The sequence below is a fragment of the Lutra lutra genome, chromosome 7, assembly GCF_902655055.1.
Source record: "Lutra lutra chromosome 7, mLutLut1.2, whole genome shotgun sequence".
In the NCBI taxonomy this organism is placed as follows: Eukaryota; Metazoa; Chordata; class Mammalia; order Carnivora; family Mustelidae; genus Lutra; species Lutra lutra.
Window position 1 is genome coordinate 126,322,417 of NC_062284.1, and position 68,142 is coordinate 126,390,558.

Consider the following 68,142-nt stretch of genomic DNA (forward strand, 5'->3'; position numbering starts at 1 on the left):
GCCCAATGCAGGGCTCAATCCCCGGACCCTAGGATCATGACCTGAGCTGAAGACAGACATCCAAGAGACTGAGCCACCCAGGTGCCCCTAAGCATCTGACTCTTGATTTTTCCTCAGGTTGTGATCTCAGAATCATGAGATCAAGCTCCACATTGGGCTTCATGCTCAGCAGAGAGTCTGCTTGTGATTCTCCCTCTCCCTCCTTTCTCTGTTCTCACTCTCTCTCTCTCAATAATAAAATTTTTTTTTAAAAAGGACTAAACTTATAACAGATAGCAAGTACTTTCAAAATCTTATTATTTTTTAAGATTTTATTTATTTATTTGACAGAGAGAGATCACAAGCAGGCAGAGAGGCAGGCAGAGAGAGAGGAGGAAGCAGGCTCCCCGCTGAGCAGAGAGCCCGATGCGGGGCTCGATCCCAGGACCCTGAGATCATGACCTGAGCCGAAGGCAGCAGCTTAACCCACTGAGCCACCCAGGCGCCCCTCAAAATCTTATTATTAAAATGCTTCATAAGTAAGGCATATCTATCAAATGCCAAAAATTATCTAGTGCTAATAGATGGCAAGTCCAATGCTATATACCTGTATATTGAATTATATAATCGTCTCTGGCCACTAAAAGTTTGCATCCCACCTAAAAGGGAAGTTTGGGGGCTCCTGGGTGGCTCAGTGGGTTAAAGCCTCTGCTTTGAGCTCAGGTCATGATCCTAGGGTCCTGGGATGGAGCCCCACATCAGGCTCTCTGCTCAGCAGGGAGCCTGCTTCCCTCCCCCCTCTGCCGGCCTCTATGCCTACTTGTGATCTCTCTCTCTCTCTCTCTCTCTGCCAAATAAATAATAAATAATTTTAAAAGGCAAGTTTGCAAATGTCCTGTAAATACTTAAAGAAATAAAGAGTAATGAGAACCGGCCTGGTCAGAGAAGAGCCTGAGCCAAGATGAAACACAAGTGAAAGCGGGAAGGATGCCATGGTTGTGGTTCAAAAGAAGCAAGGGCAGTAGGGAGAGGGTAAAGGAGCCTATGACAAGAGTTTGTTCATGTGGAAATCAGAAATGTGTTCATGCAGCACTTAGTATGGGGCCTTAAATTTAAGAAGCACTTAGGAAAGAAAAGGATGAAAAGGGAAGCTAAGTCCCAAGCAGTGAACACTCCCTAGTCTATCAATCAGATCATAACTGCATCTCTTGTGGAAGGCAGAAATTTCCCCAAGAAAGTATAACTGCCAGCCCAAGTTCCTGTCTTGTCAGTAGGGGTTCAAACATTTTTTGATTCTATGACAAAGGCAGTCATTGAAAAATTTTAAATAGGATTTTTAATTTAATTTGAATTGAATTGAAATTTACTTTTAAAAGCAAAATTAATCTGGCTCTATGTGGTTGCCTTGAAAGTGAAAAGAGAGTGATGTTGGTGAATATTGCTAGAACTCAGGTGCACCAGGCAGGTAAGGGAAAGTGAGACCCCCAGTAGGGAAGTTTTCAGTGAAAAAGACAAAAATGGTCACAATGACAAGGGCAGCTGGCTGGCTCAGCCAGTAGAGCATGTAACTCTTTTTTTTTTTCTTTTTCTTTGTTAAGATTTTATCTACTTATTTGACAGAGAGAGAGAATATAAGCAGGAGTGGCAGAGGGAGAGGGAGAAACAGACTCCCCGCTGAGTAGAGAGCCTGACTTGAGGCTCCATCCCAGGACCCCATGATCATGATCTAAGCCCAAGGCAGACACTTAACCAATGAGCCATCCAGGTGCCCCGAACATGCAGCTCTTAATCTGGGGGTTATGAATTTGAGCCCCATGTTGGGTGTAGAGATTGCTTAAAAAACAAAATCTTTAAAAAATAATAATAATAGGGGCGCCTGGGTGGCTCAGTGGGTTAAGCCGCTGCCTTCGGCTCAGGTCATGATCCCAGGTCCTGGGTTCGAGCCCCACATCGGGCTTTCTGCTCAGCAGGGAGCCTGCTTCCTCCTCTCTCTCTGCCTGCCTCTCTGCCTACTTGTGATTTCTCTCTGTCAAATAAATAAATAAAATCTTTAAATAATAATAATAATAATAATAATAAAACAGTAATTACATAGCTCAAATTGTTAGGATGTGATGATTGATAAGATGAAAAAGGGAGGAAAATTTACCAGAATTTACTCTATGATTTAAAATCAGAGGAGCTCTGAGGAAACATTGTTAGTAACAGAAACAGAGATCAGTGCCAAGGAGGTAGCAGGAGAATAACGGGACAATAATTTCCTTCATCTCCTCTGATGTGAATGTGGAACAGCAGTTAGTATTTTCGGGTTTTTTTTGGGGGGGGGGGGGTCTGGTTTAACAGTTTTTTATCCTTATCCTGGAAAAGAGGATTTTTATTTAAAAAAAAAAAAAAATGGAAGGGTGCCTCGGTGGCTCAGTAGTTTAGGGCCTCTGCCTTAGGCTTAGGTCATGATCCCAGGGTCCTGGGATCAAGCCCCGCATCAGGCTCTCTGCTCAGCAGGGAGCCTGCTTCCCCCTCTCTCTATCTACCTGCCTCTCTGCCTACTTGTGATCTCTGTCAAATAAAAAAATAATAATAAAATAAAAATAAAAAATAGGGCGCCTGGGTGGCTCAGTGGGTTAAGCCGCTGCCTTCAGCTCAAGTCATGATCTCGCGGTCCTGGGATCGAGTCTCACAACGGGTTCTCTGCTCAGCGGGGAGCCTGCTTCCCTCTCTCTCTCTCTCTGCCTACTTGTGATCTCTACCTGTCAAATAAATAAATAAATAAAATCTTTAAAAAAATAAAAATAAAATAATAACTAAATAAATAATTGAAAAAAAATACCTGGAGGTATTAAGATATGTGGCTAGGGTGGACTTGTCCAGAAACCTGACCTCAAGGGAGCTGAGGTCTGAGTTCAACTCAGTTCCAGGACCAAGCTGATGGTGGGTGGATGCTAGGGAAAACAGAACGACACAAATTGATGAATGGGCAGGAACACAAGCCACTGCCCTGCTACCCAGTGGGAACATGCCTGGAGTTGGTACTTGATACAAGACTATTTCGTCGTCTGCAATGCGATCACCCTCACCTTTGTCTCCAAATACACCATTCTAGCCTCCTGAACTCAGGAGGAAGACAACAGTGTAACTCACAAAAAAGAGAGGGATAAGGACAAGGGTTTGAAAGGCTTTTTGCAAAGGCTGTTAGCACGTTTTCCAGATGATTATTACCTGGTGGCCCTCCTAAAAATGAATACTAACATTGAAATGATCTGCATTGAATGGGGTTTCTTTCCATTTGTTTTGTCAGGGAAAGGAAGAGGGCTAGTGAGTTCCATCCCGGTTTCCCTATATATGGCACTGTTTTATCTAAGTTCAACAAAATACTTCGAACTCGGTCTAGCTGTTGTACTTTTCCTAAGTTAACTCTCAGATGTGTCTAATTCAAATTCTCTAAATAAAACAAAGAGGAAGAACAGCTTAACACATTACAAACGCTTAACCTTATAACGTGTGTTTCTTGTTATATATGCTGGCTCAAAAAAACAAACAAACAAACAAAACACCCTGTGGGCTCGTGGCCTTGAGCTAACGTGTAGCCCAGATGTTACTCAGTAAGTTCTCTTAATTTCAACACCCACCTGCACTTTTAAATCTTGCTCCATAATGGGATACGTTTACCGAGAGCACACTTCGAAAGAAGCCCATGAAATGTATTGTGGGAATTGTAGTCCTGGGTGCCTTTCTTTTCTTCCTGGCCCTGGACTCACGCCCTGATTCCGGGATGGTTGAACCCAGGATCTACCAATTAGCTGGGGCCATGTCGTGAGGCCGTGGTCCAACCAGGAAAGCCGGTGTGGGAATCTCGCAAAATTATTGGTCAATGTATGACCCCGGGGGCGGGGCAATAAGGTGGGCGGGAAGACTGCGGCGATTGGGCACAGAGCCCGAGGCGGCGGGCGGGGATTGGCTCCGCTCTCGGGCAGGGAGGCCTGGGAAGGGGCGGAGGAAGGAGACCAGAGCAGGAAGAGCTGCGGCGAGGCGGCGGCGGTAGCTGAGTCGGTGGTGGCAGAGGCGAAAGCGACAGCTCCAGGGGGTGGCAGCGGCCGCGGGAGCAGGATGCGGGTCCGAGTTGGGCTGACGCTGCTGCTCTGTGCGGTGCTGCTGGGCTCGGCCTCGGCGTCCTCGGGTCAGTATCCGCCCCCTCGGACTGGAGGCCGGGAGCCACCGCCCCCCCGGCCTCCATCCCGGGGCAGGGCCGTGGGGGCTCAAGCTGGAGACTCCACTCTCTGGTCACACCTCGCACTAGCTTCTCGCTGTCATTCCTCGGGCTTTGGCTGGCCTGGGATAGAGGGGGTGTTTAGGGAGCTAGCGAGGGGAGGAAGGGAAGGGGCGGTCACCCTGCCCACACCTCTCCTCACTTAACAAACTTTACGCGACTCCTCGCGAGTGAGGAATTGACTCTTGGGGAATAAATCCCGAGAGCTGGCTTAGCTCCACAGTGACACCTGAGCCTTCCTGGAACTTCCTCAACTCTCGGACAGATTACGTGCTTGGGATTTGTAAGTTAAGTAGTTGACACACCTGGGGTTATCACTGAGCAGAGCCGGGTCCATCAACACCAGGATGTTGACAGTGGTTTGGTGGATTGCTTAGCACCTGAGGTGCCCCTTATCTCCTGGTCTATTTTAAAATGAAGACTTTTGATGTAACTGTGTCCACTCTCAATCCCTTTTTAGGAGATATTCCCAAGAAAGTGGTGTTTATCTCTGTCACCGTGTTTCTGAGTTGCCCCATGTTTGTTGACAGTAACTTTGTGATTTTTTTTTTTTAAGGAAATCTTGGTCCTTGTAAATTTAAAATGCATATAGCACCTGATTTTCATGTTTTTGTATAGATATAAAAATTCATGTGCCTTTGAGTTGATTTTCCAGTTAGCGGCTTAATACTAGGGTTCTGAAATGTATTTTCCTTTCTTAATAGTCCAGTCTGCCTACATCTGAAAACTTCTGTTTGGGGAGTGTTGATAAAGAAGCACTTAGTGTTTCTAAATGTTGGTAAAGAAACAAATTAGTACAATAAAGCTTTTGAATTTTAATCAGTTTAGTTAACAAAACAGCTGTTCTGTGGCTTTAAATTTTTTTGGAACAAGGCAGGGTATAAATGTCAACTTTTTTTTTTTTTTCCCAACAGAAAATTTCCCAGATGGTTATTTGAATCCCCAAATTATCTGTCCTAGTTGTAAGTCAATGCCATAACGTCATTCTGTTTCTAAAATAAGAGGTCTAAACCTAAAATTCTATCCATATTGTGGTTTGAGATACCATTTCAAAAGCAACAAGCATATGCTAGTTACTTTACTGCCAACATCATGCCTTGAGGTCTGCCTTCCCCCTTTTTAGTAATGGTTTGTATTCATGACCAAATCTCCAAAACTACCTAACTCTTGAAGCACTGCTAACAATTATTTGACCACAGGAAATATGAAATAAACTGTTGAGTGTAATCGATAGAGTACCTGATGGGCCATAGACCACTTGCATCAGAAGTCCTCGTAGGAGTTTGTTAAGCATGCAGTTTTAGGTCTGGAGCAGGTTGGGGTATCTGTAGTTAAACAAGCTTCACAAATAATGCTTCACACTAACGTGTAAGAACGACTAGTTAAAGAACATGGTGAGTATTCCTCTGAATTAAGTTTGCAGAATTTAAAGAAAATTAAAGCTCTGCAAACATTTTCCTGCATATTCTGTTAACTAGATTTCATATGCGTAAGAGCTTCGCGTCAGTGGAAATGGTACTTGAAGTTCAAGTCATTTAATCAACAGTAGGGATTCTCGGGATGTTATAATAGATTACTCTTACTGAAGTGCTAAATCTTTGGATTGTGTTGATGTAAGCAGAGAACTGGGTTCGAAAATGTCTGCTCGGATTTCCATCGTAGTTCACCTGTGCCAGGGCATTTCTCTGGCAGAGCCAGAATCCAAACTTAGCCAGAACTAAAGCAACAGAGATGTGCTGACAGGTAATAAAGGCACTACTGCACTCAAGTGCAATTATAGTAAAACACTTGTGTGAGGTAAAGTTTTAGAAATTGAGTACATGGATTTTCAGTTGACTTTTCTTATTCATTAAATTGCTTATGTATATAGGAAGTCAGCCTCATTATTAAAGATTTGCTCCTATTTAAAAATCAAGTCTTGGGCCATAATTTTGTGTGGATTTAAAGTTTGAATGTTACTGGTTACCAAAGCAAGTTGCATATTTACCAGGTATGATCAGCCAACAAAGGGAATCTTGATCCTATCACTGTTAGTAGCTGTTATTTCATATCTTGTTTTAAAGGCATATAAAAATATGACATTTTTATTCAAAATACTTTTTTCCTGTGAATAAATAAAGGAGAAGGTTAAAAAGATACTTCTCCATTTCCTCAGTAATGGAAAATGCTATATGTTTTCTCACTTAGAAATACTTGTTTTCTTATTTTCAGCAGGAAGAGACAAATGGTTTGCTTTTTCTTTTTTTTCCCTTTGTGCCAGTGTTACAGAATGTTTTTTTTTTAAGATTTTATTTATTTATTTGACACAGAGAGAGAGGTCACAAGTAGGCGGAGAGGGAAGCAGGCACCCCACTGAGCAGAGAGCCCCATGCGGGGCTCGATCCCAGAACCCTGGGATCATGACCTGAGCCAAAGGCAGAGGATTAACCTGCTGAGCCACCCAGGTGCCCCTACAGAATCTTTTAAATTAGGTCCACCACTAAGTATTCCAGGTAATAGTTCTATTAGATATTCAAAGAGTAAATTTCAGATTGCAGACGATGTTTAATTTCATTATTCTTTTCTTCCCTAAAACATTATTGTGAGTCAACAGGACAGATGGTATTATTCTCTTTTGACAGGTTGAGAAAGAAGAGGCTGACCAAGCTTGCTATTTTGAACCACGTGTATAAAATTAATATGTAATGAAGTGAGGTTTTGAACTTAGCTCTCCAGGCCTCGATTTTGGAGTAATTAAAAATCAGGAGTATTGTAGGATCTGCACAGATTCAGTGGTAAAGCAGAGAGCAGATGTCTGCTCTCTTTTCACCCAACTCTTAGGACTTCTGTGTTTGAAGGTCTATCAGTCTGTTTAGTTTACATGACAAGTTGGAAAATGAATTAATGATCATTACTTTTCCCTGAAAGAGTATCCCCAGTACTTTTTGCAGTTTGGTTGGCTGATCTAATAAAGATGAAAATTAGTCTTTTTCAAAGGAAAGTGTACAATTCTAAAGTAATGTAAACCATTATATTCTGGATGTGATACTGTTGAATGAGAAATCTGTAACTCTTCATTGAACTCTTTTGCATTTTTTCTTGATGTCCGTGTTCTGCTATAAGTGTTACTATTTTTGTTTATGCATAACTTAAGTGTCTTTGTTACCTAATATATATCAGAAATTTCTGTATTATAAGCAACTTCTATAAAAGTGTTATGTGAATAGATAGATCAGTTTGAGAGAGAAAATAGCTTATGCTTTAAGACTACCATCTGGAGTAGACTTTCCCATTTAGCAAATGAGAAAGAATTCTCTTATTTACTAGTAACCTTAGTATATATTGCTAGTTTGAAGAGAAGAGAGACAGAAGCATGATGCAATTCATGTGAAATAACCCTGATGTCACAGGTTTCAATGACTCTCAGAGTTTAAAAACACATTTTGCTACTTCAATGTGTAATAGCTTGTAGTATCTCAAATGTACATGTCTTCAAATTTACTTATAGGTATCTGTGTTATATACTTATTTGCTGCATATGTGACCTGTTGTGAGAAGGTACTAAATTTCATGATTTAGTGATTAGTAATTTAAGAGCTCTGGCTTATTTAAAGTTTGGGGATATACTATATACATTTACACAATTAATGTCTGCTCTTGATACATTAACTAGTTAATGTTTGTGATTACTTAAACATAGCCACTCATACAACTTTGATATATGGTAGAGATGAATTTTTTTTCCTTTATCCAAATGTTGCTGAGAATGGAATTTGAACCATGTGTTAGAATTCGGACTTTGGGTAAAACCTGTGAAGAAGTTAGCATGAAGGATGATTGTTAATTAAGTGCCATCACTACCTAAATGTTATAGGTACTGTGGGATAATACATGCTATACCCTTCTCTTCCCCACTCATCAGAAATAAAACATTTGGAAGGTAGTCTAAAAGTAGTAAATGTGAAAGTAACTATAGTTTAAGTGTTCTTTGAATTCATAGCACTTTTCTAATATGGCAAACCTCACTAGTAGACTAGTTTTCTCAAATATTCAAAAGAAACAAATACTATGAAATAGTGTTGTATATTATACACATAATGAATTGGTTATACTTCTTTTTTTTTTAAGATTTTATTTATTTGACAGACAGAGATCACAAGTAGGCAGAGAGGCAGAGGAAGGGAAGCAGGCTCCCTGCTGAGCAGAGAGCCCAATGCAGGGCTCCATCCCAGGACCCTGGGATCATGACCTGAGCCGACGGCAGAGGCTTTAACCTGCTGAGCCACCCATGCACCCCAGGTTATACTTCTTAAAGTTAGCTCACTACTTCGATAATACAAACTCCAAAGCATATTTTTGTTATGCTTGAAAGAGTTACAAGTTGTAAATAATATTTAAGATATAACCATATGGGGCGCCTGGGTGGCTCAGTGAGTTATGCCTCTGCCTTCGGCTCAAGTCATGGTCTCAGGGTCCTGGGATTGAGTCCCACATCAGGCTCTCTGCTCAGCAGGGAGCCTGCTTCCTTCTCTGTCTCTCTGCCTGCCTCTTTGCCTACTTGTGATCTCTCTCTGTCAAATAAACAAAATCTTTAAAAAAAAAAAGATATAACCATATGAAGTAAAGATTAATGGCAACTGTAACACCAAATTTTCTAGTAAAAAGCACATGGTTTTATAGCATTTTGTCTACTGGTCAATTTCTTATATAGCTTATGAGCTTATAACTGAGGTTGACTCCTGGATAAAATCAGATCATTTTAAGAAGAAGAAGAAGAAGGAAACCTAGAGACCATCTAACAGTTGTTTTTTGTAAACTGGCCAGGAATACAATGACCAAACATAAGCATATGGGCATTTGTGCTCAGTGTGTTTGTATAAGATCAGGAGAAAGAGTAGCAAGTAGCCAGAATAGAAGTAATAGCACAAAAACACAAAATAATAGACAGAAAATTAACATAATTGGACAAAGACAAAGCAATAGATATGAATTTGGAAGAAAGATGTAACCAGGGGCTGGATTCATTATTTAATATAAGATACTGATTTCTTAATAAATAGATCTCACGTGAGTAAGTACATGATGGTATGCTGCTAGTTTTTGCTTTTATCTGGTTAACTCTTCAGTGAAGTAGAACACAAATCCTAAATATCTTAGTCTGGCAACTCTTCCGTCGCGTAATAGTAATTGTTAGTGTCCATCTTTAGTAGTCTCAGTGAACAGTAAAATGCTAATCAGAACCAGCACTAAATTAAGCTCTATAACTCTGGATTCTGAGCAGAGGAAAATAATAGGTGGAACCCTGAACCACAGAATCAGAGATTTATTTTTTAAGTTTAGCAACTCAGTAGTAGAATAAATACGAACAAAAGAATTGGATGGTGTCTGAGGAAGTGTCTCATTTTGGTGGTGGTGAGGGTGGTGGTGGTAATTGGTCTTCTTACCTGAATAAGGCACTAGATGAAAGCAGTGCCTTCCCGGGGGAAAGAGGAAGAACTGTTCCATCTAACCCCTTGCTTTCCTTTTACCTAATCTTTTCTGTACAGTTGTTGAATACAACCAATTTTTAGATAATTCTAGGTATATTTATCAAGTGTCTGGTTATTATTTGTTGTATTTATCAAGTGCTTTAACAATACCTGTAATTTCCCAACAAGAAGGATGATGAAATTATCTTAAAATTTCTTTACAGATGAAGAAGGCAATCAAGATGAATCCTTAGATTCCAAGGTGTGTACTATAATCTGCATTGACCAGTATTTGATGCCCAATTTAAAAGCATGAATTACGTGTCTTAGAAAGGATATGAAATCTGTCTTTTGAGCAACAGAATGGGATTAAGGAAAAAAAAAAAAACTATAGCTGGTATCAATACACTAGTTCTTCTGGGGAGAAAAAATCACTGACCTGTAGGAGACAGAATAATATTTTCATTCAGAGTGTTGGTTATTATGTTTAATTTTAATTTGAATGTGCTGTGTGTGTAGAGCCTAAAGGCAGTAATATTCTACTGCCTACTGAGAGATTGATTTTATTCCTTTTTTTTAGTTTTAAGGTTTTTTTTTATTTTGAAGACTTAACTGCCATTTGTTTCCACTTCTATCAGTTTTTATAAATCTGTAGAGTTAATACATTTAAATTGGTTGGTTGAGTGAATAAGGCTGATTATGTATCCAAGGAGACCATTCAGTTATGATCTCTGATCCCTAGATTTGAGGGAATATAGATGAGAAACAGAAAGTTGTAGTATAGGGCTATCATAAGGGCAAGTATAAGCTATGTTGGGAGTTTGTAGGGGCCCCTACTCCAAGCTTCAGGAGTTAAGGAATGCTTCCTGTGAGAAATAACATCTAAGTTGAAATCGGAAGAAAGAGTCAGGTTAGGCAAATGAGGAAGGCATGTAATGAACACATGCCAAAGTTTAGAGAGATGAGCAAGTATGGCATGTTCACAATTGAAGGAGATGTATCTGGATTAGTAAAAGTAATGGTCAAGTTGGATTGGAGACAGTCCTGATACTACTTGAAAACTAAAAATCTCTTATATTCCCAGACTTCTTTGTCATCAGATGAGCCTGTAAAGGACCACAACACAGCTGGCAGAGTAGTCGCTGGTCAGATATTTCTTGATTCAGAGGAATCAGAATTAGAATCACCTATTCAAGAAGAGGAAGAAAGCCTCAGGAGCCAAGAAGGGGAAAGTGTTGCAGAAGAAATCCGCTTTCTAGAATCTCCAGATCCAGAAAACAAGGACTACGAAGAACCAACGAAAGTACGGAAACAAGGTAGTCTGGACATTTTTCTTGCTTTTGCCTAATTTAGGAAGGAGACAAATGAAATTTTTAACTAGTGTAGAAAGATGCAGAAGTCTAGTTTTATTGATTATGAGCCACATATAACGTGTAGAGTATAGTAGTTAATGATTTTCTAGGTTTTTATATATCAGAGTTATTCACCTAACAGATTTGACCTAAGGTACATAGCTGAATTTGATAATCAAAATTGGATTTGTATTATATTAATATCCTAACATCCTCTTTTTGTACTCCAGTATGTAATTATCTGTCCAAGTGGGACACAAAATAGAAACTCAGGAAAAATCATCTAATACGCTGCTCTGGTTATTTTCAGAATTGTGTTAGGTTTTTTTACTACAATAACCTTCCCAATCACCTAGGAAATTGATATAGGTGTTTATCTAACTGAAGTTTACATAAACTTCGATCCCTTCTAACTTTTATCTTCTTGACACCCTCTATTTTTAAATTTAAAACTTGCTCTTTCTCATAGTAGAGTGTGCTGAATACATATCCTTTTAAGAATTATTAATCCACTCCGCCCTGTCCCGCCAACCTTTTGTCATTTTGTTTATTATTTCAAAGATCACAACGATACCCACTTATTACTCTGTTACTAGCCATTTCTGGAAATTGATCCAGATTTTATCTTTCAGAAATACAACTTTTTTTCAAAACTAGAATTTTTATATTGCAAATATCCATAGATTTCCATGAATAGAAAAACCATGTCTAAAAAAATTAAAATTACTTTAATCCCATGAGCTAGACATCACAGCTGTTAACATCATGGAGAAAACTCTTCAAGCTCTTTTCTAAATGTATAGTTCTAAGAAGACTAAATTGGGTCAAAATGTATATACTGTTTTATAGCCTGCATTTTGTGCTTAACAGTTTGTCTTGAATGTTTTCCCCTATCATTTATTATTCTTTTAAAATTTGATGGTTAATGGCTATAAAAAATTTTACAGGTAGGAGCACCTGGCTGACTTATTTGGAGGAGCACGTGACTCTTGATCTTGGGGTCATGAGTCCAAGCTCCATGGTGTACATAGAGATTACTTAAGTAAATAAAACTTTAAAAATTTACATGTAAATATACCATAAATAAGAAACAGATTGTTTATAAATTTTTTTTGCTGGGAGATCATTTTAGATGTATCTTTGTGCACATCTATGAAAATTTTTTGAGAATTAGTTTTTTAAAGTAAATTTGCTGGACTGAATGTAAAATTTTAAAAGATATTTGATCCCATACTGTTAAAATGTAAAAAAAAAAAAAGGTAATTCTGTTCACTTCCTTTGAAATTACTCCTTTTCCTGCGCCTCAGCCAAAAATATGTATTACCATTTTTAAATTTTTGCCAAATATTATAGTTTAATTCATTCGTTTTTATTTTTTTTTTATGAGGGAGGCTTTACAATATGTACAAAAGTGGAGGGTGGTCGTGACCCCCTTGCCCATCATCCAGGGTCCCCAGCCCTCCACGTTCTTATTCTTGCTTCATCTCTGCCACCGCATATGCATCTACTCTCTTCTTTCCTAGAGTATTTACAGCAGATTCCATGTTATATCACCTGTGTATGTATCTCTGAAAATACGGCTTTTTTCCCCCAGCAAACCACAGTGGTACTATAATGCCCACAAAATTAATGATTATTCTTTAATCACCCAATCCCCAGGCCCTGTGCAGTTTTCCCTGTTGGTTCAGATATCTTTTTAGAACTGGTTGGTTTGAATCAGTAACCACACCAAGATCTTAGGTTTCTCTTAATCTATAACAGGTCTTTCTCCCTTGTTTTTTATTTCATTTTATTTGGTAAAGAAATAATGTCCTTTGTGCTATACAGTTTCCCACATTCTGGATCTAGCTGGTCGTATCCTTGTAATGTCATTGAACTTACTCACTCCCTGCTGTGTAATCTGTAAACTGGACGTTAACTGTAGACGCTGAGGTAGATTTAGCTCTGGTTTTTTCCTGAGACTATCTCATAATAGAGTATTGTGTACTTCCTAATATATTACATCCAGAGGCATAGAGTATTTGATTGTTCCACTTCTAGAAATTGATCAGTGAAGCTGGGTGATGTCAGCCTAATCCAGCCATTCGGAAGTTCCTCACTGACCTTTCACCCAGAGGCTTCCACAACCATTTTGTTTGTCTGGATCCATTATTTCACTAGGAATTGCAAATGATGTCTTTCTGATGTATAATACCTCCTGCATTTGTTACCTGGGATTCTTTTATAAAGAAAAACTTGCCCTCACAACTCTTTGTTTACCCTGAAACACAGTCCTTACAAGCAGGATAGATGCTTGGTTCTTTCCCTTGAAATTTTTCAAATAATAATTTGGTGCTCTAGCAACCTCCAAAGGAGGCCAGTAAGTACGTTTTTGTCTGTTTGTTTCTGTTTGCTTTGCTTCTGAGCATCATTCCAGATCTGTGGGTTTCACATATGTTTGCTTCACAGGATTGCAGTCCTTTTTCATTGCTCACATTATCCTATTTTTGCATACTGAAAGTCCCTTTAAGTTCATTCTTTTGGACTAATCATAACCGACTTTTAAACTTCTTTTTATTTTTCAGGCAAGATGGGATATCTTAAATTCATCTTACACATTTCCTAACCCTGAAATGAATCAGCCATTTCTCAAGAAAAAAAAAAAAAAAAAAAAAAAAAAACCCAAATTCCTTTTCGTAGGAAATTGCATTTAGACACTACAATCTAGGCACCAGGAACATGCATTGCAACTGAGTTGTCATACTGGTCACTCTTTCTGGTGAATATGGTTAGGAAATGTATCATTCATCCTCGTTCTTCCAGGTTGAATTAAACATTGTAAAAAAAAAAAAAAAAAAAAAAAGGTCAGATTGACAAATTGTGAACTCAAAAGAATAGAGAGATCTTACCCAGTACCAAACTTGACTAATATTTTCAGAGATAATAATTATCACAAGACACAGGTGAAGTGTCAAGAAGTTCAGACTGCCAGGGCTACTCCTAGGTTCTGCTTGCCTCAATTAGGGTGCCCCTGGCCCAGATTTTAACATACGAGGCCTCTAAATGGTATATATGGAATGTCACTTCCATGAAAGGGAGCTATTTCCGTTATAAAACATCTCCAGTTTAGTCTCTGATAATTGCATAGCTTATGTGATATTTTCTAGGAGGTCATTCCTCAAAATATATACATCCCAGATTTATGTACAGTGAGCAGTCTAGACATACCACGTCCATCCTGCTAAAGCATTCCATAGGTAAGGAGAACCCTCCTGGGAGTAAGTACCTTTAGTGTGTTTGACAGAAGGTCTTTCATCAGCATGTTTCTAACATGATTTGATCATGTCACCTTTCTCTCTGTTTATATATAACATAAGTTACATGTGCATGGCTTTGAGTGTGTGCAGTCCCATTTACATTAGAACTCGGTAATACGACTTGCTTCCTTTATTGGCCTCTCATCCGTATCTCTGCCATATTGATCTTCCTAAAACCCAAATTTGATCCATAACTCCTCTATTTACAACCCTTCATTATCTCCCCATTTGCCTGTGAGATGCAGCACAAACTCCTTAACATGATTCCCAAAGCGTTCCACGTGCAGCATGGCCTCTGTGACTTCATCTCCCACAACTCTGCCCAAGACCCTCTTACAGCTATATCAGACCCTTCACCAATCTTCAAATACACCATGCAGTTTATGCTTCTAGGTCATAACTTGTACAAGTTCTTCCTACTGTTTGGAATACTTTCCTCACCCCCTTGCCCAAGTTTATCATATTTCTACTCATCCTTAAAAATGAACGTAAGTTTCTCCTTTCTGAAGCAGATCTGAACCACCAAGGGCAGTTGAAGAGTCTCATGTCTTTAAGAACTTCCTGCTTGGTGTCCCTGCTTTCCCTTCTTCCCCTTATGTCAGTTCTCTTAGCAGCAGCCAGAGCAGTTCTCCTTCCTGTTCAGAGCCTCCAGTGGCTTCCAATCACATTCAGAATAAAGTCCAAACAAGGCCTTACGTGATCAAGTGCTTCCTCTCCCTCTGACTTCATCTTCTGCCACATCCCTTCACTGACATGACTCCAGCCATTTTTGCCTTCTTGCTGTTTGTTGACGATTTCACACTTATTTCCAACTGTGTCTGGGATCCCCAGGACCACACCTTCAGCTTAGTGATTCTCCATGAGATTCACAGGACTGAGCATATAGTCATATTTAGGGCTATGATTTATTACAGCAAAAGAACACAAAGCAAAATCAATAAAGAGAAAGATACATGGGTGAAGTCTGGGGAAAACAGATGCAGCTTACAAAGGTCCTCTCCCTGGGGAGTCACACAGAACGTATTTAATTTCCCCAGTAACAAGTTGTAACAACACATGTGATATGCTGTCTACCAGGGAAACTGATTAGAGACCTAATACCTTCTTTTTTTTTTTTTTTTTAAGATTTTACTTACTGATTTGACAGAGAGATAGCAAGAGAGGAGACAAAAGCAGGGGGAGTGGGAGAGAGAGAAGCAGGCTTTCCACTGAGCAAGTAGCCCAATGTGGGGCTCGATCCTGCGATCCTGGGATCATGACCTGAGCCAAAGGCAAATGCTTAAAGACTGAGCCACCCAGGTGCCCCGAGACCTAATACCTGGAGTCATTTTAGGGTGCTGGCCATGTAGGCAGTTTGTGCCCAGCACATACCAAAATTACAGACTTGGACAAGGAAAGCAGGTGTTCACCAGAAACCATATTGTTTTTACACTTGGGTTGAGTCACTCATAACAGGGTAGTAGGCACTCTTCCAGAATCTTAAGTTCCTAGACACCAGCCAGGGCTAACCTTATAAACCTTTTCAAAGACAGAAGTTTAAGCCTGTTCTATGAACTCTTCTCTACACAGTCTACCCGCCTTGGTCACTGGCCATCTTGTCTTAATGGCAAAGTTACTCTCAGTAAGACCTGGACAGTAGAGTGAGACCAGTCTGCAGTACTGATTTCAGTTATGCCCTTCATGAGTCCTGTACCCAGCCATTAAAAAGTTCCATTAACCATAGAGGCCAGATGGTTTCCTCCTTAAATATCTATATTAACTTTTTTTAACCTGGCCTTAAGCCATTAATTAAGGCCCAGCACAACTGGCCAGTAAGTTGAAGCTGAGGCAGTGTCGTGATAGGGTGCGCATACAGACTTATAGTCCCAGAGGGCACGTATGGTAACCCTGGAAACAGAGTTTACCATCACTGGGGCAGCCCAACCAAGACATATGTTAGGCAGGATGATGTGGCCTCCTGCTATGGGCATCTTCTAGGGTATCCAGTCCAAGTATTTTAGTTCAGTTTTTTACTTGCAGAGGGACTGCCAGTCAGTCCCAGACAGTTTTGTTGTCCGTGACACTGTTCATCCACCTCACGAGTGTGGACAATATCTGGAGGTTTTCTGCATGACAGGTGCAGGGACTGGGCCACCTCCTGCTGCCTCACAGTCAGCCCTGTCTGGTATGAGGGGCTCCACAGTCTGGATGCAGAGCACTTTCAACAGCTCGGAAGAGTACATAGAGAGTTTTCCTTTAGGAAGGGGAAGAAGCTTCCAGAAATAGTTTCAGAAAACACCATTATTCTCCCCTCACTCATGCCTCTCCAGGTGCGGGGGTTTCAGTTTATTTTCCTTGGTTGTTACAAAATCAGAGTTTCCATTCAGTAGTCATGATTTTTTATTTTCTCAGTCATCCCCTACTCTCATCCAGATGTTGGAGGGGTTCTGTGTAAGAAAGGCAAAACATCTTCACAGAAAAGCATTTTTATACAGCTGAACCAGAAAAACATCATGTTCAAAACTTAGCAGGACAAAAGTCCTGAATTTTCAAAAAATTTCAAAATAGGTTTACATCACGTCCCACCTCTTTCACCCTGATCACTTACCCAGTAAAGCAGCCTAGGAAAGATCAACCCCTCTCTGAGGACAGCTGCACTGAACAGTCAGATCGCACTAAGGTGTGCACGAGAGAGAGGGGGAGAGAGAGAGGCGTGAAGTGAAGAGGGAAGCAGTCAGGTAATTAGTCCCTTGCTGGAGATGGCGGCTTATCAGGAGAGCCAGGCACAAGTTAAGGCCTATTCCACAGGGGCTGGAAATCCCTCGGTAACTCGATCTGTCAGGAGCAAATAGAGGGTCACACTCCCTGTGATGTCTCCTCCCCCAAAGGACAGCTCTGGACAATAGTCACAAGTTAAGAGTGTGGTCAGTCTCTGTATCAGAAATACACACCAGTCAGCAGCTTGATTTCAGATGGTCCCATCAGAGAACAAACCCTTTCCTATGAACATTTGTCTGTGACCCAGACAGTCCAGCCGGGCATCCGCGATTTTCATCCCAATATGAGGCCCCACAGAGAGGTGGCCTAATGTCCAGTAGGCCACAGCATCTGAGTTCTGTTTATTGAGCCTGTGGCTGCTCTTGGTTCTGTCCAGCTCACACCGAGGCTGGAAGCCTGTCCAGATAGCATCAGGTTTTAGCTTCGAATCAAGTTCAAGCAAATAGGATTTGTGAATTCAGGATTTTTAAAAAGCCAGAGGCTTTTTTCAGCATCAGAGGCAAGATGCCACAGGGCCACAAAGTCCAGGTGGCAGGCAAGGCTGGGCCACAGCTTTTGTCTTGTTGGTCTTTGGGCGTGCACAAGCTCTCTCTCACTCTCTGTCTCTCTGTGTCGTTCTCTCCCACCTCCCTCCCCACACACAAACATACACAGGCACGCACATCAGGCCCTAAGGTCAGACCTCTACCTTCAGAAGCACTCACTAGCCAACCAAAACCTGCTCTTTAGGACTCCAAAAGTGTGTTTCCACCTGTAGATCACCTCTTTCTTATCGTCTCCCTTTTTACAAGGGCTCCACTAAGCAAACATCCATATCTTCCATAGCAAAACCCAGCAATTATAGAGACTTGTTCTGTTTCCAATACTCGAGAGTTTTAATTCCAGCCCGCCTACTGGCGGCAAAAAGCAAGGAAGTTTGTCCCACTAACACATTTCCTTCTTGCAGCTTCTGCTGATCAGGGTGATTGGAATTATGGATGGAATTATAAGCATTTAACACCGTGTATCAATTTTTCTCATCCATCCAGTTGTGATAGCCACGAAATACAAAGCCACTAAAAGAATCCTTTTTTTTTTTTCTTATTGCAAATTTACTTAACTGCCAGGAAGTAAATTCATCATTTGCATGTTAACGTGATAGCTGCCAGGGAAGATCCTGGCTGGAATGCAGGGGAGGAAGGGGAGTGGGGGAGGCCACTGCAGCAGCAGCTAGACTGAAAAAAAAAACAACTGCTAGAGTGCAGCCTTCCCTTTTCTTTCTGCATTGTCTAAAATTTTGCTTTAGCCCTAGTGATTTGGAGAACAAAGGCAAAAGAAAAACTAAATTTCTTTACTACTTACAGCCCATTCATAAGTCCTTAAAAACAGGCAGAGTGACATTCCTCTAGGAACTCTGCTGCCTCAATATTAACACTTTGCTAAGGGCAAAAGGCAGTCTTAATCTTAGCCCAACCCTCCAGGATCCTGTAAGTCTACTTTAATATTTTAAAATTGCTTTGGAAACTTATTTTATCTCTGTCAAGATACGTGTTGGCAATCATTTCCCAAGCATATGACCCACCGATACACATCTGAAGAGTGTCAATGCTAAGGTTTAATGAGACAGTAGTAAAAGATCTTTTCCCAACAATAGCTAGCCCCCTCAAGGTCCTGGAAACCATGCTTCCCAAATTCCTTAGAGACTTGGCTATTCCTAACCCTATCCCCAACTCAACTTGAAAGGTGGGATATAATCAGCCATTTCTCATAACGCCAGCACAGCTCTTTCCTGTCATGTCCCTGTGCTTTAATAAAATGACCTTTTTGCACCAAAGACGTCTCAAGAATTCTTTCTTGGCCGTCATCTCCTAATCCCAGCATCATTCTTACATTGGGATCTAGTTTTACTCCCTCTTCCTATCCTGCCCCTCTAACCCACTTGGAGGAGAGAGCACTGTAAACTTGTAACATTTTTGGCCTGTTCACTTTGGGAATTTGGGGGTCCTTTCTCCTATCTGGAGGAGAAAATAAAACCCAATGGCATTGTTTTAGCCACCATGGCCAAAAGCAACTAGCCTGCTCTCCCAGAGTTGGATCTGTCATTTTCAGGTTCCACGGGTAACTTTTACTTCTCACAACAGATAATGACTCAGTTGCGGCTGCATACCATGGCTGGCTGCCAAAGATTCATCATGCCCTGTTCCCTCCCCTTCCTTTCCCTAACGGTGCTTTCACCATGTTTCAGTGGGTCAGGGTCATCCTGCTCATCTGACCTAACTGTCTAGGTCATCCTAGCCAATCCTACTTGTGATGCCCCTGACTTCAGGGGTCCCCAGACCTCCGTGATTTACAGGGAGGACTCAGCATGCAGTTGTACTCACAGCTTTGAGTTCTTGTAGCAAAAGGATACAAAGCAAAATCAGCATGGGGCGAAGTGCAAAGGACACAAAATACAAGTTTCCAACCGTCCTCTTCCAGGGGAGTCACAAAGGATGTCCTTAATTCCCCTGGCACATGTGACAACATATGTGAAATGTTACCTTCTAGGGAAGCTCATTAGAGACCCAGTGCTTAGAGTTTTTAATGGAGACTAGTCATGTAATCACTTTTGGCCTGGCACATACCAAAATTGCAGGTTCCCAGAAGGAAAACACGTGTTGAGCATAAATCACATTGTACAGACAGTTTAGGCACAATAAATCACTTCTATCAGGGTAGTGGGAACCCTCCCAAAGTAGAAGTTCCCAGATTCTAGCCAAGGGCCCACTTTTCGAAGGATAACAACTATGCCCGTGGCAATTGTTTTCCTGCACATCATCCCAGTAAGCTTTTTTTTTTTAAATGAATGAATAAATGGCCATCAAGAAGGGAAGTTATTACATTGTGTTATTTCCTATTGTAGAATACTCAGTTGTTGTTTTTTTTAAGATTTTATTTATTTGACAGAGACACAATGAGAGAAGGAACACAAAGCAGGAGGAGTGGGAGAGGGAGAAGCAGGCTTCCTGCTGAGCAGAGAGCCTGATGTGGGGCTTGATCCCAGAACCCTGGGATCATGACCTGAGCCCAAGGCAGGTGCTTAATGCCTGAGGCACCCAGGCACCCTCATAGTTATTTTTAAGATTTTATTTATTTATTTTGACAGAGAAAGAGAAATCACAAGTAGGCAGAGAGGCAGGTAGAGAGAGAGGGGGAAGCAGGCTCCCTGCTGAGCAGACAGCCCCATGTGGGGCTTGATCCCAGGACCCTGAGATCATGACCTGAGCTGAAGGCAGAGGCTTAACCCACTGAGCCACCCAGGTGCCCCCGTCATAGTTATTTTAAAAGGAACATTATTATTGCAGGTAACAAAATCCATCAAATAGTGGCAAAAGCAGAGGTTTATTTTGGTTCCATAGTTAGGGCTCTTGCCATCACGGACTCCAGCTCCTTTCTCTCCTATTCAGGCTCCTTAGTAAATTAGCTTTATCTTCATGTTTGTTCTATATGGTCACACCGGGTGATGGCAAAACTCCAGGTCCTGGGTCCTCAGGAAGAAGTGATACCTGCATCAGAAGGGCAGGAACCTTCCCCAGGAGTCACTGGTAGAACTACCAAGACAGGGCACCAGGGTGGCTCAGTGGGTTAAAGCCTCTGCCTTCAGCTCAGGTCATGATCCCAGGGTTCTGGGTATGATCCCAGTGTTCTGGGACCGAGCCCCAAGCCCCAAGCCCTGCATTGTACTCTCTGCTCAGCAGGGAGCCTGCTTACCCCTCTCTCTCTGCCTACTTATGATCTCTGTCTGTCAAATAAATAAATAAAATCTTAAAAAAAAAAAAACTACCAAGACAATCACTTGACCATCCCTAGCTCTATAGACGGTGAGGAAAGGGTTAAGAATTGACAGCCAATCTGCAGTCTGCCACCTGGAACAATGCTAGTGTTAAGTGAAATGTCACATTATAAATAATTCACTTAGTATGATCCTTGTATTGGTCAGGGTTCTCCAGAGAAAGAGAACCAAAGTCTGTCCACTGGCCGAATTACTTTTTGGTCAAGGGAGGTCAGTCTTTGTTCTGTTAGGCCTTCAGCTAATTGAATGGGGCATACCCATGTTATGGAGGGTAATCTGCTTTACTCTGAAGTCCATTGATTTAAATGCTAATCTCTTCCACAAACACCTTCACAGAAACATCTGGAATAATGTTTGACCAACTATCTGGGCACAAGTTGACACACACAATTAACCATCACAGGTCCCTTTTGTGAAAGAAAGCCCCCCCCTTTTTTTTTCATATATTTGCAAGTGAGAAGAAAATTAACAGTAACATCAGTAAGAGTCATTCTCTCAGGAGAAAAAAGGGACTTCATAGTGGTAGCTAAAGATGACTTTGATTTTTCTTTAATTTTGTACACTTTCCTGTTGCTTGGATTGTCTTTGCTATAATAAACATGTTATCCAGATGGTCGTAAAAAATTAGAAGTAAAATCAAGTCAAATAATGAGCCTCTTGCTCTATTTCAAGTAGCACAAAAGGAACGGAGTTTAAACTTCACTAAGTCATGCTTAAATTGGGTTCTGGAATAAGCAAATTGGTTAAGCAATAAAATGGCATTGCTACCCCATGTCACTTGCATGGGGGTGGCTAGGAATAAACAAACCTTAATTTAGTGATCAGATTTAACAGAAGATAAATGGCTAAGGGAACAGGCCATTCTCTACAACAGGTGCTGACTTTAATGAAAAGATTTTCTTGTTTCTTTCAATTTGTATGGTTGTACGGAAAATTATCTGTGCAAGAAAACTCCTTTAGGAGACCATCTTTGTGTTTGAAACTCTAAGAACTGTCTTTAAAGCCATTTTTCAGAGATGCTCACTCTTAAATAGTTTTTCTGAGCAAGTTTCATTCTGTATGATTTCTGATAGTGCCTGTAACTTAAGTGTCATGAGCTTGTCACTTTCTTCTGGGCACAGGGGCCAGTGCTTGCTTCTGTTTCTTCTTTAAAATGATTAGTTATGGGGCGCCTAGGTGGTTCAGTGGTTAAGCCTTTGCCTTTGGCTCAGGTCATGGTCTCAGGGTCCTGGGATCGAGCCCAGAGTCCGGCTCTCTGCTCAGCAGGGAGCCTGCTTCCCCCCTCTCTCTGCCTGCTTGTGATCTCTCTCTCTGTGTCAAATAAATAAATAAAATCTTAAAAAAATAAATAAATAAAAAATAAAATGATTAGTTATTTCTCACAAAAATGAGCTTGTAAACTCTGATCTTAATGTTTTGTTCATTCTCCTATTACTACATTTCATTCTTTTTCTGAAAATTATGTTTTATTCCTTAAAGCAAGGCTTCCCTGCATATAGTCTGCTTGTCTTTCCTTCCTTCCTACTTCATTAACATAAGTAATTTCTCAACCATAGTTAGTAATTCTCAGCATTGAGTGAAAGCAATCTCTTGTAGCAGATTATATAAGGTTTGTATTTTCCCTAAGAGATTACTATCCCATACTTCCACAGTAAATACCTTCTTATTTGGCCTATACTGTTTGCTTTATCTCAGGTATGGTTTACTTTGAATCATCTGTTCTTATGTTTTGTTCTTAAATCTTTGGGGGTTTTTGTTGATGGTTAGTTCATTGAGTTTTTACCTTGGTGTTGACTAAAACTGATGAGCATTTTATGACAAACGTATTGAGATTGATAGCTTTTTAACATTAAATGATTGTATTTCAACTATTTACTACTACAAATACATTCTACTAAAATGTTATTTACTGTTGTATGTTTAGAAATAAAAAATTGCTTCAAACAAGCAGCATGATTAAGTAGTTATATTATAAACAGAACACTCATGTAACCTTATAGGTACAATATCAGACTTAATTGCCAGTGTTAAAGCTCCTAAGATGAGAAATTTGCAAAGCTAAATCCTTTGCCTTTGTTTTTATGGATCTAGAGGTTGACTTTTGGGGGTTTTTTGATCTTACCATTAGAAAATGAGGAAAAAATAATGTCGCAATTCCCAGGACATTTAATTTAGTTCATATGGCAACATTGTGGCCCCACTTTTGCTGCTCCCTCTCTCTTGGATTCTTTCCATAAGCATCAGACATGCTGTAATAGCTTATATTTTAAAAACCAAAACCCCCTCCAGCGACCACCCTGCTTCCCTACTCCCCTTTATTTATTTATTTTTAAGATTTTATTTATTTATTTGACAGAGATCACAAGTTGGCAGAGAGGCAGGCAGAGAGGGAGGAAGCAGGCTCCCTGCTGAGCAGAGAGCCTGAAGCGGGCCTCGATCCCAGGACGCTGAGACCATGACCCGACCTGAAGGCAGAGGCTTTAACCCACTGAGCCACCCAGGTGCCCCTCCCGACTCCCCTTTAATAGCATCATTCTTTGAAACAAGAGTTGTCTGTATTCACTAATTTCACTTCCTCTCTTCCCGTTCTCTCATCCAACTCTCAGGATGCTCTGGTCCCCTCAAGACCTCTAAATCCACTCTGCTCCAGTCACATTCTCTTTGCTGAATACCTGGTCAGTTCTTGGTCCTCATCTTTCTGATCTCTCGCATATTTTTTCCTACTCTGAAGAAGCTTTCATCACTTAGCTGTTGGTTTTCTGGAATCTGCCAGATCTTGAAATACAAGGTTGCCCTGACACCTAGCCTTTGACCCTCTACTTCTGTCTGTACCAGGTTTTTGTGTAATGACTACACTGTAGTTAATTTAACCAGTCTCCTGTTAACAGACCTTTGAATTCTTACTGGTTTTCTATCTTTATACACAAATACAGTTGTATACATATCTCTTTGTATACTTATGGGAGCATTTCTACAAGTTAAACATTCTCGAAGTGGAAAAATGTGATCCGAAGTATGAACTGTATGAATTCTAATAGGTATTTCTGAAGGTCCCTCTTGAAGAGGTACTAATTGATAATCCCACTAGCAGTATGAAAGTTCCCATTTACCTATAATCTGGCCAGCACTGAAAGACCCAGGTTTGGGGTTGTTGTTTGGGTTGCCCTTTTTTTTTTTTTTTTTTTTTTAACTTTTTCTAGCTTTCTTGATGGATTCTTACTGACTTTGCAAGAGCAGTTCTTTACCAGTTTAAATATAAAGCAGTCTGTTATTTATTATAAATTCTCCTATAAGTTATAAAAATCTTACCATCAGGGTTTAAATAATTGTTTTAAAATGTTTAAAAATTGTTTAAAATGTTTAATTTTTAAACATTTAGAATGTTTAAAAAATTGTGGTATTGTGTCATTACTGTAGAGTCAAAATATGATACCTTATCGAGAACTGTGATTTTTTTTTTAAAGGAAGGTGCTAAATTGATTTAATGACATATTTTTCCCTCTTTCGTTTTTAGAGTCAGGTTTGACTACTGGCTATCATTAACTTAAATTGCATAATCAGTCAGCTTCATTGTGCCAGAGCTGTGATTACCATAGTTTTTAAAGCTGGTAGGTACCATTTTTGTGGCAGTTTTTAAAATGACAGCTTTGAAATTCTTGCAGAATTTCTTCATGGAAAGAAAATTAACTGAAATGAATGCTATTGTGAGGACTATCTACTTGAGATAATTGACTTGGAACTGGCAAGTCCCAGTCAGTAACTTTTAGAAGACTTTAAACCAAGTGTAAAAGGTAGTAAAAGTAGCAATTTCCATGTTGTCATATTGCTTGGAGAAGATACCTGAGAAATACCGATTTTCTTTCTAGTTACTTACTAATAAACACATTATTTAGATCAAGATTCACTCTCACTAGGGCGCCTGGGTGGCTCAGTTGGTTGAGCGACTGCCTTCGGCTCAGGTCACGATCCTGGAGTCCCGGGATCGAGTTCTGCATCAGGCTCCCGGCTCCACAGGGAGTCTGCTTCTCCCTCTGACCTTCTCCTCGCTCATGCTCTCTCTCACTGTCTCTCTCTCTCTCTCAAATAAATAAATAAATAAAATATTTTTTAAAAAAAAGTTTCACTCTCGCTAAATTGGTGAAACCCAGGCACCCTGGGGATTCTTCCTACTTAAGTAAATGCTGAATGAGCAGTAGGTTAGAACCTTTGTTGCCAAAATCTCTTGCGTTCTTTCCAGTTTCTTTGCTGATGTATAGTTCCATCACATGAAAGAGAATCCTTTCAAACATTCGTACCACTTAGAAAGTGTTGGCAGACTGGGATTCTTATGGCAAGCTATTTGTTTTTAAAACAAATTTCTATTATCAAAAAAAATCAAATATTAAACTATTGTATTTTAATTTGAAATTCACATTGACAAACTGCTATTTTACAGGTACTATTTTTCTCAAGCAAATTTGAATCTAGTAGCAGTACGTAGGAGTGCCTTTTTTCAAACTGTGTAGTTAAAATGGTCCCTCTGAGGTCGTTGCTAAAGGGTGCTTTGCTTATACATTGTACTAAAGATCATTTCTGGTAAACACAGATGGATCAAAGTGTTTGCCTTTGGTCAGTGATTACCAGGATGGTGAAAGACATTTGCCTGATGGCAAACAGTTTGAAATTAATTTTGCCTTTCATAACTTACTGAAAATAGTTTTCAAATTAGTATGAATTTTTCTTTGCACAGGTGAAGAAGGAGCATCCATTTCCTGTGCTTTCAGAGCAAGAGTGCCTATGATAGTAGCAGTGTTATCTCTTTAAGGCTTATTACCTTAAAGTGGCAGGCATGTGGTGGGTCCCTTAGGTGTATTATTTCAGTTCATCTTTGTGAGTAACTCTATGCAGCTAGGACTCTTATCCCTATTTGTAGATAAGGAAGTTACCTGCAGATAATTTTACAGATAAGGGGAGAGATTAGTGAATTTGCTCAAAGTGTACAACTAGTAAGTGGTAGGATTTGAGTCAGGCATTCTGACTCCAGAATCTGTACTCTTAATCACTAAGCTCTGATGCCTAATTACGTTCTCCATGTTAAAGCAATCCGTGGAAGTTGACGTGTACTCAACCGTGTATGGTTCTGGGGTCAACCCTGTCCCTCTGCTCTTCTTTTGTACTTCTCACTTGATATTCTTATGTGTACTCTTGGCTTCCAGTCTATCTATGAACTGGAGAACTTCCTCTTTGACTATAGCTGAAAAGATGTCTACGACATCTTGTTTTTGGTTTTGTTTGTTATAGCCACTTTGAATATAGCAGGATCAAAGCTTAACTTGTCTCTGCCCTGAACCTTTCATCCCTACCCAGTAATGTACTCCTCCTTTAGTGTTCTAGTGAGGACAGCCATCCCCTCACTTCCTGAAGCCTAATACCTGGGAGCCTTCCATGACTCCTCTCCTCACATCTGCACGTCTAGTCAATCAGGAAGTGGTGCCACATCTCCTTCTTAGCATCACTTGAGTACATCCACTCCTTTCATTCCATTATCTTCTTCAGGCTCCCATTACCTCTCAATTAGCCTAATGTCACAACTTGTAAACTGGTTGTCTTAATCCAGTCTTGCTTTTCTCCATTCCATTATCCACTCTCTCAATAAAAATGTGTAAGTATGAGCATGTCACTTCTGTTTAAAACTCTTTAAGTGAGTTTCCATTGTTCTCAGGATAAAGGCCAAACTCCTTAATCAGATTTATCAGGACCTTCTTAGTCTAGCTTCTTTGTGCTGCTCTAGCTTTAACCTCTTCTCTTGTCTACTTGGGCACTCACACTACATGTTGTCACATACTGAACTTTGTATTTTTTCTAAAGTGCTATGCTGTCTTTCATTTGATTCTTAGCACACGTGGGCCCTTCTATCTACAGTACTTCTACCCCACCCTAAAGCAATTCATCCACCCTCTACTCCTGCACAGCCATGAAGTTCAGTGGTAAACCTCAGTACCTGACCAGGGAGGTTTTCCTTTCCATAACATCGATCATGCTTAGCGTTTAATGTCTTTCTTCCTTGCTAGGCAGTAAGTTGTATAGAGCAGAGACCTCTGTTCCACCTTGTTTTCAGCACCTGACATAATTCCCAGTACCTAGAAGATAGTCAGAAGAGCTTATGAACAATAGAGATATGGTCTCTACTTTTAACAAGCTCAGGGTCTAGTGGGAGCAAGAGTATGGTAAAGAAAGAACCTCAGGTTATATCATACATGCTCTGATTAAAATGCTGTGGGATCACAGAGGTGTGAGAGTGATGAACTTTACCTAAGGGAGCATTTTCCCTGTATAGCTTCATATTAAAGAAGCTGACTTAGAAAAGAGGGGAATTGTGCTGAGCGGTGAAATTGGTCTGGTTGTATTTGCCTTATTTTTTGCTTGCTAGTTAGCCAGGAATTTTACAGTAGACTTATAACATTCTGAGGTTATCAGATCTCAAGATCTTCAGAAATTCTAAGCTAGATACAGAGCTGCCACGTACACTAAGCCAGCCATGTTCATAAGTTGACCCACCCTTAAGTCACGCTAAAGAAAATTTGATGCTGACCCTTTCATGTTCCCCATTTCAAATCATGTATTTTGGGGGGCGCCTGGGTGGCTCAGTGGGTTAAACCTCTGCCTTCGGCTCAGGTCATGATCTCAGGGTCCTGGGATTGAGTCCCGCATCGGGCTCTCTGCTTAGCAGGGAGCCTGCTTCCCTCTCTCTGTCTCTCTGCCTGCCTCTCTGTCTACTTGTGATCTCTCTCTGTCAAATAAATAAATAAAATATTTTTTTAAAAAATTTAAAAAATTAAAAAAAAATCATGTATTTTTGTCTTCAAATTCTAATCATTGGAATTGACAGTATTAAATCCATGGATACCAGAATGCTATTCATGTTTAGAGGGTTTTTTTTATCTTTTCAGCTCTGACTGCCATTGAAGGCACAGCCCATGGGGAGCCCTGCCACTTCCCTTTTCTGTTCCTGGATAAGGAATATGACGAATGTACATCAGATGGGAGAGAAGATGGCAGATTGTGGTGTGCTACAACCTATGACTACAAGGCAGATGAAAAGTGGGGCTTTTGTGAAAGTAAGTATTGCCCAGTAGGAGGCATGTCCACATTGTTTTATGTCTCAGACAACATTTTTAAGGCCTTTTTTTAGTCCTCCTTTCCCCACCTTGGTCAAAAGTGGTCAGTGTCAGTGACATAGGTAAGTCTTAAAGAATGGACTTAAGAGCAGGAAGCGTGCCGTATACTCACTTCTGGGCTCTCAGTTGGGCAGCTTATCACACTTGTGTTTTATTTAGAGATGATCTTCCGTTGCTGTGCACAGCTTGTTCTGTAAACCCTCAAGAAGGCTGCTAAATTAATTACTATAAAACGTTTTTTGGCAATAAAGAAAAACAGAACATTATGCTGAGGTTAATTAATAGTGCTTAGAAGAAAAATAGATAATACCTTTTTTAAATACTTTGAGTGAAATGTGCTGTGCTGAGGTAGCATTTGATAGATACAGTATATTTAACTGCCCTAAATGTTAATGTCAGTATTGTCTCTACAGGCGTTTTCAGGAGGAACTTTCTGTTAAGGAACAAAGAAAACCTTGAACATAGCTCTTTTGATACCAGATGACATTTTCAAAATGATGGCTTTGATAGAATATTTAGGCATTCCTTAGAGAAAACATCAAATATAGTCCATCTTTGGATGTGGGCCAGTATGATTAGGTACTCTTGTTTAATACATCAAATTTGTTTTTATATTACAAAAAGAAGTCGCTTCTCCTAATGAAATATTCAAATGTCTCTTGATAAGTTTTAGATTTCTATTAAAATGTTTTCTTAAAGTAGCAAAATAACTTTGGGGAAATCTAATGCTATAATTTTCAGTGTTGTATCAGTACATAGGAAAAAGCAGAACTTGACTATTAAATCAGAATCTGTATTTAATAAAAATCCATATTTTTTTCACTAATTCTTTGTTAGGTAATTAGTCACATATTTTCTCCTTGTAAAGATACAGCCTTTCAGGTGAGGCTAAAGTGTCCTTTGACTACAACAGTATTTTTTCTAACTATTGCTTTTTTTATTGTTTTCTTGTCCTTCAGTTTTAGCTCACCTTGATTATAATCATAAGGCTCTACTGGAGTTTTAGTTGACTTATATGAAAAATTTTAGAATTACTAGCAGGAAAGCACTTTCCAAAAACAAGTTGATATAACTTTCTTTACAAGGAAGTGATTTTATTGAGTGTTGGGGTTTTTTTTTGTTTTGTTTTGTTTTGGTTTGGTTTTTTGTTTTTAAGTCTTAACTTTAGTCAGATAAAGGCCACACATAAAAGCATATGTCCTTACAGTCAGATTGGGAAAGAGTGAAAGATCACTGTAGTGGTAACTGCATAGAAGAAAGAACATATACTGATGTTTAATAAATAATTGGTTTAAAAGTAAAATCAATTTAAAAGCATCTGACATTTTGTTTTTAGCTGAAGAAGAGGCTGCTAAACGGCGGCAAATGCAGGAAGCGGAAATGATGTACCAGGCAGGGATGAAAATCCTCAACGGAAGCAACAAGAAAAGCCAGAAAAGAGAGTAGGTAGCATTGCCCAGTCTTTTCTTTCCCTGACATAGGCCGTTACTGAGATAGAAAGCGCTAAGTGCTTGTTTTTTAACTGCACTGCTGAAGACAAAGGATTTCTTAGGCTGTATTTTAAGAAAACCTGATACGACCTATAGACATCAAGGGTATTACTTATATCACATTTCAGTGCTTTGGGCTAAAAAGATTATAAATGCTCATCACAAAAATGAACAATAAGCAAAATGGAAAGAATTAAAATTATAACAGTTTCCAAGCGCCAAGAATATGTATACTGTTCAGAATTCAAAATGACATAAAACAAAAGGAATTCTTGTCAGGTGTTTTATTGTTTTTGCTTTGTAATTATCTTGCAGACAAACACTAGAATCTAGGAATTTGGAAAGAACATAATGTTAAGTTGGAAAGAACATAAAGTCAAGTTAACATTTTATGTCTCTTAATTTCAGCTGACTTTTGTTAGAGTCTGCAAAGATTTTAAAAGAAAAATACAATGATTATTTATTGGGTGTCCAGTATTATAATTCTTTCTCATTCTTAAACTATTCTAAAATATTGGAATAGCAGAATTGGTACCTTATGTAAAAAAAAAAAAAAAGTAGCCCAGAATGTTTTCTACATATATAAGTAACATAGCTTTGTGCAAATCAAATATCAGAGGGATTCTTTAGAATAAGGAAATTATTTACTCTGCATCTGCATAGATTTTGTAAAGCAAAAAACAACAAAAATTTTTTAAAGTTTTTTTTTTATTTAAGTAATCTCTGCACCCAAAGTGAGGTTCAGACTCACAACCCCAAGATCAAGAGTCACATGCTCTTCCAACTGAGCCAGCAAGTGCCCCCAGATTCTGTAAAAATTTTAATGGCAGTTCCAAAATATTGCTAATTTGTTTGTCCTTTTTAATTGCTTATGTTTAAAGAGCATATCGGTATCTTCAGAAGGCAGCAGGCATGAATCATACCAAGGCCTTGGAGAGAGTGTCCTATGCTCTTTTGTTCGGTGATTACCTGACACAGAATATCCAGGCAGCTAAAGAGATGTTTGAAAAACTGACTGAGGAAGGCTCTCCTAAGGGACAAACTGTAAGTGTACTTTCACTGCAGAATCTCTTGGCACATAGCACTTGTTTATTTTCACAGCAGTTTATTCTTTATGCTCTGCCCTCACTGAACAAGTAAGGCTAGAAGGTAAAATACCTTTAGATACCAATCCTGTGGCAGATCATTTTACCAGTCTTGGACAATCTTCTTGTCCAAGAACACTTGTGGTCACCCGAGGGATTTTTGCAGCTGCATCTTACCACAATTACATTTGTAGTTTTCCAAATTAAATCTGTACAGAATGAAACATAAAGGTAATTATTTTTTATCTGAAATCACTCCCCGTTGCCTTTTTTCCAAAGCTCAGATGCTCCAGCTTTTGGTAATTTTCGTGTTTTTTTAAAAAGATATATTTTACTACAGAAGCAGTACAAAAAAAAAAAAAACTAAGAAAACATCATATCTATACCACCCAGACATGAACATTGGTAACGTGTTAATGCATGCATACCCTTCTTGACCTTTCTCTTTGTGTATTTATACGTGTGAACTTACTACAATGAGATGTCACTGTCTACTGTTCCCTTCCTCGCTCTTTCAATAAGTAGCCCTCACCGTTCCCGTCCAGTAAATAGAACACCCAGACAGTCTTCATGGGGCAGTGAACCAAAACATTTCCTTTATCCCTGTTTTTGTCCTAAGCAGTATCCAGTCCAGGACGACATCTTCTGCTCGATTGTTAATGAATGTTAGCAGAGTCCCTGCCTTTCTTGCCTGTCTGTTTTCAAGATAGGGCCAGTTGTTCTGCAGAATGGCCTTCTTCAGTTTGTCTGTTTGTTTCTTCCTTTTGGCCTTTATTTTCGTCTTCGTGATCTCTTTTTCCCATAGAGGATGTCAGAGCTAAAGGCTGATGAACTCAAGTCAAGTATTTTTGGCCAAGCCTGCCTCATAGGGGGATGTTCTGTATCCCATGTCACATCACATCATTTGGTAAAAAAATCTCTGCTTGATTTCTCATGGGTAATAGTAAGATTGACACCTGGATTTAGGAGGCCACCACATTGATTTTAAGTGCTCTCAGTAATTCAGGTTTACTGGAGGTGTGGGATTTGCTTAAATGTAAAGTTTCTAGTCACAATTAGCAGGAGTCTATTTTCAGACTATTTAAATAATAACAGAAATTGTGACCATTGTTTTCTGTAGGTCTGAATACCTACCCACTCTGCAACTCTCACACAGTTTTGGTTTAATTTATAAACAGGTTACATCTTCATTACTCCCCGTTTGTTTTCAAAGATTTTTTTCCCTTCTTTGTATAAGTCAGTTTATCTAAATTCACACATACATTCTTTATTCTACAGACATATTTGGCTCTGAAAAACGATTGTACTTCTGAAGCTTCTTTCCCCTCTAACAATAGCACCCCATAATGCCACAGTGCTTTATATTGCGTACTGCAAAGCACTCTTCCATGGTAATTAATTTTAGTGATGTAACAGACACAGCCCCAAAGTCACAGTGACGCAACACTACAAAGCGGTATTCCTTGTTCACGCCAGGGCCAGGGTCGATGCGGTTCCCTTGTTTGTGTCACTCTCTTCCCAATGCTGACTCAGTCAAGGGCCGCTTCTGCCACATAGCTGCACAATCTGAAACGTGGGGAGCCCTCCTGAAGGGAGAAGAGAGGTCTGGAGGATTATCTGGAAAGTTTTTAATGGCCAGGCCTAAAAATGTCTTGCATCTCTCTTTGCCTCATCCTAGCCACTTGGCCTTACCCAAGTGCAAGGGCAGTGGGGGCTGGGAAATGTAGAAGAGCTCATGGATTTTAATGAACACTGGCACATGACACACCTGCCTTTCTGACTTTAGCTTTTACTTTCATGGTCCTCAGTGGGCAAAGGTAGAACCTTATCAATGCATTGTTTGGTTGGTTGGAGTTTTTTTGTTTGGGTTTTTGTAATGAAAAATTGTGTGTGCTTCAGCATTATAAAGTGACAGGTTCCTCTGTTACCCCTTCAACATGACCCTAGCCACCCTTTTTATTGCTAGGATGTTTATTTTGGTAGCCTCTTACTGTTTTCATTGTATATTCTCCTTTGATAGGTAATGTGTCAGTGTGATGACATAGCTGTTGATCAAGATAAAGTAAAAGCCATGTTTGTGTTTACCTTTGGTTTTGTAATATTTTTTTAAGCTGTCTTTAATCTTCAAGCTAAACTTAGTGATTTGTTTAGCTGTATTTCATTGTGTAATTTGTAAAACCTTGAATGCATTTCTGAGGCTCTTTAATTAACCATAGTTGTACATACTTGGACTGTTCAAGTCTTTCAGGATCTAAAGATTCTTGCTGCTTTTCATCGTTCATAAGACTATGTGTATAAACTATCACTAGGGACAAATAAATAAATCTTTAAAAAAATGTAAAAAAAAAAAAAAACTATCACTAGGGAAGAATTCTTACTTTTATCATTTTATTTCAGGCTCTTGGCTTTCTCTATGCCTCCGGACTTGGTGTTAATTCAAGTCAGGCAAAGGTAATGTTATTAAAGCTTTATTGTATACTACCATTTGAATTGGGTCAGTGTGTGCGTGTGTTCAGTTAAGGATATTTTTGTTCTTTCCCAGGCCCTTGTATATTATACTTTTGGAGCTCTTGGGGGCAACCTAATAGCGCACATGGTTTTGGTAAGTAAGACTTTAGTAACATTGAGGAGCAGAATTTTTGGTTCATGAGGGGCCACAGCTTTTCTAGCTTTTATGAATGACATGCACTTATATTCATTAAGATCAAATATTCAGTTGAACATTCTTCAAATTCTTGTTAATGGGTACAATACTTGCATCTACACGTGCATGTAGATTTCATGGATGAAAATTGGCACAGTCCACAATTTTTCTTCGAAATTATGACTGGCTATTGCCCTTGTGATAAATGTCTCTTTTATTTTCTATAAGTTGGAAATATTTGTCAAAATCTTTTCTTCAGTTGAGTTATCCGAGATTTTACATTTGAATTTATTTTACAATGAAAATTGATTTATGTTTTACATTTAAATTTACACAAGTAAGGAGGTCATTACAGGAATCAGCCAGAAAAGCTCTTAACCCACACTGATGTTGGAAAGAGAGGTAGAAGGAGATACTTCTGAGCAAGGAAGTAACTAAAGTAATTCTTAAGGGATAAATAGCAGTGAATGAATAGAAGTGGAAGGGCATTCAGACAGCAGGAGCAATACATGCAGAGGGACAGTGATGAGGAAATGTGGTGCTTGCAAGAAAATACAGGCTGTTCAGTGTGGCTGGAAGGTAGAACATCAGGAAATTCATCAAGAGTCATGTAAATGGGCTGTACATCATGCCAAGGAGCTTGGATGTCATCTGTGACAGTTGTAAACTGCTGAAGTAATTTAAGCCAGTGAAAAACAAGGATGTTGCTCCAACTTTCTGAAATATTCTCACTAATTTTAAAGGGTTTTTTTTTCCCCCCATTGGCTTTTTTCATCGATCGAAACATTTATTCCTCAAACAGTAATTGAAAAGTTCCTTTTAGATGAATTTTCCAGAAATTTAAAGTATCTTTTTATATGGCAAAAGTGTGTCAAATATTTCTGACCTATATCTTTTTTTTTAATTATTTACCAATCTTCTTAAATAGTGGCTACAGAATAAGAACATTAAATATTAGACACATTATTATACAATAGTTCCAAAAGGATTGTTAAAGTTTGTAAAGTTATTTGAGTCTGTGCTGAATGACTCAAGAGAGCTCTGCTTTTTTTTTTCACTGTTCTTTATAATTAGCTATCCTCCTCAGGCTGAAACCATTTTTTGCTCATATTACTATGCCTGCTCCTAGTAGTCTCTTATCTTCCCTATTTTACTGATTTGTTGCTTCTTTGCTGGTTTGGTAGATCAACCCATTTTCATTAAAATCATGTTTACAATAAGATTAGAATGTGTTCTAAGCAAGAACCTAAGTAATTTTCCTCTTACACGTGAGATACACACACTTCATCCATAAAGTTCACAGCATCTGTTCTGATTTCTGTGGGAACTTCATTACTTCCTAGTTCTCAGCTATATTCTGGTTTTTGGAGTTGCTGAATAAATTACCTCAGAACCTAAAACAGGATAAATGAGGTGGTAATGTACTGGGATCAAGGGACTGCGGAAGTACGTTCTGAGCGCGGGTGGCTTTATTCATTCCAACGAGAATTCCAGTGGAGCGTGTGAGCCTGCAGTCTTCTCACTAGAGCTTATCTCACAGGGTTATCGGTACTGGGCTGGCATCGGAGTCCTCCAGAGCTGTGAATCGGCACTGACTCACTATCGTCTTGTTGCCAATCATGGTATCTATTTTTTTTGCCTTTCACCTTATCAAAAGAAACAAAAAACAGAATGGAATTAACTTCAAATACATCTGCTTTTGTTGTACTACTCGAAATAATCATGATCGACTCTCTTATGTGGAATGATCTTTACACTAGTTGATGAAGATCTCCTTTTCGTGTGTGTGTGTGTGCGCGTGTGTGCGCACGCGCGCACGTGTGCTTTGAATACCACTTAGTTAATAGTTCGTGGAAAAGACTTACTGTTTTGTAATCTATAGATTACTGTTAGTATAGTGTCTGTCAGTGGTGCGCAGCTGAAATTCTACTCTGTGGAACAATCCTTCTGACCTTCCTCCATGTTACTACCTCATCCCCCTGTTTCAGTTGCTAGTGATATCTCGCTGACAGGAGGCTCAGTAGTACAGAGAATACGGCTGCCTGACGAAGTGGAAAATCCAGGAATGAATAGTGGAATGCTGGAAGAAGATTTGATTCAATACTATCAGTTCCTAGCAGAAAAAGGGGATGTACAAGCACAGGTATGTGTTTAAACATCTCATGGCGTATGTCACTCTATTATATATTACAGTCTTGAGGCAAGCACTTACATCCATAAAAGCATTTCCATTGCTCTGAGCCATTATTAACTACATGTTAGAATCACCTGAGTAGTATTATTTTTGAAAGTACCAAGAGTCTCGGACTGTCAAGACGTCCCCACTTGGATTCATCTAGGCTGTAGCGTAGGCATTGATAGTTCACAGAAGCTGGCCAGGCAGTTGCACCATGGTTGGAAACTGCTGCTTGAACAGAACAGTGTCTTACTGATGATGAAGGCTCTTATTGGAGTCACCAAGGATGAAAACCGCCACTCTCAAAAAGTCTCTGGAACTTTTGGAATTTCAGATGCCCTTCAGAGCCATTTACTGTTCATGTTTCTTTTGCTCATCTTAGACCATTAATTTTCTCAAGATCAAGGACAGAATTAGTCTTTTTCAATGTAAATTGAATGGTATATCTGTCAAAGTACCATGTATAATTTGTTATTTCATGGGCTGATAATCCTGATATAAAAAGGACAACTGCCTTTTTTTCTGTGCAGTTTATAAGTCTTTTCTGGTTTAGATATATAGAGAGATGATACTTTCTGAGAACAATTGATTTTAAAACTTAGCAGAAGGGAATCCTGTGTTAAAAAAAAAAACTGTAGTGAAAGATACAAATTTTAGCTCATGGAAATTATAATATAATTATCTTGTCTAACTAAACATGTTTCTTTTATATCAGAAGCCAGTTAAAATTCAAAACCATCTAAATGCCCCAAAATAGGGAATCATTTAGCTCAACTATGACACTTCCATGTAGTGGAATTTTATGCAACCATTAAAAATTATGTAGAATACTACTTACTGTGGAAAGCTGACTTCAGTGTATTCAGTGGAAAACTCAAGCTAAAAAAATCCATGTGTGGTATAGTATATAATTCTGTTCTTTTTACTCTTGGAATTACAGCTTTAATACAAAAAAGTACATAAATCTGAGGCATACAGCCCCTTGCTTAATCACCAAGTGAACCTCCTATGAAGCACAGCTAGCATCCCAGCAGTCCCCTCTGACCTGACTTCTAACACTATGGATCAGTTTGGCTTGGTTTTGAATTTTATGTTTAAAAAAATTGAATTTTATGTTTAAAAAAATTGAATTTTATGTTTAAAAAAAAATCAGCATTTTTTGGTATCAGCTTTTGCTCACCATTATGTTTATGAAATTAATCCATGTGTTTTCATGTAGCTGAAATTATTAATTTACATTGCTCCATGATATTTCATTATATAAAAATCCCACAACTTATTTACCCATTTTACTCTTCCCAGATTTGGGTGATTGCAAATAATGCCCTGTTCATATTCTCTTGCATGTCTTGTGCATCAGTACTGTCTTAAACTTCTATAACTTTATAAATCTTGATATGTGGTTGAATACATTTTCTTGCTGTTGTAGTTTTCATTACATTTAGCTCAATTTTCATTGTTATTTCTTCTGATCCATGTGTAATTTTAGAAGTGAATTGCTTACTTTTCATATAAAGGGAAGATTTATTACTTAAACCTTTCTGTTGATTTCTAGCTTAATACACTGTGGTCAGAATATGCTCTGTACGGGGCACCTGGGTGACACAGTCAGTTAAGCATCTGACTCCTAGTTTTGGCTCAGGTGGTGAGATGGAGTGCCATGTCAGGCTGCACACCCATTGCGGAGTCTGCTTAAGATTCTCCCTCCCTAGAGCGCCTGGGTGGCTCAGTCAGTTAAGCGTCTGCCTTTAGCTCAGTGCATGATCCCTGGGTCCTGGGATCGAGCCCCATGTCGGGCTCCCTGCTCAGTGGGGAGCCTACATCTAAACTAAAAAAAAAAAAAGAAGAAGAAGAAGAATATGCCATGTATGATTTTATTTGTTTTGGATTTGCTGAGACTTGCTTTATGGTCCATTGTTTGGGCAAATGTTGTTTACTAAAGAGAATGTAAATTTTACAGTCTTGGGTTGTATCATTCTTTCTGTGTCAGTTATGTTTCTTAATCCTGTTGTTCAGATCTTTTGAATCCTTACTGAATTTGCCTGCTTTTTCTATCCAGCAATGAGACAGCATTGTCTAAATTGCCCACTTTGGTGTGGATTTGTCTCTGTCTTCTATTTCTGTCAATTTTGATTTATGCATTTTAGGCCATGTGGAGTGCATATAGACTTAAACTGTTATCTTTTTGTTAAACTAGCTTGTATATCATGAAATGTCCTCTTTTATCTCCAGAAATGTTTTTTGCTTTAAATTGTACTTTGTCTGATACTAGCTAGCTATGCCACTTTCTTTTGGTTAATATTCATATGGAGGATCTTTTCTATCTTTTGTATTCAACCTCTTATGTTTAAGGTATGTCTCTTAGAAGCATATCGGACTATTATTTTTTAATCCATTCTGACAGTCTTTTAATTAAAAGTAAGAATAATATATTTTTGTTTACATTTTCTATGTTGCTTGCTTTCATTTTGCTTTTCCATGCTGCTTCATATCTCTTTCCTTACATTCTCTTGGTTTCATTGTTTTTGCTATTATACCTCCTCCCCTCTCCTAAGGTGATAGTTGGACTTTGTTTTACTACTCTTTTATCAAAGTCTAGTATAAATGAACACTTTTGCCATTTCTTGGACAGTGCAAACTTTAGACAACTCTGTATGGTTTTAATTCTATATATTTTTGAATCGTGCAAGATATTCTTACATACGTGCATATAATTTAGATACATTCATAAGTTTAACTTTCCATTGCTCTTTATTTCTTACTGTATCTTCAGGCTTCCCGGGATAATTTGCCTTCCTCCTACAAAACATCCTTTAGTATTTCCTTCGGAGTGGGTTCACTGGTGACAGATTCAGTTTTAGTTTGCCTGAAGCCGCCTTCATTTCATCTTTATTTCATAAAGATACCTTGTAATTAAAAGCAGGCATTTTCAGTTTTTAAAAAATGTAGGTTAAAGTAGAGTAATATCTTTAGGAGTTAAGACTAAGTCTTCACTTTTTTGAATTCTAAAGAGAAACCTTTTTATGACCAAATGTTTTCTTATTGGTCTAATTTAATGACACACCAGTTGCTTCCATTTACTTTTGCTCATTTTTGTTAATTTTCAGGTTGGTCTGGGGCAACTGCATCTGCATGGAGGGCGTGGAGTAGAACAAAATCATCAGGTAACTTTCTTGTTCCCAGGGCTTTGTACATCAAGTTGTAGAAGGAAACAATGCTCTAGATATATTTCTTATCAATGACAGTATCAAGTTTGTTACTTAGACAGTCATCACAAATGATCTTTCAAGATCCAACTAACCCCTGAAAAAACTGAAGACTAAAAATGTGATTATTGGAGCACCTGGGTGGCTCAGTGGGTTAAGCCTTTGCCTTAGGCTCAGTTCATGATCTCAGGGTCCTGGGATCAAGCTCCGCATTAGGCTCTCTGCTCAACAAGGAGCCTGCTTCTCCCTCTCTCTGCCTGCCGCTCTGCCTACTTTGATCTCTCTCTCTCTCTCTGTCAAATAAATAAAATCTTAAAATTAAAAAATAAATTGATTAATAAATAATAAAAATGTGATTATACCTCATAATGGTAGGAAGGGTTTTTTAAATTCTGAAATCTAGTTCTCAATATTGCCAACAATACATACACAGTAACTTGGTTTCCTATAGGTATGTGGTAGAAGTATGTCTTACAATTTCTATTAGAAAATATTTCAGGGGTGGGATGCCTGGGTGGCTCAGTTGGTTAAGCGGCTGCCTTCGGCTCAAGTCATGATCCCAGTGTCCTGGGATCAAGTCCCACATTGGGCTCCTTGCTCGGCAGGGAGCCTGCTTCTCCCTTTGCCTCTGTCTGCCAGTGCTCGCGCTCTCTCTCTCTCTCTCTGACAAATAAATAAATAAAATCTTTTAAAAAATAAATAAAAAAGAAAATATTTCAGGGGTGCCTGGGTGGCTCAGTCAGTTAAGCATCTGACTTCGGCTCAGGTCATGATTCCATGTCCTGGGATTGAGTACCGCATTGGGCTTCGTGCTCTGCGGGGAGCCTGCTTCTCCCTCTGCTTCTCTCTCTCTCTCTGTCTCTGTCTCTTATGAATAAATAAATCGTTAAAAAAGAAAATATTTCATAGAACTGAGGAAAATCATTGTTGAGTTTGTGAGAAATTAGGAGTATACAACTATAGCAATCAGATCGGTATCCAGCTTTTGTGCATTTTATGCCCTAAATCTTGCTCATCTCTTCGCTTGTATCCATCGGTACACCTTGTGTGAGTCATCTCCTGCTTGCATTTCAAAAGCAGTAGCTTGTGTTTGTAAACTACACACCTGATCCTGTGGTTCCCTTGCTTTAAATTCTTGAGTGGTCCTGGGCGCCTGGGTGGCTCAGTCGTTAAGCGTCCGCCTTCGGCTCAGGCCAGGGTCCTGGGATTGAGTCCCACATCAGGCTTCCAGCTCCACGGGAAGCCTGCTTCTCCCTCTCCCAGTCCCCCTGCTTGTGTTCCCTCTCTTGCTGTGTCTCTGTCATTCATAAATCAATCTATCTATAAATCTTTTAAAAAAATGTTGAGTGGTCCATAATTGCCAGTTGCTTGAAAACCAAAACCTTTATTTAACATGATTTCCAGGATTTGTACCAGTCTCTGCTTAGCTCACCAGTTCCTTGCTTTCTGAGTCACAAGCACATGGACCTTTTCTCAGGTCTTTGAAAAGGTGAAGAAACTACCTCAGGATTTCTGGAATGCTAGTCCTTCTGTCTAGAGTGAATATTATCTTGCCTCCTTTCTTTACGTAGCTAATTCCTACTCATCCTCCAGAATTCAACTCCAGTATCTCTTCCCCTAATGTTTCTCTAGACTCCTAACCCCACTCCAGAATAGGTCATTTACCACAGTTACGATTTCCGAAAATCTGTATTTGTGGCCGTTACCCATTGTAAATTTGCTAATTATGTAATTAAGGTTTTTCCTCTCCTAGAACGTAAGTTACAGAAGAGCACGGACGTTGCCACTTTATTCCCAGCACCTGACAATGCCTAGCACATAATGAGTTATTGGTAAATGTTTGTCAGACTAATAAAACTGTTACTCTGCCATAACAGTTAAATATTCTAATTAAGGTTATTTCATTTCCATATCCCATCAACTTTAAGACGTAGATGATAACAAAATACACTTATCACTTAAAACTACACCAAATATCCATGGTTGGTTGGTTTAAGTCAGGAGGCATTTTGACTGCTTTCATTGTCTTCAGGTCATTCAAATGTATGTCATTAGGCCAGATGAACTGGCTAATAAAAATGTCTGGTGAGAGAACAATCTGCTGCATGCCTTTTATACAAGTTTTGGGATATCCTTGGTACGTGCTGCCTACTTGCACCACACCTACACAACAGTAAAGTTTTTCACGAGCTTCTCAGAAGGATAAAAGGAGTTCCCAGTACAGAACCGCATTAATTCATTAATGTGCCTGCTTTGTGCCTGTTCACTGCTAGGCATTCAGAATACAATGCTAGATAAAAGAGCTTTGGTCTTTTTGTCTTTGCAGAGCTTCAAGTTTAATAGAACTAGAATATTAGATATTTTTTTTAAATGATCACACCAACAAACATGTAATAAATTGTGATTGTTGTTATTAAGCAGAATGAAAGGGCCCAGTAAGGTTAATAAGCCGGAGGTGGCAGGTCCCGAGGCAGGAAGGACCAGAGTGCAGAGAGCAAGCTGAACAGTACTGAAGTAAACAGTGTCTGTTCACGCCAGTAGACCCCCTGCAAAATGTCAAGGGGCCGTAAGGACCAGCATGTTAAGTGTTTTGAACTGTTGCTTTGAGTGACTGAAGACTAAAGGCAAGGAGACCAAGGAGGAGAGTTCCAGAAGTTCAGGTGTGAGATAATGTAGCTTAGCCTAGAAGTGTAGTGGAAGATCATGGGTTGATTGAAGAGGAATTGGGTGGTGAAAGTTACAGAATTCAGTGATGGATTGGGCATGAAGAGGGGTGGGTGCCTGGAGATGTCATAATGCAATTTAAACTGAGATGCTGCCATATTATAAGATTTTTTTAAATGTTCCTGAAATGATTATTTTGGTTAAAAGCGAAAGGCAGATTCTATAAAAAACTAATTATTTTAATAAATTCTTTTCTTACAGAGAGCATTCGACTACTTCAATTTAGCAGCTAATGCTGGCAATTCACATGCCATGGCCTTCTTGGGAAAGGTACTGTACACCCTGTGAACTCTTACATAATAGCAAGAGGTGTTTACATAATAAGCAGATGTTGTAGTTACAATCTACAGTTTACCAAAAGTAAACTGGAAATAAAATTTCCAGTATAAGGATATTGTGTCTTATGGTAAGGTAAGTGTGACTTCCAGGCATTTTCTTAGGTAACGTAAAGAAATAGCATTTCCTCATCGGTATGTTAATTTCCTTTTGAAGTTAGCTATCATTGAGTTGTGTGTATCATATGCAATAATGAGGACTTTTTTTCTTTATGCTGTGGGGGTTTGTTTGCTAAGTCTGTCATAATTGCCTGTCTTCCAAATGAGTAGAGGCAACAAACAAAGAGTTTGTTGGAATTTGTCCGTAGGCTTTAATCATCTTCAGTGTCATGGCCATCACCCAGCCTTCAATGCAGTTCTTTTCTAAGCAAGGAAAACACTGAAGTCTAGAGACCTAACAAATAGATTCCATATAACATGCCACAGTTTCAAAACTTCCTTTTTCATTATTTTGAAAGCAAATACAGTATAAATCAGTGGATATTTTCATCCATAACTAAATCCTAAGGTTAGGATGCTCAGGTAGAATAAATCTGTCACAAAGATTCTTACAAATAGAAAACTCTTATCAGTATTTGCCACATAATCACAACCAGTTATCTGGGGCCTGAGAACCATACATGTAGACATCCCCACTATTACAGCTTCGAAATCGGTATTCCCCATCTATTTTTGTTAAGCCTTTAAGAACTTTCCATTCTAGCCCTTTCAGTTCTTGTTCTGAATTCCTAATTAACCCTATCTCAGAAAAAGATTTTCATTGCCGTTTTCTAAAAATGTATACGTGGATGAAAACAGCCTCAGTCATTCTGTTCTTCTTTCTCTTGGCCCTTTTATCATGTTCCGTACCTGGTATTCCAGTCATTTAGTGCTTGAAACCTTTAAAATAACCTTTCAGTTATTTCTTTTCCTGAACCTAACTAAGGCCTACCCTCGTTCTTACCCTGAGGGAAGTCGTGGTGGAAGAGAGAGGGAAGCGGGCGTTGTCAGTAGCACCCTTTCTCTCATGTGATCACTGACCCCAAGCAACTCTCCAGCCATTTGACTGCCCTGGGATAGAGTGAGAGAAAAGATTCACCTTGAATAAAAGGTTTTCTCCTCCTGAGATTGATCTGTGAACTGATTTTAATATATTCACGTTTATAGAAAAGTAAGAAATTTGTTATGACAAAGAGGATATAATAATATTGTTTACTTTTAAGGTTTTACTTTTAAATTTAAAATATCCGATGGGGAATTTTAAACTGTTCCAAGATTTCACGATACTTAACAAAAACCAGAATGAGATGAGATAGAAATACATTATAGGTGAGAAGGGTATAATTTTTAATAAAATTAGGTTCTGTTTTTCAGATGTATTCAGAGGGAAGTGATATTGTACCACAAAGTAATGAGACAGCTCTTCACTACTTTAAGAAAGCTGCTGACATGGTAAGACCTCATGACTCAGTGTATTGAAATGTGTGCCATATTATTATTATTTTAATAAATAAGTTTATGATACTGAAGGATTAGTCATAACCAACTCATGCCTGAAATGACTGAAAGCACTTATGTAGATGAGATTAATGGGAATGGACTGACTAGCAAAAAGAATTTCCAATAAAAAGCAATTTATTTGGGGGGTGCAAATGATTGAATATTAAACCTCTGTTTCAATTTCATTGAGAAGTTTCCTCACTGGAGAAATACTGATTTTACTACTGCAAATGAGAGTTATTATGATTTGTCCTATTTATATTGCAACTTGAGCTTTAAAACTTACATAACTGGGTACTTTTGATAATCATAAATATAAAACTTGGGCTTTCTTTGCCCCAGAGAAAACTACATATGAATTTTTAAGACTCTGTATGCCTCCAGTGTGTACGTTTATTTCCTCGCCGGCTATGTATTACTTTAGTTCCAAATGTCAGTTGAGTATTTCCCAAGGGGATGCTGTGACACTTTTTAAAAGATGCCTCTGCCTGTCCGAGTTTAGGTTGAATTTTAGATTTTTCTCTTTCAGGTCTTAAAACAATTGATTATCTTTGTTTTGTGGCACTCCAGTAATCTTAAGTGTTATCTTTGCCACCTGATCCCAATATTGCTGTTTTACCTGGTGGTTGACTTTACACCATGGCATCTTCCTTCTTTATTGGGGAGGGAGATTACCAGTGAAAAACTACCCAAAAAGTGACCTACTTTTAATTTTAAGAAGAAGAAATACAGTAGTCATGTTTTCTATCGTAAACTCGTGCAACAGGTGGTCATAAGGTAAGTCAACAAAATTTAATTTTAGATAAATGTACTATTTCCTCTTTTTCAGCAAATTACTGAAGACCCCCTGCCCCCCATATCTCTGAAAGTCAGTATTTCATTTAGCTTGATGGGAAGGAGAATTCTGAATTGAAAAACGCAAAGACATTTTTTGAATATGCTTATAAATTACTTCTTGGGTAGTTTTTTAATCTTGCCTATTTTTTGTTCCTTTTTTTTCTTCTGTTTTCTAATGAATCCTTTCACTCTTTTGTCTCTGGTTTGCAGGGCAACCCAGTTGGACAGAGTGGACTTGGAATGGCTTACCTCTATGGAAGAGGAGTTCAAGTTGTAAGTTTTTAGTCTAATATTCTGACTTAAACAGGCAGTCAGCTGGTGAGGTAGGGAAGTATCTACCGAAATAGGAAAAGCTGAAACTTTTCCTGTTCTCCGAGTACCCTGTGCCCACCATACTAACTGCCTTCTTCGAATGGCTCTGTCTCTGGCACTTTTACTGAAGATGTGAAGCTGTCTCTTATGCTGTCTATGCTCTCTACCCTACCTATGCTTCCATCTCTCCAAGACTTCTCCCTCCCTGCTTCTTCACTTGAGCCTAAGAAAATGCTTGTTTCTCCCATTTCAAGGGAGAAAATCCTTCTGTTCTGTTCCTTCTCTTCTAGTTACTACTTCTCTTCTCTCCAGTCCTTCACTACAAAGCCAGGTTTCTCCAAAGAATGAACTCTATTAGTGATTACCACTCACTTTTTAGCTCTTAGCAGTCAGACTTCTGCCCCATGTAACCGCTCTCTGCAGGTCACCAGTAACCTCCCAAATGTCAACTCCTGTTGACTTTTTGATTCTATGTCACTTGAACTCTTTCTGCCCTGGAATTCATTGCTTCTCATTCCTCTGTACTGCTTCCTCATGTTGTATGCCCCGAGATTCTCATTGCTGCCCTCTTCTCTGTATGATCTTTCCAAGTAAAATGTATTTAATGGGCCTGTAGTTAAGTTTAGGATTCTAATCTGTAGGTGTTCCTTAGCACAGAAAACAGTAGTGTATTCTCATTTTGATTCCTTCTATCATTTCAGGACACAAAAATTCAGTACTGATCTTTGTTTTAATTTTTCTCCATGGATAGGTATAATATTTGAAATCTAATTATACAGTATTTGATAAGCTACACAGGGAAAGAATGAATAAGGAGAGAATAATTTTCCTTATTTAATGTTAGAAAAATTGAGGTTTCAAAAAGATTTGTTGGTTAATAGGAAAGATACAAGGGTTTCTTAAGTCTTGGTCTTGTGTTCCAAGGTTTTTCCAAAGAACCAGAATGGGCATTGTGTAGGCTTTCTGAAAGTGAACATATGGATTGTTCACAGTCTTAAATATATTAACTCCTCTGTGATATAGACTACCATCTGTATCTTATAAAAACTTAGAAGGTAGTCTTTTTAATGACTCTTTGAGAATATCTTGTATGTGTTTTGTTAACTCTTTTTAATGAATGACTCTCCTAACTTCTGAGTAGATCAGCCTTTTGAGTTTTCTCATCATGTGGTCATGTGACCTCTTTTCCTACAGAATTATGATCTCGCACTAAAGTATTTCCAGAAAGCTGCTGAGCAAGGCTGGGTGGATGGGCAACTGCAACTCGGCTCTATGTACTATAGTAAGTAACATTGGCATCAAACGCTGGATATGCCAAGACCTACATTACTTATTACCCACTAGATGCCACTGTGATCTGGAAATGAGAGCTATCGCATTCTGGCTGGTGAATATTCTCCCAATTCAGTGATTTGTGCATCTTGTTTTTCATTGTAAATTATGCTAATCTATATTAATATACTAATTCTGCATTAGTAAGATTCACATCTTTCCTGAGTAAGAATTCTGAATTTCATTTAATTTTACTCATTATGTAAGGCTTCTCTGGTGCTTCAGCTAAATCTTCTTTAAGACTATTTCTGACCTTTCGTGTGATTTTCGTTACAGATGGCATTGGAGTCAAGAGGGATTATAAACAGGCCTTGAAGTATTTTAATTTAGCTTCTCAGGGAGGCCATATCTTGGCTTTCTATAACCTAGCACAGATGCACGCCAGCGGCACAGGTGTGATGCGATCGTGTCACACTGCAGTGGAGGTAAGGGCTTTTCTACAGACTCATAAACAGGACATCACTTTTCCCCAGTGGAAAGTCTGTCATTTTAATTCTGGTTTTCTTTGCCATGATTTCGTCTCAAGTAGAAACAGACTCGACCCATTATTGGCTTTGATACACTGAGGGAAAACTCAGGGCCGGTGTGTCACTGTCATGCTTATTGATCTCATGTGGTTCTCCGCACTAGAATCCGTTTATAAGGACAGGGGGTGTTGTGTGCACTCTCTAGCACCTGGAAAGCATCTGAAACAGCACCAAAAAAGTCTGTGTTGGATGATTGTGGTAAAGGGGAATGCTGTTGTCTCCCAAAGGGAACGTCTCTTTAGCTCTCTCATAAGTGGCACTTCAGGCTGGCATTTGATGAATGCTTGGTGCAATTTCCAAACCGCCCTGTGCTTCAGTTTCCTTGGTTGTGAAATGGGGCGGTTAATAGGACTTACTTCATGGAGTGTTCCCCATGACCTCATGGGAGCTTTAAGGCAAATTCTGTACATACTGTACTTAAAGCGAGCACTAGAACAGTGCCTGGCGAGGGTAATGGTATATAATTCTTTACTATTATTTTTATAAGCCTCCTCTAAAGCAAACTGAAAGCTTCAAATAAAATCCCAGACTTCTGTATGTATTGAATTAAGCTGCCAGAAATTCAGAGGTAGCCTAACAGTCACTGGAAGCCAAAGTGCAAAACTGATTTTTGGCATATGTTCCTTATTTTGTTATGGGTTTTTCTTCTCCTCTTCTCACAGTTGTTCAAGAACGTATGTGAACGAGGCCGCTGGTCTGAGAGGCTTATGACGGCCTATAACAGCTATAAAGACGGCGACTATAATGCCGCCGTGATCCAGTACCTCCTGCTGGCCGAACAGGGCTACGAGGTGGCGCAGAGCAATGCAGCCTTCATTCTCGATCAGAGTAAGGCTCACCGCCGTCCTACCTTGGCTTTAGAATACAAAGGCTCATCCCGTCATCTGTTCATGCTTAAAGCGAAAAGCCACAAAGAAACTTCTTTATTGTTGTAAATAGACATGAACAACATGCGTGCGTGAGTCATTTCCCTCAGCTCCCGAAGCCGGCATGTTAGAGTTGACAGTAGAAATCGATTTGCCATTAATCACAGAGTTAACTTCTTCCAGTAAATCCATCTTTCAAAATATAGCAGATATAACAACATTGTTTTTCCAGCGATACATAGGTCCTTAGAAGCAGCTCAGTAGTCTCCTTATTAGTTCTGTGGATACAACATGCTGCAGGAAATAATGCGTCCTGGATGGAGGCAGTGAGTCCTTTGAACTCCTTATTTTATTCTAATGCTGGTTTAATGTCGTACAATGATTTTTTCATTCAGTCTTTGCCATATCCCAATTCTTATTTAAGTAATGTTTACACCCTGGCTTGTAAATGAAGCATAAAAGTCCAGTGCCTGTCCTTCTTAAGTGCCTGATATATATTTATGTCATCTGCCTCGTAGGGGAAGCCACCATTGTAGGGGAGAACGAGACTTACCCCAGAGCTCTGCTCCACTGGAACAGGGCTGCCTCGCAAGGTGAGTGGCCGCTCTGCTCTGGGTAAGAGCTTCCCCCGGGGACCTTTCTTCAAGGTCTCTGCTTTGCTTTATCACCCGCAAAAAACTGAGTAATGTCATTCGCTGACTTGAAGTTAAGCAGACAGATCCACTGTTGCTTACCTTGCTTGCATCATGAGTTAGTTATTCTTAAAATGGAATTTCTAGGGTTGCCTGGGTGGCTCAGTGGGTTAAGCCTCTGCCTTCAGCTCAGGTCATGATTCCAGGGTCCTGGGATGGAGCCCCGCACCAGGCTCTCTGCTCAGAAGGGAGCCTGTTTCCTCCTCTCTCTCTGCCTGTGTCTCTGCCTACTTGTGATCTCTGTCAAAATAAAATAAATTAGGGGCACCTGGGTGGCTCAGTGGGTTGAAGCCTCTGCCTTCGGCTCAAGTCGTGATCCCAGAGTCCTGGGATCAAGCCCCGCACCAGGCTCTCTGCTCCACGGTGAGCCTGCTTCCCTTCCTCTCTCTCTCTCTCTGCATGCCTCTCTGCCTACTTGTGATCTCTATCAAATAAATAAAATCTTTTAAAAATAAATAAATAAATAAATAAGTAAACTCTTTAAAAAAAAACAGAAGTTCTAGTGCCCAGGTTCCTAAATTGAACTGTGAGGTCTTTGTACTGGACATTTATATCATGTTATGGCTTACTCTTTGGTTTTTAGTTTGAGGCCAGTGTGCTATGTAAAATGAGAATTGAGTAGAATATATAATAAAATACTAGTCTGAAACCCCAAAAGATCTTAACCTTTCCCCTTTTTTTTGTTTGAATATTTCTTCTACATACTCCTTTCAACATTGCCTGGTCATCCCTTCTTCAAACCTGAACAGTGGGCCAGGTGAACTACTTTACAGTGTACATGGCGTGATAGACAAGAACGTGCTCATGTGAAGAGTGTGATGATGAAATAGGGATTACCACCCAGCTTGTTTTACCTCTTGTTGACTATTAAAAAGCCTTTTTCTAGTTTAAGTCTTTATTGAATTTATAGCTTGGCTAAAGGATTAGTTGTAAAGTTTATGTGCTAAAAATTAAAAGTCTATTTTATGTAAACATGTTAATAGGAGGAGAAATAACACTTTGTCTATTTAAAACACACTCTATTTATTGGCACTTTTGCATTTAATTTTTGTTTCAGGCTATACTGTGGCTAGAATTAAGCTTGGAGACTACCATTTCTATGGCTTTGGCACTGACGTAGACTACGAGACTGCATTCATTCATTATCGTCTAGCATCGGAGCAGCAACACAGCGCACAAGCCATGTTCAATCTGGGATATATGCATGAGAAAGGACTGGGCATTAAGCAGGTGAGTGTTGCTTCAAAACAAATGTTTGAATGGTGTAATTGTGATTTGGGGGAATCGTCTGCATTTTTGTAGAAGATAGGCTTTCTTTGGAATGTGCTCAGATTTTAGGTTCTAAGTTATGAGACAGTTTTATAATATTTCAGAAGCCCATCTCTCGTCATCAGACACACACTGCTGTGTTTAGGACAGTGAGCCAAAAACAGACTGATTAAAACAGAAGTACAGTGCTGCCTCCATCGGTAACTCCTTATTTGAGTAACCGTCTGTCCATATTCAACCACGTTCTATGGTTTCTCATTATTTTGAAATAAATTAAGACATTTGCTACTGATTAATGTGTTTCTGAGTCTTCTACCTTTCTAATATAGTCTCACATTCTCTAGAACCGTTCTTACGTTCTTGCCTTTATGCCCTTAAGAGGATTTTGAAAAACTGTGTGTTCTCCTGCACATTTTTAATTTGGCATTAAAAATTTTCATCAAAAGCTCCAAAGGATCTGAATTCTAGCTATATGAAGCACCAACACTTTTTAAAAAAATGATTGAATTACTCTAAATACCAAAATTTTAATATCTTCATTATTGATTTTTTTAAAATACACAGCAAACTTATTAAATGAAAATGATATCTTTTCCTTTTCTTCCTGAATTTATATTTTACTGATCACTCGATCATACTTAATTTGAAACGAAGTATGTTGAACTCAAATTTTAAATTTTATTTCCTATGATCATAGGCCTAAGTGTTAAGAAAAATTCACGAGATATTATTAGTCATAGTTGGTTAGTTATCAATACAGTATTGAATAAATCAACATAATACTATAAATTTCACAAAAATTTTAATTTTGTGGTTATTACTGAACTTGTATCTTTTGGTGAGATGAATGGAGCCTCTTTTAAAAATTAGTTTAAGGATTATTCAGTAGATTTAGCATGAATTTCATTTTTCATTTTTATAAGTATATGCCTGGAATCTTGTTCACAATAACAAGTATATACAAATGGGGGGAATCTTATAGCAAGGTCACTTAATTCTTTAAACTGCTTTAGAGTTACATGCTTTCTTCTCTCAGGGGGCTTAAATAACAGGATTTCACACAGTTCTGGGGGCTGAGAAGTTGCAGTGTGGGGTGGCAGCAGATTTAGTGCCTGGGGAGGCGCTACTTCTTGGGCCAGAGATGGCTATCGTCTGGCTTTTGTCCTTATCTGAGGAGAGAGGTAAAGCAGCAGCAAGCACTTAAAAGACTCTTTGAAGGATGCTAATCCCATTTATGAGAGTTCTGCCCTTATTACCTCATCTAATCCTGATAACATGTCAGAGACTCACCTCCTAATGCCAACCATCACATAAGGGAGTAGAGGTTCCACATAGAAATTTAGGGGGGACACAAGCATTTAGTCTGTAACATATGCCAGAAATCAGAGTGATCTGTCATTAAGATTATTTCCAGCGATCTATCACTGACAACTTGGTTAGGTCCCCCCACCCTTCAATCTTGTTGAAGCAGAGAGTTGGAAACTAGAGACTTGCAAAAGATGCACTTATTCCCTGGTCACTGGAACCATTCACTTTCTCAGCTTCTAGGTGGAGTACCAAAAGGCTTTACCAAGATTTATAAAATAACTAATTATATTCCTCCCTCTATCACTTAGAGACACTTGATTGACCTAATATGCTTAAAAGCAAGTTGTTCATTTTCATTTTGCTAATGCACTATTTTTTGATCAAGTACCTTTTATTTTACCACATTTGAATATTCAATTTTTAAATTCCAGTATGTAAATTTTTATATTTTACATTTATATTAATGTTAGAAACTTAAATATTAGTTTTTATCAAGACTGTGGAACTGCAGGCCGAGTGCATTCAGCTTGAGGAAAAGTCTGCCATGTTACCAAGTTACTGAAGCCTCTCTTATTTGACAGACCAGTCAGCCAGACCAGACTTCGCTTCTGTCAGCAAGTCTGACTTCATTTTTTCATTTTTTTAATTCTATTTTCTTGACTTCATTTTTAAAATTCAAATAAAATTAATATGTGCTTGGTGACTAATATAAAGATTGCACATAAGTTACGGTTTTTGTGGAATACACTTCATAATAATTTACCTAAAACAATCAGACTTAAAGTAATGGAACTCTAACAGTCTGTTTTTGTAATAGATTAGAAGCCAAGAAAATTAATGTGTATTCTCATAATTTAATTTGTAATATAATGTATAGCTTATATAAATTCTTGTGAATAAAGACTATGATAAAAAGCACAGAATTTCATAGATAAGAATTGGGGGGAGGGAACTCTGAGATGCAACTTTAAAGAATAATTAATCATATATAAAAATCAAAATGATTCCATTAATTTTTGTAAGACATTATGGTCACCTTTTTTTAGAGAAAGAAGCACTCATACTACTAAAAACTATTCAGTCCAGCATCTAGTACAGCTAGAAAAATATTAAGGGTTAAATGAAGATTGTTACATGGAGTAAATCAGAATGTAATTGATAAGATTTAATTACTCTATTAAATCACCCACACAAAAGTCGATGTTACCACATAAAGTTGGGTCCATGACCTTGAAAAATGTGGCAGTCCAAAAAAAAACTTGTAATATTTTTTTTAAAACCAAGTAACTATATTATTACTGTTAGTAACAGAAGAGAACCTTCTTTTTAACTAATGACACACCCTAGCAGCAGTTTGGGGAGCAGCTGAAAGTAACTGCTTATATTGAACTATGTGGAAAAAGTCCTTTTTAACTTACGTTTAGCCTTTCTTTCCCATGCCTCATGGAATTCTTTCCTTGGAGTTTGGTCTTCTTTGACAATAGTCAGGGCATAGAAAAGGTGAGGTTGTAAAACGAGAATTTCACAGCATCCCACTGTGCGGTTCGGCTTTTATCTGCATATGCAGAGCACTCCAGTCTGGGCCCGAATTCAAATGAGTTGTTTCACCTTTTACAGAAATATGTCTAAGGCAGGGAAGTGCAGGATGGGAATCCCTTAACACTATATATTGCATTAACACTATATATGCAAGCAACCTCTGAAAAATCGTGAGCATGTTACCAGGTTTGAAGATCACTGCTCCAAAGTGAAACCAGAAACTGATTATACTGACTGAAGTTTTATGTAAGAAAAATTAACTTGAGACTTACAGGTGACCCCTGGAAATCTTGAGCCTGACCTGTGTTATGCATAGGAAGGCAGCCGTAGACAGCACATCTGCACAGCAAGTGGGACACGAGGCAGGAGGAACATGAGCTAAATCTTAAAATTTTTCAGTTAAATTTTTTGAAATGAAGCAGATAATTAAAGAAATATTACCCAGTTACAGGTTGGGTTTTTCCTTTAGGTACGAGAAATCTTAAAACTTGAAAGGTAAAATTAATGTTCTAAGTATATAAACTGATATCCAAATATATAAACTAAATAATATTTACTTACTTTGACAAGAGATGAATTCTGATTCACTGCCTATATTCTAGGACATTCACCTCGCAAAACGTTTTTATGACATGGCAGCTGAAGCCAGCCCAGATGCACAAGTACCAGTCTTCTTAGCACTCTGCAAATTGGGTGTGGTGTATTTCTTGCAGTACATACGGGAAACAAATGTAAGTGTTCCATATCTCTCTCTCTTTTTTTTTTTAAAGATTTATTTATTTTAGGGCGCCTGGGTGGCTCAGTGGGTTAAAGCCTCTGCCTTCAGGTCAGGTCATGATCCCAGGGTCCTGGGATCGGGTCCCACATCAGGCTCTCTGCTCAGCAAGGAGCCTGCTTCCTCGTTTCTCTCTGCCTGCCTCTCTGACTACTTGTGATCGCTGTCTATCAAATAAATAAAATCTTTTAAAAAAAAAGATTTATTTATTTTAGAGAGTGATAGAGTATGCATGAATGAGGGGAGGAACAGAGGGAGAGGGAATCGTCAAGCAGACTCCCTGCTGAATGTGGGGCCTGAGCTGGGTTCCATCCCGAGACCAGAAGATCATGACCTGAGCCGAAATCAAGAGTTGGTCATTTGGCTGATCCATTCAGGCGACCCTCCATGCCTCTTGTAATGAAAATATAAATGACGTAAGCTGCTCACTCCAGAGGTTTGTATCTAAAACGTTCAGGGAGAGGGAGGAGTGTCCTGCCAGCGTCTGGTGCCGTCCCTTCTTCCCCCCGGTGAAATCCAAGATGTTGCATCAGGTATGGGTGAAGGCGGCCACAGAGCAGTACATTTTCACGTAGCCTTGGACAGTGGCTCCGGGTTCTGAAGCAGTTTTCATTGATGCGGGAGTCTTCTGGTCTAGAGAAAACTGAGGCCAACCCTTGGCGATCTCAAAGAGTAGTTAACTAAATTCAGCAAACAGTAAGTCAGATAACTGCCCGGCAGTGACTCAGACCAGTCCCTTAAAGGAGAACTATTAAAAAGGGGAGAAGTAGAACCTGAGAACCTGCCCAGGCTGTACTTTAGGTTCTTCTGCTAGTGTGAAATATGTTTACAACACCACTAGAACTTTGTTCTGTAAAATTACTTTGAACTACTTAAATAAGCTAATGGTGGAACCCAGATCAAGGTGGGTTCCCCATTCCTTTCAAAACCACTGACTTCAGTTACCTGTATTTCTGGGTAGGTGCTCTGGGGTTCTCCTCTTTTACATTTGGTTTACCTCTGCTCCCTCATAATGGTACAGGATTTAACTCTGAAAGTCCTAAAATGTATGCTGAATCAAGGGCTATTTAACTTCAGTTCACTCCAGACCAGGATAGGAGGATATTTTAACCTTTTGTTAAAATCTCTCTGGACAGGTTGATACAGCATCAGTATTCTATTCCAGAACAGGCTTCTCCTCCTGTGTGACACAGATGTAATTGGAGTCCATGCTGCTCCTTTCTGTAACCCTATCCTGTGCCACCAAGGGCCTCCGTGCTTGGTGCTCCGGGGGCCAGAGGTGTCAGGCTCCTTCCTCCCGATTGCTTGTGCATTTGTCATGGCAAATTCATAATCAGGCGTGCTGTACCCTCCAGTAATGGAAACAATTTTTGTTCCTTTAATTGAAAAGCTAACAGTGGGGCAGCCTGCTGTTTTTCTCGGGTCTATTTCAGACCCTTTTCTTTCGGTTTATAGGACTAAGAAACTGCTAATTATAGTCTAGGATTTGGTCATGCCGTATTCAATCTTTGTTGTTTTTTTTTAAATTCAGAAGTATAAAGAAAACAGTAAAGTGCTCCATAATCCTACCATGTAGATATTCCAACAACAAAAAAAAAGAGAATAATAAGTAAGATAAGAATGAGAAAGACAATACAGAATACACAAAATCTCCTATCACAGGTCCCACCCCAGGAAACGGTTAATAGTTTCTTATAATCTTTTTCCAGTAAAATTTAGCACCTGCACCTACAAATATATATGGTGGGGACCATATATATTTGTAGGTGCAGGTGCTAAATTTTATATAACTTTATTTCCTCTAAAGGATTATACCCCATGTTTATTTCCTTTGTAGGTAGGTAGTAGTCCAAAAATATCAGTAATGACTTCTCTTAAGTGACACTAAAACAAAGTATCATAGACGTAGAACATAACTTTTAAGTTCAAATTCAGGTGTTAAAGACTTAGTTAAATCCTCTCTAAAAAGTACTAGTCATTCAGCTATTAAACACTGGAATTCCTACCATCGTCAGTTACATGAGAGAAGATGTGAAGTCCCCTGCTGTCATTAGAACAGGGTTCTCAGCTGGTGTGCCATCGCAACAGCTGGGTGACGGGTGTATCGGGATACTGATCATTCCCCCCTTGGCTCTCCCTGTCCCCAGTATTCCTTGCAAATATTTTCCGTGAAAAATGGTAGGAAATGAATGGGTTGGATTACTGATGGAAAGGAACCCTGTTAGACACTTGTATTACCTACTGTTAAAAAATAATAACTCAGTTCCTGAGACAACATTATTTTTTGTTTCAGTTGAAGGCTTTTAAAGCCACTTTTTTAAACTGCATTGCAAAATGTTCCTAAAACCAACGATTTTAATAAGTTCTGTATTCATCTCTAATTTGTGACGTAACTTTTTTCCTAGTTCCTTCTCTGCCATTTTAGTGATCATAATGATTTTTATATTATTCTCATTAAGATTCGAGATATGTTCACCCAGCTTGACATGGACCAGCTTTTGGGACCTGAGTGGGACCTTTACCTCATGACCATCATCGCGTTGCTCTTGGGAACAGTTATAGCGTACAGGCAGAGGCAGCACCAAGACATGCCTCTGCCCAGGCCCCCGGGGCCCCGGCCGGTGCCAGCACAGCAGGAGGGGCCGCCAGAGCAGCAGCCGCCTCAGTAACAGCCGCCGTGTCCAGCCGTGAGCAGTGACAACCAAGGAAGTTGTTTACCGAGAACACTTGGATTTGATACCGGACTTCGGATCAGCGGTCACCTCCTGGAAGAGGCACAAGGAAGCATTGAGTTCCTAAAGCTGCTTAGAATCTGATGCCTTTATTTTCAGGGATAAGTAACTCTCACCTAAACGGAGTTGAATGTTTGTTTCAGTGCCGTTCGGAATAACAGCTCTCAGTGGGCCCCCCATTTTTTTCTGGAGACATATGAGACACTCAATGTCTGCTGTACCCAGCTGTCTTTCTTGGGTCCTTTCGGTCATTCTCTCAATGTGCATAAGTTCTTCTATCAACCACCTTTAGGGTCTTATGCATCAACACTAAAAACTGATCACTGTAAAAAGGAAAAACCGGTTAGTTGCAAGTTTAACCTTAACATGTTTGAAAGTCTGAAAACAGAACTTGCCTTTTAAGTAAAAAAACAAAAGCAAAAACAAAGTCTTCAGATCGTTTCAGAACTGCAATAACTGAGAAACTTTTACCAATCCACATGCAAATATACATACTCAATATATTGGTTATTTTAAAAGGGAAGGCTGGGAGGTTTCTTATTATTGGTGATTGTCATACTTTCTACCATACTTCTCTCCTTCAGAGACTGAAAGGCGTGTTAAAGAGTTTTATGTGAACTTCACTTCTCTGGAATGGAATATATAAAACATTGTGAACTGACTCCTTGAGCTAACGTGAATTTGCCCCCACTTACTCAGTGTAATTTGCTTGTTTGTTTTGAGTATACAGAGCCTTGATCCAGAAGCCAGAGGATGGACTAAGTGGGAGAAATTAGAAAACCATATGAAAGAACTCTGGGTGGGGTACCAAGAGGATAGACACACTTGCCCGAAAGATGAAGCATTTGTTCCATTTTCCTTTGCATTTCTTACTGCAAAAGAACAGATCTCACCCTCCTGAATTCTCTAGATTTGAAACATGATTGCCAGGATGTGGCCTACAGTGACTACCATTATAAAACTGAAACTCAGAGAATCTAAGATGCATTAAACTCAGTGGTTGAGGAAAGCCAAAGCCTGTTTATACTGTTCAGGTCGATTTTTACTTCTGCAGTTTTCTATTATAGTAGAAAGTCAGCCACTTCCTTAGCTATCCAATGCACCACCCTCCCACCAGTAACTGTAGGAAAATCAAGGCTATGACACTTGGAAATTGCCTGGTCAAATAGTGTGGAGCACAGCAACAACAAAGAAAATCGAGGACCTCACATATCCTCCAAATGAAGAAATTTAAACTTACACCAAATTTGTATTTCTTTTTATTGTCAGATGGTGGTATTCACCAGCCTACGTCTAGTCTGAGACTACATTAGTACCTGAGCAGGCTTTCTATGCCTCCTGACCTCAGTCTGTTTATAGTAACCTTTCTACTCTTTTTTCCATAATCCCTCATCTGCCAGAAAACTTGAAGAGTTTACCTGTAGAGTTGTAAGACTTTGGTTTTTGAAGTTGGGGTTGTACTTGGAACTAGATTTAATGAGTCTATAATGAACATGAAGGCTTTCAATGTGAAGTCATATGCTCTTTGTGTGTGTTTAGAGTATTATGAGAAACCTGGTAAGCAAACTTTACTCCCACATAGTTGCTTCCAAATTTGAAGAGGTGGCCATAGAACCATGTGTATAGGAGCATATCCGAGAGGTAGGAGGTTTGACCCTCCAGAGGGTCCTGTTGCTCTGGGCAGCTCTTAAATAGTAAGACAGGTTTGACCTCTTAGGCTGAGAGAGATTTGAGGGCAGTTGGTACAATATGTTGGTGTCTTCGCCACTGCCTCTTCTCCCCACCCTTCAAAGATGAGTAGAGCTCACGGGAGCAGCCACGTTTCATTTCAAAGGAACTGTCTTAATGTATTTAAATGTTTTCAAAGCCTCCAGGATGACTGAACTTCCCTTTCTCCCCCTCTACCATCCGTCCACCTGATTTCTTTAGCCACATTTTTTTATCTCTAGCTTTACTTCCCTCCATTCGTGCTTTGAAGAGACATTTCCGGAAGCCACGCGCGCTACCTAATGGAAGGCACGGTGATGTTCTTCGTGCAATAACAAACCTCCTGCTAGTTTACCACTACCTGCCCTGTCCTTTTTATACTCCGCGTAGCCTCTTCCTGGCTTGTTTCCACCACCTGCTTGCCCCCTGGGTCATTTGCTCTGGGAAATTTGAACAGTATATTTAGAATAACTTCATTCTGTGGCTTTGTGACTTCAGTCCTTACAACTGTCTCACGATGCTTTGCTCCCTTTCTCTTCTCTGTTCATGGGACATAATACCTAGGCAAATAGGAACTGGGTTTGGTGTTTCTCCTAAAATAATGCTCAATACTTACCTAATCAAATGGCATCCATTTGAATAAAATGACAGTAACTAAAGCTAGTTAATGTCAGTGACATTAAACTAACTCCGGGATTCAGGAGTTTTAATGTTAGAATTTAGAGTTAGCAGATTGAGTGCAGTTTCATTTCTCTGGGGCAGCCTGTCTCCTGACCCCTTTTGCCTGTCTTCCTGCCTTTGACGGTGACTACAATAGTACTTAGCTTATATTCTCCTCCGCGTTTGGTTTGTGGTTAGTCAACTGTTCCAGAGACTTGAGACCATCCATTTGCTTCTGTTTTATGTTACGAAGGTAGCATTGGTGTTTGGGTTTTTTGTTTTTCTTTCTGTATTTGAAACTTTTGTTTCTGTTTTCAGAGTAAGGCTTATCTTATTTTTGGTTAATATTCAATGGCACAGAAAAAGTAAATGCCTTTTTTCCCCCAATATTCATTATTTTAGCACTTGAATGAGATTAACTTTGGAATCATTTACCTTAATACACTTGAGGTTTTGTTACCCTTGTGCATATAAGGTTAATTTGTGAAAGTTTTACTGCTAAGCTGTTCTAGCTCCATACCATTGGGAAGCTGTAGAAACTTCTACCATGATCTGACCATGATCTGATGCTTTATTTAATTAAAGAGCTGCTGTTGCCTCCAAGAAACTTAAGTATTTTGTATAGGATTTTTTTTTTTTTTTTTTTTTTTTTTTTTGCTTCATTTTCCCCTCTTTTCTTTGCTCCTTGTTTGTTCTTCAAACCAGCATTTTGGACGTATGCATGCAAGCCTGTGAATGGAGACCACAACCCTTCGTGTGTGGAGCATGTGTATTAGCGTCTAGCTCCATCCACAGAACACTTCCTTTACAGAGGTTTGGACTAATGTTTCACATGCACATTTGAAAACAAACAGCGTCAGATAAACAGCCCCTTTACCTGCCAAGAAGAGCAATGTGGGCTACTTTTGCCCCGATGACAGCTAGTATTTGTTCTGGAAGTGAATTTAATATGTATTGCACAATATTATGACTAGAAGAATGCAAGAAATAAAGCAAAAGAAACTTCTGTTTTCATGAAAATCTTTTTCCTCAGTCATTGCTCACCAGTATAAAAGAAGATACGAAGTTTCTGAACACCGTATTGTCTGAGCCACTACCTGATTTTTAAATGTGTAGTAGTCCTTGAAGCTAAAGTTCTCCTTTCACTTGGTATTTCAAGAAGATCTATAAAATATCCCAAGTAAAAATGATTTGTGCTTTCAAGTGACTATTTGCAAAAGCAAAACTCCCAATTTTGTGTGCATGAGAAGGATATCCTGGCCATGTGCAGGAAGTCATCTCACATGCACGGTTTTTCCTGTCTGGAATGACAAGGTGACACTAGTCTCTTTGATTTAAAAAAAGAAATCATAATGTCGATATGATCAAGGTATAACCACTATCAATATTTAGGAGAAGTTTAAAAAGACCATAAGCTGGCATTGGAAGGAACACCATGGTAGACTTTTTTGTAAATTTTTTTTTTGTATTTAATTAAATACGGTATAAAGGCTGGTGAATTGTAATATAATTGTGTAAACAAATCCTGTTAATAGAGAGATGTACAGATTCGTTTTGTACTGTATCTTGAAACTTGTGAAATAAAGAATCCACCTCTGGTTATCCCGTATGCCATAATGTGCCATGACCAAGCAGCTTTCCAGTCAGACTCTTTTTAAATCTGAGTGACTCCATTTTTGATGAGACTTTACGGATTTTTAGAAGCTTCTGGGAACATTCATTTGGGGCAGATTGAATCCATCTTTCATTTACTTTTCACTCTCCAAATTGATTTTTATAAGTTGAATTTTGCCCTAGGGACAACATGAATTTGCTAAGAAATGCTGCTTTTTTTCAACATTATAAAATCCCCACAATGTCTAGTTACCATATGTCATTATACAAAGTTATTGGCTATATTCCCTATGCTGTACATTATATCCTCGTGACTTACTTATTTTATCACTGGAAGTTTGTACCTCTTAATTCCCTTACCTGTTTTACTCTATTGCCACTTTTTAATCTCGACACACACATGGGTCTCAAATTCATGACCCTGCGATCAAGAGTCATGCTCTACTGGCAAAGCCAATCAAATGTCCCTCTATTACCACTTCTTAAATCTCTGAGGTCTTTGACTTGAATTAGCCTGTGATACATAGTGAAATGTATCTAAAGTGTGTTTTATTCATTGCCTCATCCCAAAAAGTTCTTAAGAGAGGGCTTAAAGAGCCACACACAATGATAAAGTTTACATGGATTAAGACGACCTAGGTAAAGGGGAAGTGAAAAACAACATTAAACCAAGAGTGAGTTTGGCACACAAAATGCATGTTAGAAATGGGCTACAAATCTGGCCCGACTTCCTAGCAGCCAACTCAAAAAGTAAATTGAGCTAAAATGTTCCAGCTTTGAAACATCAGATCCTTGGATAAAATGTCTGGATGATGCAAATTGAGGCACGTGAGAAACTGGATCTCAAATTTTGCTTCTGGGAGTACAATCAGCCACCCCACTTGACCTTGACTGGCCTTGGTTATAATTAATGTGGGGAAATTGGACATCAGAGCTTCAACTGTTTGACCGTTCAACTTGGGGTTAGTGTGATGCCCATTTATCACTTAGCCTCTTTCTGAGAAGTCATTAAAATGAGTCCTCAGTCTGCAACTGGATGAGAAACAGCCTCTCTCCTTTAACTTTTTTTTTTTTTTTTAAGATTTTATTCATTTATTTGACAGAGAGAGATCACAAGCAGGCAGAGGCAGGCAGAGAGAGAGGAGGAAGCAGGCTCCCTGATGAGCAGAGAGCCCGATGCAGGGCTCGATCCCAAGACCCTGGGAACATGACCTGAACTGAAGGCAGAGGCTTAACCCACTGAGCCACCCAGGTGCCCCTCTCCTTTAACTTCTTTATGATAATAATTTTGATTAGTTATACTAATCCTGACATTTGCTAATAACTATGGGACACATAGTAATACTATGTAACATTCATATATGTGAATATATGCAAAGAAATGACTGGAAGTAATTCTGTACTAGAAACCATTTAAAACAAAACAAAACCTTTTTTTAGGCAAGGAAAAATGAGCTTTAGAACCTGCCAGTTCAAAAGAAGGTGCTGTTATGTTATGGGTCTTACATATTTCTTCCCATGTCATTTCTGCCACCACTTAGAAAGTCATCAGATTACTCTTATGACTGGATCTTGAAAATCCTACCAACTTTGTTAATATTACATTTTGAGCCAGACTTTTGATTTTCCTAGTGCCCAAATATTTTTGGTCTGAATTAATTTCTTTTAAACATGACCTAGTGTTAATGCTGAATTGTGTGTTAAACTCTTAAAACTCCACAATTTTTTTTTCTTGTAGAATATGGTCAGCTAGTTGACTTCAGAACATTCATACAATTATATTCTGTTGTTGCTCAGTGCAGTTTCCCTTTGACTTCTCCCTACCTCCAATAGAAATAGCCTGTCAGGATTGAAAAGAATATTTCATAAGTCTTGGTAAGTGCTAGGTATGAGGTTCAAGTATCCTAAAGAGGATTTGAACTTGGAACATAAAGATGTCATTTATGTTTTGCATGATTCAAAATTTAAATGTGAACAACAGAAACCTCAATTTTTGGAAACATTTATTTCAAGATCTGAAAGCACAGCTGTGGGTTTCAGAGTTGGCACATCTGGGCTTCCCCACTCATTCCCCAGGCCTTTTTGGTTTTGCTTTTTTTTTTTTTTTTTTTCTTAGAAAAATTTCATTAATTGAATTTTCTTTTTGTTCTAAATGAAATCTTTTCAAACAAATAGAAACTAATCCTGATTGTGCAAGAAAGGAGGGGGGAGGAGGTAGGAGAATCATCCAGCTGGTCTTATTACCCTTATGTCCTAGTAAAGAATTTACTTGAATTTTTTTCAACCTACACAAATATATTATTTTCTTTTCCATACTATTTGGACAGTGTTCTCTGGCTAGTGACATCTTATACGATGCACAGAAATTGGCTGCCAGAACACAGAGGTGAAAACAGTGCAAGGTTTCCCTACAGTCCCTATTTTGACTCTAAATTTTAAAAAAGTTCTATAAGTGGGACTGTCCACACTGGAGCTGTGAACGGCAGCCTCTATGAATTCAAAGTCAAGAAAAAAAGCAACTGAAGAAGGATTAAGTTTATTTAGTTGGTTTCTGCATTTTCTTGCTCACTTGAAACTTAAAAGCAATTAAACTACGTAACTACTTAACTGATACTTTGTGTCCTCGGGTTTGCTAAACCAAAGAAGAATCTATTAGGTCTCACCAGACACAGTAAAAGAAGTTAGGAACAAGACATTTATGCGTGAAAGCATTCAAATAGAAGAAAGCCCCAAGAAACAGGATGAAACCCCAACCATAACTAAAGAAAAATTAAATTGCATCCCAGCAGACTTATCACTACAAATAAAAGGGGCTTTTTACTGATGAGTCATTGTTCCGATATAAGAGTCATGATGACAAGTGGGACAGATGCATAAAGGAAGGGTTCCCACACCATCTGCCTGGCCTGAGGATGGATCTTGCCTTCCCATTGTCTCTCCAAAGGTGCACCATCCCTTCGTAGAAGAGATTAGTGATCAGTCCTGACCACACCAAATGGCCCTGCAGTGCAAAGGAAGGGGGTAAGGATTCCATCACCTCCACCATCAGAAGGGGAGAGGAGTTCTGCCCTGGGCTCTTGTCCCCGCAGCAGGTGGGTGGCATATGCAAATACACTTTACATATGCACCGTGAGACCAGTTTCAAGGGATGGTCATTAAGGTTCTGTGCAGCCATTGGAGGTCTCGAATGCCAAAAGCAATGGAATTGAGTTATTTTTCCATTGACACCCAGTTCTTACAGGACTTCGTGGTAGAAATGACATATCCCATTGACCAAAAGTGCTTAGCTCCAAAGAATTTACAGGCAGAGTTATTTTATGTTTAAAAAAAAAAAAAAAGTCAGTCTTAAAGCTTATAACACAGGGTTTCAGTTGCTTTAGAAGTTATCTAAATACACGTCCTGCTATTAATGATGGGGAAAGAGGCTGACACGGTGAATCAGACACGGGGCTCATCCTCGGGGACTTTGTTTAAAAATGGCCCTCAAGAGCTCACAAACAAAACTGATTTCAATTTTTAAGAGCTTCTAATGTAACTGTAGATGCTTCTACCTGATTTGTCTACAGGTTTTGCTCGAGACCTCCCACATCCGCTTTCCTGAAATAGCTGAGCTGGTGAAAAAGAGGAGTAGCTCCAGTAGGGAGTGTGTGCCTGCGCAGTGTTCACCCCTGGCTTTGTTCAATTCCTTGCCCATCCCCACATTAATTCTGGCTCACCTGCTATGCCTCCCCCTGTGTTTCCCTTTACAGCACTTTTTAATCATTGATGACTCACAGCAGTTGTTTCGGTCTTGGTCTCCCTGTTGGTAAATCCACGTTAGACAGACACCATCTCCGTCTGACTCACCCAGAGCTTGGCATGATGCCTGACACACAAGTCAATTCGGTCGGTGTTTGAATTTGTGGGTGGACTTAAAAATAACACTATTTAAAAAAAAAACAAAAAAACAAAAAACCGTCAGCTCTTGAGAAAACCTGCTTAAATCCAGAGGTACCTGAAGGGTTTGTTACTGTGTGATTAACCCACTTGGAGTCAGATTTCCCTGCTTCCCATCGCCACACAGGGAAGAGAAATCCTTTCTGGAAAATGGCTCTCGGGGCAGGGAGAGCTAGTGGGTGCTTTCACGGGTGTGGAGGCCCCGCAGAGGGGTAGCTGTGTCCAGACACAGGGCAGGAGGACGCTACAATGAAGGCAGCCTGCTGTAGGGGCAGAGCCCTCTGCAGATGGAAAAGCAGGAAACATGAGTTCAGAGGCCAGAGCACAGCCGGCGTCCTCTGCCCAGCACCGCTTCTCCGAGGGTGGACAGTAAGTTGTGTTGGTATAATGTAGATGCCCCAAGTCCCTTCTGCTGTTGTTTGGTATTCTATGGCTCTCAGAGTGGATCATTTAAAATCTGAATCTTTTCCTTGGAAAATTAAAGCTGTGTAGTTACCACAAGATCCATGAGAGGGCACCAAAGGGCTACACCTGAGGAAGAGGGCGGAAGAGGAAAAATGAGGCCTTCTCTGGGGATGGGGGATATCTGAAGGACCCATCCTCCCTGGCTTCCCCAACAAAATCCTTATAACTGCTAGAAGCCCCGCAGAACCTTAATGACCACACCGGACCAGCACTGTGAGCTGTGAAACGTTCCTAGAGCTTTTTTGCTTGTCTCACTGACACAAGGCTAGAGTCCCCTAAAAATATTTTAGCCACTGTGGCAGGTTCGATGGTGGCTCCAAGAAGACATTTATTTTTTTTAAGATTGTATTTATTTATTTGACAGACAGAGATCACAAGTAGGCAGGGAGGCAGGCAGAGAGAGAGAGGAGGAAGCAGGCTCCCCGCTGAGCAGAGAGCCTAATGTGGGGCTCCATCCCAGGACCCAGGACCATGACCTGAGCCAAAGGCAGAGGCTTTAACCCACTGAGCCACCCAGGTGCCCCTCCAAGAAGACATTTTCATGTCTTAATCCTGGCAACTGTGAATGTGACCTCTTTCTAGAAAAAGTTAAGAATCTCCACATGATATATTCTGGATCATCTGGGCAGGCCCTAAACCCCATGACAGGTTGTCCTTCTGAGAGAAAGACAGAAGGAGACTTGGCATTGATAGAAAAGGAGAAGACAGAGAAAAGAGTCCATGTGAAGATGGACAGAGATTGGAGTGACACAGACACAAGCCAGCACATACCCAGAGTCACCAGAAGCTAGAAGAGGTCAAGGAACAATTCCCTCCTAGGGCCTGGGGGAAGCCCTCCCATGCTGACACCTTGATTTTGGACCTCCAGGCTCCAGAACTGTCAAACAATAAACTCCTGCTGTTTTAAGCCACCGTGTTTGTCGTTACAACAGTCTGTTGTTCCAACAGTCCAAAGAAACAAATACAGTCACCTCACACCATGTATTCTCAATAGGGGAGACATGGTCCCCAAAGGGGGGAAACTTCTGTTGTTGTTGGGGAAGGGTGAATGTAAAAAGTCTTCGATATTACAATGGGTTGTCACCCTCCAGAGGACCCCAGCACATACACAGATACACAGTGGATGTGTGGCATTAAGATTTTATTCATGGGGAGCTGGGAAAGATCTTCCAATCCTACCATTTAGCATCTCCATGTGATCTCTGCTGCCCTCCCCTTTGATCTCCCCTGTAGACCAGACTCATCTTCCTCAAACAGTTTGCAAGAGACACACATTTACTCTGCTTGAGAACTCTCCATAGCTCACCATTATAGGCTAAAGCCCTCCCTGAGCTTGCTGCCAAAATCCCAACGACCTGGCCCTTCTTACTCCACCTGTCTCCTCTCTAACCAAACCTGTGTTCTCACAGATCCTGTCGCCCCAGAGGGAAAAAGATCATCACATGCACTCTTACTTCTTTGGCTCTGGCACCACCCTCTGTGTGCAAACGTTGCTCCATCTCAAATTCCTTCCATTTAGTTGCTAAGAGTTTCCAAGCAGACTCAGACACGGTCTTGGGACCTCCTGTTAACTCAAGTAGTGTCTCCTGTCTCCTCCTGTGGGTAATATTCCTCTTGTATGATGTGGGCCCCTGCCCCAAAGTGCACAGAGTTAATCCCCACGGAGAATGTGTCCCTCAGCCCTATTCCATTCATTGGCTCCAAATCAGCAACACGGTGCGCTCCCGCCCTGAAGAGAGACATTCTCGAAGCAGTTCCTTCAGTGTTGTAGCTGCCCCTCAGGCTCTCACAGGAAGCTGGCACCCAGGGACAGACTAAGGCCCGGACCCCAGGCTATACTTAAATGTGTCCCCTCATCCATCTCTAGTCAATTGTCCCTGGTACACATCTTGATGCTTTGACTGCTCTCAGTGAGCTCTTCCCTCTGAAGATCCTGAGACAAAGCTGGATGCTCCTCAAATACAGCTTGGATTGTCAAATGAAGGTGCCCCTGCCTCTCGTACAGGGCCCTCGACACGCGCTGAAAGTGTCCCTTCACTCCCAACCACACTCATCTGTCCACCCTCCAAATTCACTGTTTATCATCTGGGCCTCTACTTGGCATCATCGATGCAGTCTCTTTGCTCCCTTGTGCTCTTCTGTTTTTTAAAACACTGAGGTAGGGGCGCGTGGGTGGCTCAGTGGGTTAAAGCCTCATGATCCCAGGGTCCTTGGATTGAGCCCCGCATCCGCCTCTCTGCTCAGCAGGGAGCCTGCCTCCTCCTCTCTCTCTCTCTCTCTCTCTCTCTCTGCCTGCTTGTGATCTGTCTGTCAAATAAATAAAATCTTTTTGAAAAAATAAAACACTGAGGTAGAAGACAGAGGCTGTCTGATGACAACCCCATGTGCTGTCCCATCTACCCTGCTGTTTGACACAAGGACAGAGGAGGCAAAGATGCACTCCCAGAGGTCCATCTGCACGCTGCCTCCCAAAGCCTCCTCGCCCTCCGTCTTCCAGTCTTATTCCTTCCACACCCACGAGAAGCTGAGAAACAGACTGAAGCAGCCCTCATTGTGGGTGTGAAGCAATTTCAATCTAGAATAGAACTGGAAGAAACAACATGGAAAATCTCACGCATGTGCCCTCAGGAAGACCAAATTTAAGGACTAAGAGACAAATTTCCCAGAAGTGTCTGATTTACGGAAAAGTGATAATGTTGAAATTTTCTTGGTTGAGAAGTTGACCAGATTTTGCCTCCTATCAACCCTGGGAAGTTTTACCAGAGGCATGAGCGGGAGATGACTAGATTGGGTTGGTCCCACAAAGGGGGCTGACTTAAGCTTTGTTTGTGTGACTGACTAGTTTTGTCTGCTCGGGAAGTTTTCAAAGCTGGTCTCCATTTTTTTTTTTTTTAAATTTTAATGTACTTTAACTGACGTCCCCCCGCTTTCCATTTCCCACACACATAGCTACCCCAAACCCTCAGCAGACTCAGCTGCAGCTTTCTACAGTTCACTTGTCCTGATTTCCCATTCCTCTGCTATCCGCAAATGAACTCATCTTTTAAAGCTTACCTCAATTTACCTGTTTGTGCACAGGAAGTGTCTCTCACTACAGTTAACTCAGAATGGGCAGGGAGAATGTCTGCCATATAAGGTGATCTCATTTTCCCAGTAAGAATCTCCAGAGCCGGGGCAGGAGATGGGTTAAAGCTCTGGGTGGCTCAGTGGGTTAAAGCCTCTGCCTTCGGCTCAGGTCATGATCTGAGGGTCCTGGGATCGAGCCTCGCATGGGGCTCTCTGCTCTGTGGGGAGCCTGCTTCCTCCTCTCTCTCTGCCTGCCTCTCTGCCTACTTGTGATCTCTGTCTGTCAAATAAATAAATAAAATCTTAAAAAAAAAAAAAAGAATCTCCAGAGCCTCTCACTGTTGTTAGCTTGCATTTCTTTTGCGTGCAGATGACCATCTCCGAGTACCAGGAATCACACGATTCTTTCCCTGTGGACCATTCATTGGGTCCCTTGCTCACCTTTCCAGTTGGGATTGTTGAACCTTATTGATTTTTTATGAGTGTTCCATATATTAAAGAAATCAGCCTCTTGCTGTAAAATGAATCACAGTCTATTCCCACTTTGAAACTTGTCAACTGTGGCTGTGGTGGTTTTGGTCACCACACTTTTGGTTGTGGAGTCAAATGTACCAGTCTTTTCCTTTATGGCTTCTGGGGCTTGAGTGATTATGAGAAAACTTCTTTTTCTTTTTCTTTTTATTTTTTTTTTAAAGATTTTTTTTTTAATTTATTTATTTGACAGAGAGAAATCACAAGTAGGCAGAGAGGCAGGCAGAGAGAGAGAGGAGGAAGCAGGCTTCCTGCCGAGCAGAAAGCCCGATGTGGGGCTCGAACCCAGGACTTGGGATCATGACCTGAGCCGAAGGCAGCGGCTTAACCCACTGAGCCACCCAGGCGCCCCTTCTTTTTCTTTTTAAATGCATGTTTCCAACAAACAGAGAAAGGCTGTCTTAGAAAATATGAACACTGATTGGGACTAAACCAAGCCCCCTGGGGTCCCCAGATAGGTTAATCATGGACACAGATCAAACTAACATTCTTTAAATGTTTGTTCAAATTCATTTAGAGAACAGGGTGGAAGGTGGAGAGGGCAAAGGTGGGAAAAGCTCGGAAGCCCCCCCACTGTCGTGAGGTGTCCAGTTCACCCTGAATGTGCATAATTCATGCAGGAAAGGTGCTCTAGTCAAAGGACCTTCTTCCCTGGAAGGCAGCTGGTGGCCACCAGGACTCCCAGAGCAGGTGCCGTGGGTGGGTGAGGGGTCCTGCCCCTCCCTCCAGACACTCCCTGATGCAGCCCCAGGGTGCACCCTCCCTGTGAGGA

General features: G+C 39.8%; 1 protein-coding gene across 1 annotated transcript; it reads left to right on the top strand.

Annotated features, from left to right (window-relative positions):
• Positions 1–3,969: 3,969 nt before the first annotated feature.
• On the top strand, positions 3,970–59,360 carry SEL1L (SEL1L adaptor subunit of ERAD E3 ubiquitin ligase). The gene is made up of 21 exons (XM_047736062.1): positions 3,970–4,153; positions 9,915–9,952; positions 10,775–11,006; positions 27,836–28,003; positions 29,400–29,505; positions 30,435–30,597; positions 33,036–33,089; positions 33,181–33,240; positions 34,823–34,904; positions 35,271–35,425; positions 38,566–38,622; positions 41,590–41,658; positions 43,077–43,154; positions 44,250–44,312; positions 45,546–45,633; positions 45,960–46,108; positions 46,873–47,038; positions 47,595–47,669; positions 48,826–48,998; positions 52,487–52,615; positions 55,119–59,360. The coding sequence occupies exons 1-21, from the start codon at positions 4,084–4,086 to the stop codon at positions 55,326–55,328; spliced, it is 2,385 nt and encodes a 794-aa protein (XP_047592018.1). The 5' UTR covers positions 3,970–4,083; the 3' UTR covers positions 55,329–59,360.
• The last annotated feature ends 8,782 nt before the right edge of the window (positions 59,361–68,142 follow it).

What these genes read in the sequence shown, in the direction of transcription:
- SEL1L (XM_047736062.1), top strand. Translation starts at nt 4,084, where the DNA reads ATGCGGGTCCGAGTTGGGCTGACGCTGCTGCTCTGTGCGGTGCTGCTG. An exon ending in ATGAATCCTTAGATTCCAAG is followed by an intron (nt 9,953 to 10,774) that starts GTGTGTACTATA and finishes TTATATTCCCAG; the next exon opens with ACTTCTTTGTCATCAGATGA. An exon ending in GAGTAGAACAAAATCATCAG is followed by an intron (nt 38,623 to 41,589) that starts GTAACTTTCTTG and finishes CTTTTCTTACAG; the next exon opens with AGAGCATTCGACTACTTCAA.